At 45.8% G+C, this 72,089-nt stretch overlaps 2 protein-coding genes across 4 annotated transcripts; both read left to right on the top strand.

Annotated features, from left to right (window-relative positions):
* Window positions 1-14,273: 14,273 nt before the first annotated feature.
* CAPNS1 (calpain small subunit 1) lies at window positions 14,274-28,740 on the top strand. 2 transcript variants are annotated; one of them, XM_083159974.1, is made up of 11 exons: window positions 14,274-14,440; window positions 19,342-19,460; window positions 20,222-20,255; window positions 21,796-21,885; window positions 22,023-22,080; window positions 24,722-24,786; window positions 25,674-25,742; window positions 25,827-25,905; window positions 26,786-26,902; window positions 28,268-28,326; window positions 28,428-28,740. In XM_083159974.1, the coding sequence occupies exons 2-11, from the start codon at window positions 19,351-19,353 to the stop codon at window positions 28,452-28,454; spliced, it is 708 nt and encodes a 235-aa protein (XP_083016100.1). In that variant the 5' UTR covers window positions 14,274-14,440; window positions 19,342-19,350; the 3' UTR covers window positions 28,455-28,740. The 2 variants fall into 2 exon arrangements, with proteins under 2 accessions (XP_083016100.1, XP_083016099.1); XM_083159973.1 differs by having other exon boundaries at window positions 14,280-14,440; window positions 19,338-19,460.
* A 7,173-nt stretch (window positions 28,741-35,913) lies between these two features.
* On the top strand, window positions 35,914-59,280 carry LOC146036725 (synaptosomal-associated protein 25-like). Of its 2 annotated transcripts, none has more exons than XM_083160620.1 (8): window positions 35,914-36,049; window positions 38,236-38,330; window positions 39,055-39,096; window positions 41,746-41,794; window positions 47,526-47,637; window positions 49,829-49,954; window positions 50,163-50,307; window positions 58,329-59,280. In XM_083160620.1, exons 2-8 carry the CDS (start codon window positions 38,262-38,264, stop codon window positions 58,395-58,397), a joined length of 612 nt encoding a protein of 203 aa, XP_083016746.1. In that variant the 5' UTR covers window positions 35,914-36,049; window positions 38,236-38,261; the 3' UTR covers window positions 58,398-59,280. The 2 variants fall into 2 exon arrangements, with proteins under 2 accessions (XP_083016746.1, XP_083016747.1); XM_083160621.1 differs by having other exon boundaries at window positions 35,916-36,049; window positions 38,256-38,330.
* The last annotated feature ends 12,809 nt before the right edge of the window (window positions 59,281-72,089 follow it).

A 72,089-nucleotide genomic window follows, 5' to 3' on the forward strand; every position in this document is an offset into this window, starting at 1 on the left:
AGTGACAGATCTGGCTAAATATATGAGATGCTAAAACAAAAGGAAACTATGAATGGTCTTTTTAATGTAGTAATGTATTCCCATCTCTAGGACACCGTCCACGCTGTGCACCTCCTATCCCTGACCCTTCTCTATAGGCAGACTCTAATCTGCATCCACCCAGGTATCACTGGCAGCCCTCAGCGGCTGCATTTGGGGCTGCAGTGAGTTGGGGATGTCAGGTATATCACCAGGGATGACTCAGCAGAGAAGAACAGATAAAACACTTTATCATTGTTGTCACAGGACACTCACCGGAGTATGTATTGTTTCTTTTAAAAAGTATCTAGGAAGAGAAAGGTCACAGTGATGAGTGTAGTGACTGATGACGGAATCACTATAACATTTGCAGGTCACACCCAAAAATTCCACCCAGTGCCGCTTTATACATAGACATGTATACATGGCTCTTCCATACCTCCCAACTTTGTTGCTGCAGAAATAGGGACACTTCGCCGCGCGAGCGTCCCCGTTTTCGGCCGGGAACAGCGTCTATTCTGTTAAATTGGGGAGGCTCCCAACTGCCCCCCCCCCGCAGCAGGACACCTCCGGCCGCGGGTGGGACAGCGGGACAGGACCCGGTAATCAGGACTGTCCCGCTGAAATCGTGAGTGTTGGGAGGTATGCTCTTCTAGATAGGTGTCCTCACATTCTCTACCACGATATATATGTGTTCCAGAATAAGAATCACATGTACGGGATGGAGACCCTGATGGGCCCAAAATTAATGTGACTATAGACCAATAATGACTTACTCGGCCATGAGATAACTCCCTGCGTCTGTGGGCATTACACAGGTATGCCCGCTGTGCTGGTATAAGGAGCACTGCTATAGATGATCCTCCCGAACCAATCAAAGCCTGCTGGACAGGAATAACAGTGGAGGCTACTGGCACGTCAACTGGAGGGGTTGGGTACGGGCAGAATCCCGACACATCCCAGTAAGTATTTTCGGGTAATTGTGTATTATCACAGCGCCCATGAAATCGGCCGAAAATCGGCCGCAAATCGCATGCAAAAATCGGATGTGATTTTGCGGCCGATTTCCGGCCGATTTTCCACTTTTTCCGGCCGATTTGCATGCTGTTCCATCATTGCACACCTTGCACAACCCCGATTTCCATCGTAGTGCATCGCATGCAATATAGTGGCATGTGATGCATGCCATGCAATGCATGTGAAGCGATTCGATTTGTAATTGTACAATCACCCTGATGGGTGCTTACAATGTTAAATGCACCACCATTGTCAACACCACCCCCACTATCAACGCCAACCTGAAGCGTGGCAAGCGCAGCGCGCCCGCGAGGGGCGGCGGTACGTGTCCTTTCAACCTTTTCATACCCCCACTATCCACGTCGGTGTGGAGTTGATTTTAGATAGTGTGGCGAGCGCCACCGAGCCCGGAGCATGGCGAACGTAGCGAGCCCCGCGAGGGGACGTGGAATATATGTAAAGTAATCCGCGTCCACTCGCCACGCTTCGGGCTCGGTGGCTCGCTGCGCTCGCCACACTATCTAGAATCAACTTCACGCCGACGTGGATAGTGGGGGTATGAAAAGGTCGGAGGATGCGTACCGCTTCGGTTTGCCATTGATAGTGGGGGTGGCGTTAACAATGGGGGTGCATTTAACATTGCGAATCACATCGCATCGCATGCCACTTGCTGGCATGCAATGCTATGTGATATTTAATTGTACAATTAGGGGCATTTTCCCAAAAATCACATCGCATACCATCGCATACCATCGCATAGTACCTGGGGGTGTGCAAGGATGGAATAACATGCAAATCGGCAGGAAATGGCCGAAAAACTGAAAAAAATTGGCCGAAAATCGGACGCAAAATCGCATCGCAGATCAAATCGGCCAAAATATCGGCTGCAAATCGGCCGCAAATCATTTCATTTAGATGAAATCGGGTGCCGTGATAATACACAAGTACCGTATTTTCATCCTACCCCGAGTCCTATCCTAACCCTCACCTACCTCTCCCCAAGCCTAAGCCTAACATCACCATCAAACAGCCTAAACCTAAACTGTCCACCTCCTACAGGCTAACCTTCCCCCCTTCAGTCTAATCATATCTGCCCCCCCCCCCACTTTCGCCACAGGCTAAACTTGCCCCCTTTCCGTCTAAACCTAAACCCCCCCAAGATAATCATCCCCCCCTTTCCATCTAAACCTAAACCCCCAAGCTAACCGTCCCCCCTTTAGTTTAATCCTAACTGCACCGCCCCCCCTACAGGTTAATCTTACCCTCCTTCAGTCTAATCCTTACTGCACCCCCCCCATCCCCAAGCTAACCATAACCTCCCCATCATGCAACCTAACTCCAATCTTCTCCCCTTGAGGCCTAATTATAACCCACCCTCCCACAGCTGATCTGTAAACCTACCTCCACAGCCTTGTCTCCCCCTCCCGCAGCCTAACACTACCCCCTCCTCCTCACAGCCTCAAATGATCCCCTGTATTTACCTTTGGAATGTGCCGGGATCCCGACAGCAATAATCCCAACACAAACTCTTGTTGATATATCATTTGTCAACTTGTCAAGTCGACCTATTGCTTGTGTCGGCCTTTTGTCAATATTGACATAGTGCATGTTGATTTTTTTTTTTTTTTTTGTTAAACAATTTTATTATATTTTTCATTCTTTTAGTACATAAAAGGTAAAATGCACGTACAGTGTGAGACATAGCAACCATATGATAAGACATGGGTACATCCATGTATCAGTTCGTTCAGAATACAGGGTATAATGTCATATATATATTAACATTATCATAATAACTAGAGACTTGCTTATAGGTTTTCATTGCATTATGGTGATATTTCTGCAATATAACTCCATTATGTAACAGAAAATCAAATTGGTTGATAATAAAAAGAAAAAACGTATAACAGACATTCAAGACTCGTTGGTTTGATTTCCTTTTTTCCTCTCAGTCTTGTAGGTAAGGGTCAAGTCTATGGGTAATCTAATCAGAACTTTTAGTAGGTAATCAAAGGTATAGGGCCGTATTGGCTCCAAATCTTAGAGGGTCAACATAGACTCTAATTATAATAATTCTAATAAATCTAGTTTTCAGTCTCACAAAGAATAAAATCTTCTAATCTTATCTAAAAACATATCAAGGTAAATGGGGTGGGTGAGCATTGGGAGGGTAGGGGGGGGGAGGGGGGGGGGGAGACGTCAGACAAAAGCAGGATCAATTTAGTGAATTCTTGTCTAATTTGTCCGTTTAAGAAGCTTCTGAAGATACGGCTCATTTATCCTTTCATTGTCAGAGAAGCCATGGGTGACATCACAGAGACATCTTCTTTTAAGCAGATAGTTGTCTGAGCAGATACCACGTCGTAGTCTCAAACATTTTTTGAATTCGGCTTTGTGTTAGGTGGTCTAAACTACTGATATAGAGTTCCCACTTTTTATAAAAACGCATAGCGCCTTTCTCAAGGTCAGCTCTTAATGCCTGTCTCTCATAAAATAGCGTGTTTAGGATAGCTTGCTTTAGCTCCATTATGGTAGGGGATCTCCTATGTATCCAGTGTGTTAATATCAATTTTTTAGCAATCTATATAATAAGTTAAAGAGTCTGTGTGCGTGTGTGTGTGTGTGCGTGTCCGTTGCATTGCGGACACACCGTGGCACTTAGAGACACCAAATTTGGCAAAAAGATACCTCTGGACCTGGTGGTGTGCACCTCGAAGCCGTTTTTGGGAAATTTCACTTAGAATTTTAAAAAACACCAAGTTTTAATTTTCCTTCATTGATGATCTGGGGAAAAGATCGACGATCGGGGAAACCGTGGACGAAGGAACAACTCCACACCTGATTTCATTGCTGCCATTGAGTATGACAGACACATTCTAACATTATGGTGAAGGCTTTAAACAATTAGGAAATAATTGAGGTTATACATAGACCACACATAACACACACACACGTACACATTGTACACGCACACACACACACACACACACACACACACACACAGTATACCACATACGCACACATAGCACACAACACACACATTTATACGTAGAGCACCTCACACACTTAAGCTGTGTACACACGGGGGAGATAGGGGCTGAAATCGCTGGAAACACACCGCATGCAGTACAATACAAATCCATACACACTACAACACACACCCAAAAACAGTACAACAAACACACAACTCCTGGCTTCAATCAACTCTATGGAGACGGACCACGATAAAATGGCCGCCCCATAAAGCAGACCGTTCTCTGAAACTTTTTGCGGTATGGGGGTGGCCATTTTATCGTGGTTCGTCTGCATAGAATTATTAATTGAAGCCAGGAGGCGAGGCGGGACGCGCAGACAGGTAAGCCTGCGGCGATGGGGGGGGGGGGGGGGGGGGGTGGCACCGGCGGCCGGGGTGGGGGGAGGCGCCCCCCCATTAACGGCGGGGGTTGGGAGGCCGGCGGGGAGGGGGGGAGGCGCACCCCCCATTAACGGCGGCGGGGGCGCCCCAAACCAAGCTACGCCACTGAGAACACACACACTTAAACATTGCCAGGATATGCACAGCACACTACACACACATATATACGTAGCGCACCTCACAAACTTACACATTCGGCAGATATACACACAACACAACACACACACACATAACACACAACTCACAGTACAACACACACCAACATTCACTACAACACACACCCAAAAACAGTACAATACACAGAACACACACTTAAACATTGCACAGATACACACACATAACATACCTCTAACAGCACAACACACACCCACATTCACCACACACACCCAAAAAACAGTACAACACACACAAAACACACATTTAAACATTGCACAGATACACAAAGACACAACACACACATACTGTATATACATAGCACACCTCACACACTTACGCATTGGACAGATACATACAATATAACACACAAAACCACATACATTACAACACACACACAAAAAAACAGTACAACACACACAAACACACAGAACACATAAAAAATAATTTGCCGTTTATTTAACAGTCTGTACCGGCAAATAAAAACTGTACCTAATGTACCATTTCTACTTTGTTCCCCATATCCGTCTCTCCAGTCCTCCAGTTGCACTGAGAAATCTTTGTCCTGGCCAATGCACCCATTGATCAATACAAAGTGGGTACACTGCACTCACCCTGTTAGTCAGTTGGATATCAGGCACTGCTCTGCCTTAAGGGTTTCCCAGACTCTTTTGGTTCATAGATAATGTTTGGTCGATGGGTATGAGCGCTGCATGCATTTGTTTGAATGTTATGAGTGTAAGAAGTTGAAGAATAAGACTGAGATGAAGATTTGTCATGTTATAGTGTACAATTTACTCAATAAATCGTGAAAAAAATATGTGTACATAGAAGTACAATCAAGAAATGAAAGTAGGATTAAAAAATAAATTATGATTCAAACTGATAATTGTTTGGATGGCGGTGGGTTGCAAAACAAATCTATAGGTGGAGGGGGTATGGATATTGTGGGCATAATTGGTGTTTGGTACACCTACAGGGGGTACCCAGATGAGAAATTTTCACTACAGTGTCACCGTAGGGGGATTTCCAATTGGGGTTCAGGTGGTCTTTTAGGGACCCCTTTACAATCCCGTTGGTCTCTTCTCCTGGAGCCTATGGTCTCCCTCAGTGATTGACTATCATTAAGGGAGACCGTAAGCGCAAGGAGAAGAGACCTACAGGATTGTAAAGGATCCCTAAAAGACCACCTGGACCCCAATTGGGAATCCCCCTATGGTGACAATGTGACCGTGACACTGTAGTGAAAATCCCATCAATTGAGGGCCCCCTGTAGGTGTAACAAACACCAATTATGCCCACAATATCCATACCCCCACCTATAGATTTGTTTCACAACCCACCCCATCCAAACAATTATCAGTTTGAATCAGAACTTATTTTTTAATCCTACTTTCATTTCTTGATTGTACTTCTATGTACATTTAAATTTTTTTCACGATTTATTGAGTACATTGTACACTTTGTAACATGGCAAATCTTTTTCTCAGTCTTATTCTTCAACTTCTTACACTCAAACCTTATCAATGCACCCATTGATGATTGTGATGGCTGGATCAGTGGATTGGCTTGGCGGGTGTAGGGAAGAATTTGGCCCATTGCACCCATTCCCAGTGGGGCATTACAGTGGTGCGGGTAGCGTGCGTCGCTTCATGACATCATGTGGCCAGGCCCGTGGACCTGCTCCCACACTCAGGGGCTGCCCCGCTGTTTGGTAGAGATGCCTGGTGCATGTGCTTTACAGATCCCCAGACCTCAGAGACTGCTGCAGGTTCGGTAAGGGGAGTGGCAGTGAGCAGTGAATTTTTCATTAATTATGGCGCGGTAAGTAACGCCCACCCCAGTCCCCACGCACTCAGCGCCTGTAATTACACACCCTAGAAACTGTACCATTTGAAAGTATAGAAATGGAGGTGTGGCCACGTCCCTTTCTGATTTTGTACCGATTTCTGACCCTCAGATGTTGGAGGATATGTCATACAGTAGGTGCTAAATCTCAGGAGTGGATGTGGAATTTATCAACACATACAAGTTATCAACTCAGGAGCGTTGTGTTTCAAACAACAACACCACACCAGATTTCATTGCCGTCATTGAGTATCAATGCAAACACATTCTAACATTATGGTGGAATCTATAACAAATTACAATCTTAAGTCTTTGGCACAGCATATTGTAAGATGACATTTTTCAGCAATTTTGGAAATAAAGAAACCCCAAGGGTTTCCCGGGCAACGCCGGGCGGGTCAGCTAGTTGTTAATATAATAGTGAGGACCGGGACAATTAGCCTCTTGTTCGGGCCAAGATCCCAGTCACTGAAATACAGGAACAGACATGCAGTCGGGTGCTTCCGGAGCCTCAGAGAATATATAGTGTTAACAAAGTTTATCACCTTGTCCCAAAAGAATCTGATCTTTCCGCATTCCCAAAAATTGTGAAAATACGTGGCATTTGTTTTTTGGCATTTGTAACAGCATCCCGTGTCACTGGGGACGAAATGCGCCCTCTGTACCGGGGCTATATATGCTCTATTTAAAAATTTTGTATGGGTCTCCTGTAAAGCAACCGACTGCAAGTGCCTCATGGTGACTGGGAGTGTTTTGAATACACTTGCTAGTGGTGGTAAGTCTGGGATATCTTTGACCCATTTGGTTTGGAGTTGTTGGTGATGTGTCTCCTTCCCTGTCGCTATAAGAGCCGAGTATAAATATTTGATTCTATATCCCAGCACACAGTCTGGTCTCAATAAATCAGTAATGGGGTCCACATCTGATTCCCTGTCCATTGGCTTTAAGTGAGCTTGTGCAAAGTGTCTCGACTGGAGGTACATATAAAACTGACGATGTGGCAGCCCATATCTCTCCTGTAATGCAGAGAATGGAAGTATCCCACCTCCTGGATCGAATATTTTACGTATACTTGTAATGCCCCTGTCCCTCCAGCCGAGAAACTCCGCACCCTCCAGACCCGGGGAGAACAGGGGGTTACCCCAGAGGGTGGTAAATGGTGAAGAAGTGAACCGTCTGTGTAAAGTCTTGTTGATTTGCCTCCAGGACCTGTAAGTCGCCCTGAACAGAATGGAGTCTCTGATTGACTTAGGTATCAGTCGTATTGGGGCATGTAAAAGTGCTGCCGGGGAATACTGTTTGAATATTTGTTTCTCTAAAGTGGGGATAGTATACTCCGACCTAGAGGTGAACCAGTCCGTAATATATCTAAAATGAGCTGCTTGGGAGAACGCTTGTATATCAGGCATGCCAAATCCGCCATCAAATTTGCTAAGTTTAAGTCTACTAAATGGTATACGGGCCCTCTTCCCTGCCCATGCAAATTTGAGGTATAAGGTTTTAAGTTTCTGTAGATCTGTGCTGTGGATCTGGAGTGGCAACATCTGCAGGAGATAAGACAGCTTGGGAAAAGCTATAGTCTTGATTACTGTGATCCTCCCTGCGAGGGACAGAGGCAATTCCATCCATCCGGACAGCAATTTGTCAACCGATGTCAGGGAGGGGGGAATATTAACATTATAAAGATCTTTCAGTTTTTTAGGGATCAGGACCCCCAGGTACTTGAGTGTGTGTGGGCATATAGTAAATTGTGAGGTATGGTGAGATGTGTCTGATGTTGTGGAGGGAACTGAGAGTGGTAGGAGCCTAGACTTATCATAATTTACTCGGAAGCCAGAGAATTGGGAGAAATGTAGTATAATTTGCTGGATCGCTGGGATAGAAGTGTTAGGTTTAGATATAAACAATAATATATCGTCTGCAAAGAGACTTAGCTTGACCTCGGAGGAAGCCACCCGCACACCCGTAAAACACTCAGAAGCTCTCAATGCTATAGCTAGAGGTTCCACTGCCAGAGCAAACAGTAGGGGAGACAGGGGACAACCCTGCCTAGTTCCCCTAAATAATGGTATGGGGTTAGACATATAGTTGTTGGTTAATATTTGGGAGGATGATCCCGAGTATAGCAATTTAATTGTGCGGGTGAATTCCCCCGGAAGCCCAAATTTTTTCATAGTAAAAAATAAATGGTCCCACGTGACAAGGTCAAAAGCCTTTTCGGCGTCTAATGAGAGTAAAGCACAGGGCTCAGAGTTATCTGTGGATTCCACCCACTGCATGACTGTCAATGCCTTACGTACATTAAGGGCAGAGTGTTTGCCCCATACAAAGCCCGTTTGATCGGAATGGACCAGAGAGGGAAGTTTGAACTTGAGCCTGTCCGCTAAAATGCATGTTGATTTTTTTAACCACGTTGACCCTTTGCCTGTTGGCCGATAAATAGTCAGCCTATTGACTGTGAACCTCGATCTATCAACCGGAACCAAAGACTAAATATAGTATAAATGGCACAATAATGGAAACTACTGAGGAAGAGAGGGATCTGGGTGTCACTATTTCAGGGGACATAAAGGCAGGTAGGCAGTGTAACAAAGCAATGAAGAAGGCAAGTCAGATGCTTGGTTGCATAGGGAGAGGTATCAGCAGTAGAAAGAAAGAAGTAATAATGCCACTGTATAGGTCATTGGTACGACCTCACCTAGAGTATTGTGTTCAGTTCTGGAGGCCATATCTCCAGAAGGATATAAATACATTAGAGACTGTACAAAGAAGAGCAACTAAAATGGTGCATGGCCTACATCACAAAACGTACCAGGAAAGACTAAGGGGCGCATTTATCAAGATCGCATTTTACAATGCGATCTGGGCAGAATATTACCGACCAGGATCGCATTGTAAAATGCGATCATATCGGGGCAATGTTTCATTTTTAAGGGCGCAGGGACAGGGCTCCAATAGAAGCCCGTCCCTGCGAAGCCCTAACCCGGAAGCTGGGGGGTCTGCGCATGCGCGGTTATGCGCTGACCCCCGCCGACCTCTCTGACCGCACTGCCCTGTTCGGGCAGTGCGAAGTGTAGCCATAGGCTACAATGGGCTGTCGCCATATCAGAATGGCGATAGCCCAGGGCTGCGATGCCGGGCTGCCCGATGTTGATACATCGGGCAGCTTCGCATCCCCCATAGAAACCTATGGGGGATGCGGCCGGCGGCGCTGCAGGGAGGATCGCAGCAGGGATCGGAGATCCCTGCTGCGGTCGCCCTTTGATACATTTAGGAGATAGTTAATATTTGTGGCTAAACCCCAAAAACTTGCGTTTTTTTTGGGATTTAGCCGCAAATATAGTTTGATAAATGGGCCCCTAAAAGATCTTAATGTGTATACTTTGGAGCAGAGAAGGGAAAGGGGGGACATGATAGAAACTTTCAAATATATCAAGGGTTTTAACAAGGTACAGGTGGGAGACATTCTTCACAGGAAGAGGAGCAACAGAACACGAGGACATGCACTGAAACTAGAGGGAGGAAGTTTCAGAGGAATTCTGAGGAAGTATTACTTCACAGAAAGAGTAGTAGATAAGTGGAATAGCCTCCCATCAGAGGTGGTAGACACAAATACAGTAGTACAATGTAAACATGTTTGGGATAAGCATATTGATATCCTTAAAAAAAGGGGCAGACTAGATGGGCCAAGTGGATCTTATCTGCCGGCAAATTCTATGTTTCTATGTAACCAGGCTAATGATCCCAGAGACCAAGGATTATACATCCCTATATGTACTTAACCCGCCTGCTGTGATACAGAGATAAGTGTGCTTCCAGATCTGCCTCCAGGCACCTGTTCCCACAATACCTGTGAGGCCGGCTTGTGCTACACCTGTCTATACTGGAAGAGCTGGGAGGGGCCCCTTCTGAGCCTCGGGGAAGGATGTGAGACTCAGGAGGGAGTACGGAACGTTACTGGGGCCCTGAAACAATACTGGGAGTGAGAATCCAAAGTATATGTCCAGGCTACTAACTGTCCACATAACATACACTTACTAGATTGTAAACTCCTCTGAGCAGGGCCCTCTTCCCTCCTGTTGTCAAAGCCCACTTCTCTTCACATTTCACTCACAGCTCTCCTATACTCCAACACTCAGTGACCATCTTTGTCCGCATACTCATCTCCATCATTGGCATCTAGCCTCTAGTTGTATGTTGATTGAGTCCTCACTACTTATATTTAAGCTGTAATGTGTATTGAACTGTGGCACTCTTTATTTGTACTGTATTTTTGTTATTTCTTCAATGTTATGCCAAGCTTTGTCTCCCTGTATTGTTCCTTTGTACGGCGCTGCGAAACACTTGTGGTGTCTTATAAATAAAATAATAATAATAATAATAATACTACACGGGAAATCAAGAGCAAAACGTGAGCAAATACAAAGTTGCGGCAATATAACTTATATACAGGGCTATTTTTGTGCAGGCTCCAGCAGGAACTGTGACCCTTATTCTAGTTCACTCTTTCTGATAAAATATTTCTTAGATGGACAAAACCATGTGCACTGCAGGGGAGGCAGGTGTTACTTGTGCAGAGATAATTAGATTTGGGTGGGGTTTTACACCTGCCCCCCCTGCAGTGCACATGGTTTTGTCCATCTAAGAAATATTTTATCAGAAAGAGTGAACTAGAATAAGGGTCACAGTTCCTGCTGGAGCCTGCACAAAAATAGCCCTGCTTATATACATATTTATATACAATTTGTAAAATGAGCGTTGGGAAGATACAACTCCAGAGGGATCCAGCATGCAGGGCTGTACATTACCGGCTCCAGATCCTGATTCAGAGTCACACACACCGCCGATGTTGGCGCTATAGAGCGATGTTACTCTACTGTGCCTGCGGGTTTCAATGGTGCAACCAATGGTGGCATCTAAACAGCCGTTTGAGGGGTGGGTGTGTGATGCCAGCTCAAGACCAGTCCCAATCCGACAGCTTCTATCACAGCCACTGAGTAAGTCTTGGGCTACGCACTAGGGTGGCCAATCCCGCTCACCCGCTCACCTGCCCACCAGGCAACCAGCCCGGGCTGCATCAACCCAGGTCGTCCCTCCCACCCTGGCTCCATCTCCCCGTCTCGACCACCCGCTCCACGCATCTGTAAGTAAATATGCGGGGTGGCCGAGGCGTGTTTCTTTCTTTTTTATTAGGGAAGCCAATTCCGAATTCCAGGATTGAAAAAATGCCCCGGGATTGGCTTCCCTACTACGCACAGACTGCACACACTGCGGAAATCACTCAATGGTGATCTGCTTGCGAATGGATTTGCAGCAAATTACCAATTCAGCTAAGCAATTTGCAAGCTTGCACGGGGCGGGATTTCACTCTGGTGGGCAACGTATACCTGATTGCAGGGCTCTGAAAATTAGCAGCCCAGTGATCATGTCTGAATCAGGCCCCATGTTTGTAGGGAATTGCACAGCTGCAAAGAAGAGGCGGCCAACCCAGAGGGTGGCCATTGACCATTTGACAGGCAGCAAACACTGATGGTTTACCATTGGTGGTGATAGTCTGACAGGGACTGTGTAAAAACTGGACCCGGACTAAACCCCGGACCGGACATCAAAATCTGCAGTCTGGAGCTTGTAGTGTCCGGTCCGGTGGGGGTGTCCCGTCCGGGGGGTTTCTTGTCCGGGGGGGTCCCTGTGATAGCTATCACCAGGGACATGGGTAAGGGGAGATTGCAGCCTCCCCGGGTGGTCCGGACCGTCCGGTTTTTACTACATGCCCGGATCATACAGGGAGGCTGTATTCTCCCCCTCCTCCACTCCCTGGTGACAGCTGTCACAGGCAGCCCCCCCAAGGCAGGACACCCCCGGACAGGACCCCCCCCGGACCGGACGCTACAAGCTCCGGACTACAGAATTGTATGTCCGGTCCGGCGATCCGGGGGTCTTGTCCTGGTCCGGTTTTTACCCAAACCCTAGTCTGACATGTCTCTGCACTCAATGACGCAGATCTGATGGTGGTACAGAAAGTTTTATTTATTTTTGGAGTCACATGACACTTTGCATTGCTGTGACATGGCACTTTCCAAAACCTCACCCACCTTCTTCCCTCATTCCTTGCCATCACGTGTTGCCACTAGTATCGCCCATCACTTGCAACAAATTGTTTACCAGCCAATGGCCATTTCTATATTTGCGCCTTCACAGAAAGAAAGACTGGAGACGCATTGGTTTAATTCATCATGAAGCCCCAGCCCCATTGGCTGAGGGCAGGACCTGGATGGCTACTCTCCCAGGACACCATTAGAAAGCCCTGACATTCGGTTGTCTTCCTCTAGAACAACTGGGTAAAATGAAGCAGTACATGGGCACTTTGTCAGTCCTGTTCCATTGTTTGAGTGTCAGGTAAATAAATGATGTCAAACCTGCTTTACAAGAATATCTGCAGCAAACATCTCAAATGGCTGTTTACAGACTGACTTAAATATCCCAGTTCCCATGTACTGTCATGTGCACCGGGCTCTGCGGATGCTGCGTAGAGCCTGCAGCGTTCTGAGTATGAACAATTCTGTCTGTGGTCAGTTGCAGAGAGACTGTTCTTGGTTGATAAATATTTTGGTTTTGCTGTAGATATAAGGGGCTCACCCTATGGCCCACTGCTATGAAAAAAATCTCTATCTATCTTAGCCCTTCAACCCAAAGACATTCCAAATCCCATAATTCCATACATAAATGTCACTATTAGTACATGGGACATGTCATAAGACCTCACGTTTTATTTCCTTCAGCTGTAGGACTCAGGGTTTCCCAGTGAACCCATTCATCTTGGAGAGGGCATTAAAGCCAGTGGCTCATGATGCGCCATGGTCCATTCCAAGATGGCTTCTTCCAGACCACACACTCAGGGCCAGATGTATTTAGCTTGAAATGTGATAAAATGGAGAGTGATAAACAACGAGCCAATCAGCTCCTATCTTTCATTTTTCAAACCCAGCAGGTAACATGTTAGTTAGGAACTGATCGGCAGGCTGTTTATCACTCTCCATTTTATCACTTTTCAAGCTTAGTACATCTGGCTCCTAGTGAGCTGCATAGAGCAAAGCAGCGAGGGCACGGGTGATAACTCGATCCGGCGGTTTGCGCAGGAGTGAAGTACCAGCCAATCAGCTACTGTCATTTCTCAAACCCAGCGTGTAACGTGGCAGATAGGAGCTGGTTGGCTGGCAATTTATCTCTCACTGGCACTTTATCACTTGTTAAGACTTAATGTATTTGGCCCAAGGTACCGTCACAGTCCAGGTTTTAAGGAAATCCATAGATGAGTGCAGATATTCCAATTGAACATAATACTGATAAGTTACCTGTGCTGTAGTATGGATATCCTTAAGACATGGTAGTTTGGGATCCTCTGATATAGTGCATTATAAAAGAGAGCCTGGAATTGTAAGGATTACACACATAAGAGAAAGGTAAAGTTTGTTGAAGGTGGAGCTGCTGCTACCAATACTGCCAGCCACTATTAACAGTCACGCCCAGGTCCTGTGGGTGTATCACTGGAATATGTCCATCACCAGCATCACTTTTACAGATACAGGCTTTTTACATCTTTGTGTCTGCAGCTAAGTAGCCATTTTATTGAAGCCATTTGGGTAAGCGCTGTAGAGCGGCCGGCTAGAGATGAGAGGACAATATAGCAGTGCAGCTGGAGACTCACGGAGGAGCGCTTCTGCCTCTAATGGCAACACCCAGATACCCTCAGGGTGACGCCTTTATTTATTGTGGGAGTGTCCAGAAAGGTGAATATGCCTAGCAGCGACACGATTGGACAAGCGGGTCTTGGCCTATGCAGGAGGGGGCGTGATTCTTAGTGTAGAAGGGCGTGGTCGCAGCTGACAGGTTCTCCCTCTGAGTCACTCCTCGCCCCGCAGCCGCCGCCCTTACCGGAACCCAGGCGGAGAGAAGAAGAGGAAATTCCGAAGCCCCGGACACAGCCACAGGGTGAGTGTAACGTCCATCGGCCTGCTCGTGCGGGAGGACTGGTGCCCGGTGTGTCCCTGCAGTGTTATATCCACCGGTGTGTGTGTCCCTGCAGTGTTGTATCCCCCGGGGTGTGTGTGTCCCTGCAGTGTTATATCCCCCGGGGTGTGTGTGTCCCTGCAGTGTTCTATCCCCCGGGGTGTGTGTGTCCCTGCAGTGTTGGATCCCCCGGGGTGTGTGTGTCCCTGCAGTGTTATATCCCCCGGGGTGTGTGTGTCCCTGCAGTGTTCTATCCCCCGGGGTGTGTGTGTCCCTGCAGTGTTATATCCCCCGGGGTGTGTGTGTCCCTGCAGTGTTAGATCCACTGGGGTGTGTGTGTCCTCCCGCAGTGTTAGATCCACTGGGGGTGTGTGTGTGTGTCCCCGCAGTGTTGCAGTGTTATATACAACGGGGTATGTGTGTCCCTGCAGTGTTATATCCACCGGGGTATGTGTGTCCCTGCAGTGTTATATCCACCGGCGGGTGTGTGTCCCTGCAGTGTTATATCCACGGGGGGGGGGGACTAAGTAAAAACCGGACCCGGATAAGACACCGGAACGCCGGACCAGACATCAAACTCTGCATTCCGGAGCTTATAGTGTCTGGTCCGAGGGGTGTCTTGTCCGGGGGGATGCCTGTGATTGCTCACACCAGGGACATGGGGAAGGGGAGATTACAGCCTCCCCGTGTGGTCTGGAACGTTCCAGTTTTTATTACACCCCCGGACCATGCGGTGAGGCTGTATTCTCCCCCCTCTCCTCTCCCAGGTGACAGGTGCGAGAGCAGCCTCATCAGATGGAGCACCCCCGGACAGGACACCCCCGGACCGGATACTACAAGCTCCGGAATGCAGAGTTTGATGTCCAGTCCGGCATTCCGGTGTCTTATCCGATTCCGGATTTTACCCATACCCACCGGGGGGTGTGTGTCCCTGCAGTGTTATATCCACCGGGGGGGGGGTGTGTGTCCCTGCAGTGTTATATCCACCGGGGGGTGTGTGTCCCTGCAGTGTTATATCCACCGGGGGGTGTGTGTGTCCCTGCAGTGTTATATCCACCGGGGGTGTGTGTGTGTCCACCGGTGTGTGTGTGTCCCTGCAGTGTTATATCCACTGGGGTGTGTGTCCCCGCAGTGTTATATCAGTGACGTGCGGTGAGGTTCATGGTTGGTGAGGCAAACACTGTGTTCATTTAAAAACACACTTATTTTACACAAACACACAGTACACACCTCTCTGTCACTTTACACAAATACACAGTTATACACTTCTGTCCCTTAACACAAACACGCACAAGTCTGTCCCTTAACACAAACACACACATGTCTGTCCCTTAACACAAACACACACATGTCTGTCCCTTAACACAAACACACACATGTCTGTCCCTTAACACAAACACACACATGTCTGTCCCTTAACACAAACACACACATGTCTGTCCCTTAACACAAACACACACATGTCTGTCCCTTAACACAAACACACACATGTCTGTCCCTTAACACAAACACACACAAGTCTGTCCCTTAACACAAACACACACAAGTCTGTCCCTTAACACAAACACACACAAGTCTGTCCCTTAACACAAACACCTGTGCCACTTAAAAAAAACACAGCCCCCACCCTCCACAAGTGCTAAACACACATTACGTTACAAAAAGGCACTGCTTACCCAAGAAGAGCGACAGGCAGCAGTGACAGGAGCGTTCCTGGGACAGGCACCCTGAGACAGAGTGCCGGCGGGAGGCGGAAGAGGGACCCCGGATACTAAAGGGGAGCAGATAGCAGCGGGAGCTGGCAGCCCTGCCTGGCACCGCCGCTCCCCTCCCCGCCCGCAGTACAAGTCAGAGAAATGCAGGGGTGCCCGACAGCCTAGCATGGCGCCGCCGCTTCTCCCCCCCCCCCCGCCCGCATTACAAGTCAGCGGAGGAGGAATGCAGAGGAGCCCAGCATGGCGCAGCCGCTTCTCCACCCCCCCCCCCCCCGCCCGCATTACAAGTCAACGGAGGAGGAATACAGAGGAGCCCGGCAGCCTAGCATGGCGCCGCCGCTTCTCCCCCCGCCCGCATTACAAGTCAGCGGAGGAGGAATGCAGAGGAGCCTGGCAAGCCAGCCCGGCACCACCGGTTCCCCCCCACACACACACTCCCCGCCCGCATTACAAATCAGCAGACGAGCCAGGGCTCCGCTTTATAACAGTGTATAGGCGGCACCTATAGAAGTTCCTTGGTAGCAGTCAGGGACGTGTTTTCTGCCTATATGAAAGCACGCCCCTGTCACTGAGACAGCGCCACTGTGCCCAATCACATCTGTCTCAGTGACAGGGGTGTGCTGTCATATAGGCAGAATGCACGTCCCTGTCACTGAGGCACCGATATAGGTGCCGCCTATACACCTTTTTTCAATGAGCTTTTACAGCCCTGTTCTATGCCCTGCCCACTGCCCGCCCCTGACAGTCTAACTGACATTCCATAACTGTAATATGGACAGCGGGAGGCACCGCATAATATGTGTCATAAGTATTTTCTTTGTATTTTATTATTATTTTAATCATTAATGACAGGGACTGCACGTCCCTGTGTTATATCCACCTGGGTGGGTGGGTGGGTGTGTCCCTGCAGTGTTATATCCACTGGGATGTGTGTCCCTGCAGTGTTATATCCACTGGGATGTGTGTCCCTGCAGTGTTATATCCACTGGAATGTGTGTCCCTGCAGTGTTATATCCACCACCCCGGTGTGTCCCTGCAGTGTTATATCTACTGGGGTGTATGTGGGGTTCCCCGCAGTGTTATATCCACTGGGGTGTATGTGGGGTTCCCCGCTGCGGTGTATCCACTGGGGTGTATGTGGGGTTCCCTGCGGCGGTGTATGTGGGGTTCCCCGCAGTGTTATATCCATATTTTCTTATAAGAAAAGTGACTTTCGGAAAATGGCTGCCCCCATACGAAAGACAGTTTTTTTAAATGGGGTTTCCTATGGGGCAGCCATTTTCAGAAAGTTCCTTATTTTTTTCATACGCGAAGCCAGCCGTGGTACAGTACTGCGGCTGCCGATCAACTGCAACGTGAGGAGGTACCGACTTCACGGGGGGGGGGGGGGGTGGGTGGTGGTCTTAAACACAATGCGGGGAGGGGTTAACGGGGTTGGGGGTGCGGAGGGGTTAACGGGATTGTATGTGTTAACCCGCGCGGGGGGAGGGGGGAGGAGGGAGGAGGGAGGAGGGAGGAGGAAGGAGGGAGGAGGAAGGAGGAAGGAGGAAGGAGGGAGGAGGGAGGAGGTCGCTGAAGACTGGCTTTGACCCTGTATTTGGAAGGTTTCCAAAAACGGGTCTGCCAGTGCAAAAAAAACGCACTTAAACGGTAATATACCGTTTAAGAGATGCGGTGTAAAAGGGGTTTTACCTGGCAGACCCGTTTTTGGAAACGTTTCCAAATACAGGGTCAAAGCCAGTTTTGCGGTCTGAAAGCAGCATAAGACAGCTCGCAGCATGTGGGGTATAGGTCATTGGGCCGGGTGCCGGATGGGGTCCCAACAGTCATTAACCCGATGTCGGGATCCCGACTGTTAAAACACCGATGGCCGGGTTCCCGATGGCCGTCGGCTATTTTCCCTCGAGGGGGTTCATGACCCCTGTAGAGGGAGAATAGAATAGGTGGCGAGCGTAACCAATCAGCCGCTGACCTATCTTTTGATTTTTCAAATTCTGCCGTTGCTGTCCGCAGTGTCCACTCACTCAGTGCTTCCCGGACACTGTGGACTGCCCGCTCCACCGCTGAACCCCAGGGCACTTCACACTGCCCATGTACCACCTCTCATCCCCCTGTATCCATCCTATGGCTCCCGCAGGTTACAGCGCTGGGACCCTGAGCCTTTTATGGAGCCTGTTCTCCCTGCCCCCCCCCCCCTCATTTTTTATATACTGTAACTTGCATTATTAATTATATATTATGTATGTTTTGAAGGTTATCATAAGTCTCGTTTCTTAATAATCCTGATTAATTTGTATATAGAATAACCTTATCCTCTGTCCTGAGTATGGGACGGTAGCGATTGAGGCCTTTCTGTAATGTTTGCCTGTCGTCCACGTGTTATCTGTCTGTTTTACCTTAATAGCTGTCTGTGTGGATGTGGACTGGCCAGTTCCTCTATACGTTGCAGTGTGTAGGTGTATTCTGCCTCTGGGCAGGTGTGTGATGCAGGCAGGGGGGTTTCTGTCTCCTAGCAGGGTGTGGTCATTGTCTGCATTCCTCACGAGTACAGTTTATCTATACTGCACGTGTATTATAGATAGTAGATCTGTATCCTGATCCATTGCAGCCTGGTAATATATCTGTGTGTGATCTATAACTGTCCCAGCGCTGCATGCTATCGCCTTCCTCTCTGATTATACCGTATTCAGCAGTCTATCATTCACGAGCACCCCCTGACCCCAGCCTATTACTCATGGAACTGGTTCCTCCAGCAGCAGATTTCCCTATGCTATCATGTACTGAGGTGGGTGGGGCAGCCGAGGACAGCTCTGCCCTGTCAATGCAAAGTTTACCTACATCCTTCTTTTGCATCAAGAGAGCGGCAGCCGGCCAGGTGGCGTTTGTTTGCGGAGCTCCTAAGTGTCCTTTGTTTCTATACAATGGTCTCTTGTTGGCACTACAGATCCCAGCATGCTCTAGCACATATTTGCTGGTAGAGCATTCTGGGGAGTGTAGTTCCGCAGCAGCTGGAGGAAGCCTACTGCATCTATTGTACTGCTGAGACGCTATTGCCTTTCCCAACCTTGTGCTGTGTAGTTGACCTAGGACAAGAGACCCTTGGTGCAGCCTTTAGAACTTGGGGAAGATGTACAGTGTCCTGACTGTTCTCTCTCCATTTCTAGGTAGATCGCAGTCATGTTCCTAATAAACCAGTTCGGCGGTGGAGGCGGCAGTGGCAGAGGATTTAGTGGTTTTGGCGGCGGCGGTGCTGGAGGAATGTTTGGAGGAATCATGAATGCTCTCAGGTTAGTATATACACATGTGACATTTAGAAGAGCCCTTTTGTGGTCACCTGCCTTATTCTGACCAATCATAAGACACAAATAGTACATTGTATGTGATCCAGCAGACTGACATTACTGGGTAACATCCGATAGGGATACATCGGATATCGGTTGTGCTGGATGGTAAGTGCAGGTGAATGCAGGTTTTAACGGACTGTGGGGGTGATTCAGTACTGATTGCTAAGCATCGTTGTTCGGATGCCGGGCATTCCCCTGCCTGCCCCCAGCCCAGCATAATAGTGGGGTTATGAAAAGGTAAAAAAATCGCTTTGGATCGCATCGATATATCGGCCGATATTGCATCCGATATATCGGGTGCCCTGAAACTACACAAGTACCGGAAAGTTTATTCCTGGTATAACGATCGTTAAATTAATGATCAAATTGGACTGGTTGTTGGGAGGTGCTGTAACCTAGGCCAGCCAATCAGACAACTGTCCAGTAGAAACTGATTGGTTGCAGTATGTTTCTGCTATTGGTATTTGATATTTTCGGAGCAGAGAGGTAATTTGGCAGAATTAAAGTAAAGAGGTGATGTTACCCATATCAGTCAATCAGATTTTGTCTATCATTTTCTAGGATGCAATAGAGACATTTTAGACCACATCTGATTGGTTGCTATGGGCAACACACCCTGTTTATCATTTTTAGAATGCCCCCCTAGGAATAAGAACTGCAGGATTGTGATCAGTCTGTAACTCCTCTTGTGCTTTCCTTTCCAGTGATGCTGCTTCAAGTTACAGGCCAGATCCTCCGGTGAGTGATTAACATGTTATTCTTATTACTCAAGAATACTAGCTGTCTGCACATTACTAGAAGGGGTACTTGTGTATTATCACGGCGCCCACCATTTCCATCGTAGGGCATTGTACCACCGATTGGACCCGATTTTTAATTGTACAGGCACCCAGATGCCTGATTCCTATATTAAATGCCCCCCCAGACCCGATTTTTGATTGTACACCCACCCTGATGGGTAACGAGTATGTTAACGCCACCCCACTATCAACGCCAACCCGAAGCGTGGCGAGCGGTGGCGGTACGCGTCCTCCGACCTTTTCATGGTGGGGGTATGAAAAGGTCGGATGCGTACCGCCACCGCTCGCCACGCTTCGGGTTGGCGTTGATAGGGGGGGGGGGATTTAACATACTCATTACCCATCAGGGTGGTTGTACAATTAAAAATTGGGTCGGGGGGGGGCATTTAACATGGGAATGAGCCCAAATCGGGCATGATCGCATGCGATGTGACGCGATATTAAAATTCTATACTCAGCCCGGGGAAAGGCTCAAATCGGGTCCCATCGCATACCTTAATTAGTGGTATGCGATGCGATGGGTGCCATGATAATACACAAGTAACCTCGAATCTTAGAATGCACACCCTATATACATGAGGTGCTATCATGCTGGGACTTGTAGTTCTGCAAAGAAAAATACATGCTGCAGATGCACACTCCATATTATTAATCAATAATAGAGGTTCTTGGTATATTAATTGGCCAAGAAATATTTGCCGCCCAACCAGCTTCACGGTGACCATTTCTGGTGGGTCCCTAATACTAAGTTTGAATCTGGGGTGCGGAACCCCAAAAAAGGTTGGTATAGGACAGTCAGCCCAGGTCAGCACACAAGTGAAAAACTAAGCTAAAAGTGTATTAATAAGAAAGAAACAGAAGCTAGAGGTTAAAAAGTGAAGTGCTAAGCTGAGCTCTGGACTGGAGGCTTAGAAATGTTAGGGACCGTGGCAGTTGGGCCCATAGTCTTCGAACAAACATTATACTAAGTACCTCAATTTTACTCCATGTCAAATTGCAGAATTTATTACAATGTGCAGTCTAGGACCCCCACCCACCTTATCCCCTTATATAACTGTAGTATGGGTCACTGTGTCGACCCAATTTAGGTGGACCGCTGAAGGTTGACACTCAAAAGTTTGACATAAGTTTTGTCGACACAATCGACGTGGACACCAAAGTGTACTGCGTCCACTCGCCATGCTTTAGAATGGTGCCTCACTGCATTCCCCACACTATTATATTCTCCCACCACTTCCTAGTGGATGGTAGGGCATGAAATACCGCCTGTCCGCATATGTCGGCTCAAAAAAAAGTGAAAAACTCATGTCAACCTTTTGACTGTCAACCTTGCCAGTGTGAACCTTCCAACCCTGCCGACCAAGGTCTGTCTAACTTTTTGGCTTGTTTAATTTGCCCCTTCCCTGCCAGGTTGGCCTGGACTAGATTTAGCATTGTACTAACTCCCTGCCTAATTCTCTCTTTCTCTCTCCCTCCAGCCCCCAAGGACGCACATTTCAACCATTCAAGCAAATGAGAGCGAGGAGGAGCGACAGTTCCGTCGTCTCTTCAGCCAGCTGGCCGGAGATGTGAGTGATGACCATGTACTCTCTGCTTGGCACAGCTGTCTGGTGTTGTCACAGGGAGAGTCCCCAGCAGTTCCCAGCTTTGTTGTCAGTGTTTTACCTGGAATGTCTGCTGTCTTACTGACCTCTTGTCTTCATAGGACATGGAAGTCAGTCCGTCTGAGCTGAATGGAATTCTCAACAAAGTAGTAAGCAGACGTGAGTATCCGAGACAAGCGCAGTGTAATGGCCATTGCTGAGGTTTCAGTCATTCTTCTGGCAGTATGTTATGTCCATGGGCAGTATTCAATGAGAAAAATTTGCCCTGTTTTATGGCGAATTTGTGCTTTTTTCGCCTTCGACGGAGCATTTTGCTCTCCAAAAGCGAGCAATCCTATTCAATGTGAAATATTCGCCGTCTTTCTAAGTGATTTTCGCCGTCTCTCGCCGTGTAGCAATTCTCCATCTTTTCATGGAGAGCTGGAATGTGAACTTTTAAACTAAAAGTTTTTTTTTTTTTTTATTTTGGTGTAAAAAAAATCAGGGTTTTTTTCTGTGAAGGGGCATGTTATTTTTATTCATGTGCTTATAGCACATGAATATATATTTAATTTAAAAAAAATATATATATATTTTTTTTTTTACACAGAGCAGCCAGCAGGGGGGCGGAGCACTCGAGCCGCTCATTAGATATTCATATATTCACTGCATCCGATCATTACATATGCAGGATCGGGTGCAGTGAATACTGGGTCCCCCGCTGGCTATAGGGGGGGGGGGCAGCTTGTGCTGCCTGGTTCCTGGGGAGCCCCCCTCCCCTCCACATATGTTCTGGGGCATCCAGGGAGACTTTAATCTCCCTGGCTGCCACAGTCCCACGGCTCCCTGCCGCGGACGCTCGTCCGCTGCAGGGGTTAAGACTCGCCGCGAGTGGCGGCGAGTCTTAACCACATTAAATAGAGCGAGCAGGAGTGGCAGCGAGCCCTCCGGAACACGGCGAGTGCATGGCTAGAGAAAAAATCTCTCGCCATGCACGGCGAATTTTTCACATTGAATACTGCCCCATATATAAAACTTTTTTGCGTCGCCCTAGAGCAGGGGTGGGGAACCTCATTCCCGGGGGCCGTATGCGGCCCCCGTAGCCGGTCTGAGTGGCCTGCCCACCCGTTCGGTGGCTTTTCCGGGAGTCAAGTACAGGGGAATTCTCGCGAGAGGTCGGTAGTTCTTGCAAGATTCCTCTTAATCAACAGCAGCCGGAGACTGTCAGTCCTATTGCGCGGCATCCACCGGAGCGTGGGACGGCTGCAGCAGGACAATTTGTAAGAGACCTTTTTACATATGGCTCTTTTCCACATACAAACGGCCCATGGCACAAAAAAGGTTCCCCCCTCCTGCCCTAGAGCATCAAAAATGTTTTTTTCAAAGCACCCCATGGCCAAATATTTCTTATTGAGAAATGCAGAAAAATATTACGTTAAGTACATTGTGTTTATATATCAGTTATGTGGTGAGGGGCTGGATTTGCTTTTGTTTGTCCACATATCTTATGATGGGCATCCACTAGCACTGATTTTGCCTGTTACATTGCCCATAAATAATATGAATTAATCCTGGCCCACCAACCCAAGACACCCCTGCAAGTGTCCTGAGGCAGCAACACTGGGAACTACCGATATAGGCTATTGAACAGTGGCCACATTATCTTGAAATATTTTACTTTAAAGTATATTTGTAGCTTGCTTGCAGTGTAGGCAGCCATTTTGTCTCCGGAGATATGGGTTCAGACTATAATTTTGTGAGTAACACATTGTACGTCACACCTCAGTAGTGCCACCTCATTAGTATCTGAGAATACCACCATGAGGAACACAATGTGCCTCACACCTCAGTAGTATCTGAGAATACCACCATGAGGAACACAATGTGCCTCACACCTCAGTGGAATCGACCCATCCAATCATCAGAGAGATTGGGTTAGGCTGTTAAAGGGTAGGCAACATTTTTCTCTTTCTGTGCCAGCTGTTTGACATAACAAGTGTGTGTGTATATATATATATATATATATATATATATATATATATATATATATATATATATATATATATATATATATATATATATATATCAATGAGATTTACCAATATAATTATTAGAATACAGTGAGTGAATTTTTCACCTTGATCTTTACACCTTTTCACAGTTTCTGGAGGATACTCTGCAATATGCAGTGTTCAGCTGCGCACTTCACACATCATTTATGGTGCAGTAGTGTGGCAGGTAAACCTGTGCACCTTTTTGGGGTGTGAGAAAACATCTGCCAGGTTGGTGGTGGTGGCAAAATCCCAGTGTAACCGATACAATGCCAGCACTTTCCAGCCAACACTGATAATTGAATACCTCATCCTGCGTGCTTATCTCCTCCATATCTATGACCGTTCCACCATGGTGATTGTCACTTGAATGTGCCTGATGCATGGATTATAGATTTAAATCCAGTGTCCTCTGGAGGCATCCTCCACCGAGCCACCAATGTATTCCCGGCCAATACACTGGTACATTAGAAGTCATTTAATGCAGTGTTGATTAAAGAGCCCTAGCGAAGAGATATAGTGGAGGGAGATAACGCAACTGTCATATTTCAAACACAGCTGATTGGCTGGTGTGTCGTCTCCTTCCACTTTATCTCTAGTTTATCTCTTCACCAGGCTTAATACATCTGCCCCTGTATTACTGGTTGCACTGGAAAATGGCAGACGCCGCATTCTCTCCAAAAAAGTTCCCGTAAATTATCTTTCTGTGCTCTGAGATTTTTGTTTGTTAAATGGACATTAAGAAAATCTCCCCTCTCTCTCCCCTACAGACCAGGACCTGAAGACCGATGGCTTCAGCATAGATTCATGTCGCAGTATGGTGGCAGTGATGGATGTATCCTTTTATATTACGCAGTGTTTTTTGCAAGTCCCAGTTTCAGGAAGGCTCCACGGCAGCATCCTGCCCATTTCCTCTTCTGGGAGATGGGCAGGGATAGGGGGGACAGCGGGGCGGCGAGGGGCACCGGGGGAGGCGGCGGAGAAAGCTCCGTAGCCACGGGGCGCGCGTGAGCATCTCCTGGATAGAATCTCCAGCCCCTGCAAGAAAGAGGCAGGCTCCATCTGTACGAAAATCCAAGGTTTTTTCACCTGAACATGCATCAACCCGGGACTAAATTATGTCTGAAAGGGTCTTCCCAGGATTTTACTCCAGGATCCTACGCACCTGCAATCGTACCGGGTCACTAAAATCCCAGGATCGAACCTGGGAGGGAAATCACGGGTAGTATGTCTGAGAGGGGTATAAGCTTGTTTAACTTATGTAACAGGAGCACAAATGATTTTATAGAATTGCTATGCATATGGGACATTTGGAAATACTGAACCATAAAATGTTCCAGGTCTCTGTTCCCATTATGGCTCCGGTTAGTGATTGAGGTTTGTGGAGTCTCTGGAGCCAGTACCTTGTGATACCAGAAGGAAATACTTCCTTTCATTGTTGGATTGGCAAATGCAGCGTCTCTGAGAGCTTTGGGGATTGGATGGCCACGACGAGTGAACCAAGTGGCAAATTCAAAGCTATTCCTCAGTGTCCGGTGTTAGTTGATGTAACCCATAGCAACCTAAAATCGGAATATTATCCTCTGTCATTTTCAGTCAATATGGCCCATTGCATGTAACACATTTGACTAAAAATGTTGTTTTTGGTTCTCCAAGGCAAATCTAACCAGATACGCCCATTGTAGTTGAACGTGGTCTTTATGCCTTAACACTATCCCACAGAGTGACAGCACTGGCAAATTGGGTTTTGAGGAATTTAAGTATTTATGGAACAACATCAAGAAGTGGCAGGTAAGTGGCCCAGATGCTGCGTCTTGTATTGTACATCTAATGTTTATGGTTAGTACTTATTTTCGTTTTCTGGTTCCGTGTCAGGGTGTATACAAGAGGTATGATGCCGACCGCTCGGGCACAATCGGGAGCAGAGAGCTGCCAGGGGCCTTTCAAGCTGCCGGTTAGTATGGTTTAGTGGGAACTTCCTAAAGTTAGTGCATCCCTTTGTCGTTCCACAGCAAGGTACTATGAAAAGGGATTCTTTTTACCGTGAGATCATTCCATATTTTTAAGACCTAATTAACTCTTTGAGTGCCAGCATCTGTGACCAAAATATCCACAACAAAATAGCAGCGTTGCTCACATTTGTTATATAAATTCAAATGAAAAAAACGTTATGTAAAAACGATAAACATTACTGGTCATTATGATGAATAAAATTGTTTGGCAATTTTCACACCTGTTTTGACAAATTCACTTGGCACGCAAAGGGTTAATGACCAGTGGAACTCGACGAAGTGAGGGTGGATACAACAGAAAAGGGGTGAAGAGCTGCGCTAATAAAAATATCAAGTACCATGGAAGAATACACTTACACAAAGGGGGTGTTTTTTGTATTTTTACTGAATATATTAAATCGTATTTTAATTTTAAGAAAAAACAATTGTACATAAAAAATATATATAAAAATTCATATACTTTCCAGGTGGCCACCTAAAGACATATATCAATATACATTAGTACATAAAAATGCAATTGGATGAATTATAAACGTATACGTTTTATAGTAAAATAGGTGTTTGTACTACACCCTATAATTTGCAAAAAAAAAAAAAAAAGGAAAAAATCAATAAAAGAAACAAATCCTGTCTCCGTATGTTGGTACCACTTTAAATTTAGTGGTTGTAGTGCAGTCACTATTTGTGGTTATAATCTGGATTGAAAGTGTGTATGCAGACGCTGAGTGCGCGTCTCTCACCTGCGCCTCCGTGCGCTGCTGGCTGATCAGTGTAATCATAATCGTGACATGCTCCTCACTAGTTTTTCCATCTTTGTTTCAGGATTTAATCTAAGCCAAGAGCTGTACCAGATGATCATCCGGCGTTATTCCGATGAGAAAGGAGAGATGGACTTTGATAACTTCATCTGCTGTCTGGTTCGGATGGACGCCATGTTCCGTAAGTAAAACTTGGCCAACGCCACTTCTATCTGCCCGCTCATGTTCTGAGCATTGTTCATAAACCTATTTCCTTCTTCGTTGCCTAAATCCAGAACCGTAGCGTGAGCTTCGTCTTTTTTTTTTTTTTTTATATTGGCTGATAATCTGGTATCTATGCATATATGTTGGGTCTGTCCAGAAAGTAATGAGGGCCCCATCAACTAGTCAGATTTTGCCTGTTTCGTCCAGATTTAGATGGATTTGACAGACTGATCTGATGGGGGAAAAAAGGCCAAATCTGCGCTCCCGCAGATTAGCGGCTGAGTCTCAGATCCATCTGACAAAAAAATCTGGTACTTATGTACTAACTGGGCTGCCGATTTTGAAATCGGGTCCATCGCATCGCATCCGACCATATCGCATGCGATGCGATGACCCGATATCGCATGCGATGCGATGACCCGATTTTTCCATAGGAATCAATGTTAAAATGGACTGAGTCCATTTTAACATGGAATTCAATGGGAAAAAGTGGTCCTTTTCATACCCCTACTATCCAAGTGGGCATGGAGTTGGATATAAACCTGTAGCGAGCCACCGAGCCCGAAGCGTGGCGAGCGGACACAGAATACCGTCCCCTCGCGGGGCTCGCTTCGCTCGCCACAGGTTTATATCCAACTCCATGCCCACTTGTTATAGTAGGGGTATGAAAAGGACCCCTTTTTCTCATTGAATTCCATGTTAAAATGGACTCAGTCCATTTTAACATTGAATCCTATGGAAAAATCGGGTCATCGCATCGCATGCGATATGGTCGTATGCGATGCGATATCGCATCGCATCTGATTGTATGCCTTAAGTTAAGGCATACAATCAAAAAATCGGCAGCCCAGATAATACATAAGTACCAAAAATCTTGCATGATGCACCAAAGATCCATCTGATCTGAAGCTGCCAGGGGTTTGTCATAGATCTGATCAGATTAATTTGAAGTGAATAGGGTGAAACAGCCCAGGGTCAGATCAGATTCCTGGGAGAGTTCAAGGGAAATCTAAAGAGATTTGTAGCTTCAGATATTTCTGCGTAGTGGGTGGGGGGAAGGGGCTTTAGGTAGGGTGGGGTTGAGGCAGTGATGTCACGTTGTGATTGGTCAAAATCTCCCTTGGCTACACATACTTATGTAAAGATGCCTTTCTGTCTCTTACTGCCATGACTGCAGTCAAGAAAGTGGGACAATAAGGGGTACATTTACTAAAGCTACTAAGAAATCAAAATATGCTGTCCCCCCCCCATAGCAATCAATCAGATTGTCTGTCTCATTTTCTCTTTTCTGATTGGGTTGCTATAATAAATATACCCCTAAATGTCCGTTTCTGCTTTCCAGGTGCTTTTCAAGCTTTGGACAAAGATGGAGATGGGAATATAAAGGTGACAATCCAGGAGGTGAGAGAAGGTTTAGAATGTGATAATTGTGGCGGTTATTTCCTGCCCCTTATTCTGCCGGCCGGTGCGACGTTCTCACCCCCTGTCACTCTGTCTTGCAGTGGCTGCAGCTGACCATGTACTCCTGAGCTGGGAACGGATCTGCCTTGTGGAGCTGTGAAAATTCTTCCTCCTTTTCTTGCTGTATACAGGCTTGGTTTTATACACTGTACTGAGATCAGTGCCCCGGCCTTTGTAGCCTTTCGGAGAGGAGATGTTTTACACTTTAATATTGGAACATGTGAGCTGGGTTTATGATACTTTTTTTTTTCTTTTTTTAAGCCTGATTGGCCGCCACAATATTCTGTGTGACGCTTTTCTCTCTTCTGCTCTGTGATGTCAAATGAATGATATTAAAGCCAACACAAACACAGACTTTCCGTGCTTTATTTGGGTACTAGATAAAAGCCCATCCAAAATGATGGTTCTGTAGGTTTTCCTTTCACTTGGAGAGTTTGTGAGCTAAAAATTGTCACCGCTCAACCCCACCCCCAGTCCCTAACTGTTCATACCTCCAAACTGTCCTCACAGCTCTCTCCCTCCATATCCAGCAAGCTTCATCTAAATATGGATCAGTGTCCCTGCAAAAATTACTTTTTGAAAGGAGTATCTCGGTCCGAGTGGCCTCTGGTGGTAACTGGCTCATAGAAGTGAGAAGTAACATAGTAATTAAGGCTGAAAAAAGACGTTCGTCCATCGAGTTCAACCTATCTGACTTGTAACTACTGTTTTGAGTAAAGCTGTGTACACACGGGGCGATTTCAGCACATATCGCTGGCAGTATGGTTGCTGAGCGACCATATTGCCAGTGATTTAATGTGCTGTGGGAGATTGCCAGGAGCGCGCTCCCGCTGTCAGCCCTTCATGGTCGCTGGTCGCAGGAGCATGCTCCTCCCATTATGGCTAAAAGTCGCTGGTGCACCAGTGATTTCTAGTAAAAATGACTAGAAAATCGCTATTTTCAGCCAAAATCGCTGGTCGCTGATGAAAACAGTACACTGAGCAATATATTGCTGAGCGATTTTAAGCCAAAATCGGTCAGCGACCATATCGCACCGTGTGTACACAGCTTTAGTCATATTTATAGGATTACCTTTTTTGGCCAAAAATGCATCCAGTTTTACATTCATTAACAGTAGTTGCTGTAACCGCCCCACCGGCAATGAGTTCCAGAATTATACTGCCCTAATGGTGAAGAATCCTCCTCTTAATTCACTACAGAATGTCCTTTCCTTGCACCTCAGTACATGCCCGTGTGTCCCAATCCTGTATTTGAACCTAAAGTACTAATCATATCACCTCCGTTTCTCCAGTGGAAACATATTCAGCCTGGTTAACCTATCTTTGCTTTCTAGTGAGTAGTGAGATATATATATATATATATATATATATCACACCTTTTTTGGGGTCTGGTCCATGCCAATGTGCAAGCAAAATGAAGGCAAAATAATTCTGACTAGGTTACAATTCAATTGCAACAATACAAATGTTGCTGTTATTTAATAACTGTTGTCTAAAAAGGATACAGGTAATCCTGTCAGTTTGCATTCAATACCAGGAAAATATAATGCAGGACAGTGATTCCCAACCTGGGTGTATAAAAACCAGCACTGAGAGCTGCTCAATCAAACTAGTAATGCCCCCCATGTGCTGCAAGGGAGGGGGATTTAACCCCCAGCACACCAAAGGGCATTAGTAATCAGATTTGAATAACCAACATAATAGAGGGTCATTCAGAGATCTTAGTTACATATATTTTGCAAAAGATATAAGCTTCCGGGCCTCGTCAAGGCTTCTCTGATACCGGAAGTCCTACACTGCATGATAACGGCACCCATTCTGGGCCATATAATTGTCTACTGTAAGGCTAGATGATAACAGCACTTACCAATATATCTAAGTTGAGAGCCAGCCTATCAGGCTACACACTGCAGACCGTTTGGGGGTACTTGAAATTTATATTGGGAGCAGCGGAAGGAGTCTCCCATTGCCATAGCGATGAACCATGCAGAGTCATTTCTGGTTCTGTCTTCAGCATTTCCTTGTGCTTTTGCCTGACCAGCAATACACTGGGAGCTGCCTTCACTGCCCTCAGACATCAGGGATCATCTGGAGGGAGCAGCGGCATTAATCCTACAGGTGCTAGCGGGAATCCTGGAAACCGTACACAGCCAGCGGCCAGACATAGGGCGGTATTCAATGTGAATACCTGCGAGGTGCAGCGAATCCTTTTTAGGATTCGCTGCACATTCGCCACGTTCCGGAGCCTGCGGGCTCCGGTATTCAACGTGTCAGGGGCTCGCTGCCCCTGACAGGCGAATATGAGCTCCTGCGGCGAATGCCGCAGGGAGCCTGAGGAGGGTGCCAGGCAGAGAGACGGAAGTCTCTCTGCCTGTCCCTGAACGTTTGTGGGAGGTAGGTGGGCTCCCCGGGTGCCAGGCAGCACAGGCTGCCCCCCCGGGGGTGCCAGCAGGGGGCCGCGTATATTCACTATACCCGATCGTAACATCGGGTGCAGTGAATATATGAATATGTAATGAGCGGCTCGGCTCCGGCGCCCCCTGCTGGCTGCTGTGTAAATGTGCGAATCAGGCTCATTGAATACCGCCCACAGAGGCACCCAATTCCTGACACGGATACCGCTCACTTTCACTTCTCTCGCAATTATTGTGGATAATTCAAATTGAGTGTGTGTGTGTGTGTGAAACCCTCATCAAGGGGTAAGTGGTAGAAAAAAAGGTTGGGAACCATTGATGTAGGAGGATACACCCATTATAAGTTATTGCAGCAAATATTTGTACATCAATTAAGTACAAGCCCCATCGCGAATATTTCAATATGCCCAAAAACTCTCCACCTTTGTGACATTGGGCTTCAGTTTTGTAATTGTTCTAGACTGTTAATGGGTATCGGATGCAGTTTGTTTCCATTCAGGAATACCAACATATAAATAGGATCCATCCTGTGTTACTGGAGGCAGAAGGATTTTGTATGGGTTCCTGTATACAAAATGTCAATATTCATTAAAGATGGCCGTGCCGGGACTTTGAGTATACAAAGAAAGAATTGGCATGATTGGACATTTGTTTCTTAGAAGGGATTATTTAGCAGGAACTTTATTGTTTGGTATGTATGGGCGTTCTTCAGCTTTACACATATATTACACTGTGCATTGGTCATTTCACTACAGGACTCTGTTCCATAGCAAATAATGAGCCAAGAGTGCTGTTTGGTGCACATGACTGAGAATACAGGTGAGATGCTTCTCGTCTGACGTACATGGGCGACTGTAGTATGCAGTGTTTATTAAAGGGAAGATTTAGTAAAGTTTAGAGGGTTCGGGGGGGGGGGGGATGTACTAATGAAATGCTGGGCGGGCCCCTTTCAGCCATCACCGTGCAAGATAAAAGTAAGTATAGACTTTTAAATGCGAAGGGAGAAAAAAAATCTTTATTTTTTTCCCTCAATGCACGCAGATGTGTAAGCATACGCATTCGCTTGCATGGTAGCGTGCACGGGGGGGGGGGGGGGGGGGGTGTGTGTGTGTGTGTGCATTAGGCTGCACATATTCACAACATCCAGCCGTTTGGGCAGGTCTGAAGGGCTCCCTGATTTTATACATGGTTCTGGCAAATTCGCCAGCCTGAGCCAGGTCTGTTTTTTTTGGACTGGACATGCGCAGGATCTCGCTACTCAGGCGAGATCTCCAGTGCAGCTCAGAGCCATCAGCAGGAACAGTGCTGTAAATGTTGATAAATGCAGTCTACTACTACTACACAAAGCATTCATTTTCTCTGGAGGTCAAAATGAGTAGTTTACATAATTCTTTCACAAGTGGTGAATCAAGCAGGGTTGCTTATTTGTGCTGTGAGTTTCCCACCTCTTGAAGGTACTTTACTGGGCTGATATCAGATGTATGTGGGAGCCACTTGAGTATCCTGACCCCATTGTCATGTTGGTGTCCTTAGCTGGAGAATGGTGTGTACCATAACTTGGCATTGGTTATCCTTCTGGAGTTAGCTACTGGAAGATGGGGAGACTGGGACCATGAAGGAATGATCATGTCAGGGACAATACTGGCTCAATTAAGTGACCTAATGCAAGTCCAGAAAATATTTCCCACACTATGGCACCAGCACCAGCCTGAGCTGGTGACACAAGGCAGGGTGTATTCATGTTTATACCGTCTTGCAGCAGAAATGGAGACTTGTCAAACAGGGCAATGTTTTTCCAGTCTTCAATGTGCCAGTGTTGGTGGGCATGTGCCCAGGGCAGACGACAGGGGGGGTCAAGGCGGACAAGTGTCACGGGCCCCAGAGATCTGAAGGGCCCCAGAGCTTCCATGTCCCGGCACGGCCACTGCCTGTACTAGCTGGCCTGTCAGTGACCCTTGTGGCCCGGCCGTCTACTGTGCACCATCTGTTTTTGGCTGAGTCTGACTGACTCACTGTGTGCCACTGCCGTCTACTGTGTGTGCGCCCTGCCACTCGGCGCGCAGAGCCATCTACTCTGTGTGTGCGCACGGCCTGGATCCGCAGGCGCACAGCCTTACCCACCGCTGGTGCTGTGGCCTCAGTCTCTGGCTCCTGTACTTTTACTGCGCATGCGCAGGCCGTCGGTTCCGCACTCTGCAAAAGATCTGCCCTGCCTGCTCGTAGTGCTCAGCATTCTTTTTTGAAAGTGACAGGCCAGCAGGAAGCAGCAGCCGGGAGCCAGGCCAGCAGGACTGAGAACGAGAGACGTCCGCACCTGAAAGCAGGATCTGGAGCAGCGAAAGGTTAAATGAGGCTCATGCAGAAGAGCGTTGTGTGGATTTGGGATTAGGTGGGGGCCCCCAGAAATATTGTACAGGGCCCCGGAACCCGATGTGGTGTTCTGTTGTAGCCCAGACACTTCAAGATTAAGCGTTCAGGTATGCGAAATCTTCATTTAGCACCGGAGACGGTACGGTGCAGTTATCTGTACATACGTAGTAAGGACGAATACCGGGAATATCAAAGAACAAGTGTAATGGCAAGGTATGTGGCTATCCATATATATTATATATTACTAGATACTGGGAATTGCATCTAGAAGTGAAGTGATACTGTGCGGTTGTCCATAGTTGTAGATACTGGGAATTACATCCAGGAAAATTGACATCTGCAAAGTATCAAATCTGAGGGTACTTATGTAGTATCTGGGCGTCCGATTTAGAAATCGGATCGGATTGCATCGCATCGCATGCGACCAAATCGTATGCGATGCGATGGTCAAGATTTTTCCATAGGATTCAATGTTAAAATGGTCTGAGTCCATTTTAACATATAATTCATTGGGAAAAAGGGGTCCTTTTCCTTTCCCCACTATCCAAGTGGGCATGGAGTTGGATATAAACCTGTGGCGAGCGTAGCGAGCCACCGAGCCCAAAGCGTGGCGAGCGTAGCGAGCCCCGCGAGGGGACACAGAATACTTTTTAAGAAATATGCGCTCGCCACACTATATAAAATCAACTCTATGCCCACTTGGATAGTGGGGAAATGAACAGGACCTTCTTAACATTGAATCCTATGCAAAATCGCATCGAATCGCATTGCATCGCATCTGATTGTATGCCTTAAGGTAAGGCATACAATCACAAAATCGGCAGCCCAGATACTACATAAGTACCAATCTGAGTTGTGGGAAGCAATGAGGCAGTGGACATGTGGCACAGAGGAGAGGGTGATGCTTTCACCAGAAAGAGGTGGGTATCTTGGAGGAATCATGAAAGGGGGAAAAACAATAAGTCAGTTCTTGGCCATGTTCGGTTATAGGTAGCACTTGGACATCCAGGAAGATGGAGAGAGGAAGAGATCAGAGGAGGAGTGGTGGTTTTGATTTTCAGCATAGGACAGCGCAATGGAGGCTGATGGATTGGGGAATGTGGAGGAGAGGTTGGTTGATTATGGCAGACATCAAGGGGTATGGTATGAGCAGATAGAAGAGACCCTTGGATTTGGCCAGGAGAAGGACATTGTTGGCTAGGGAAGCCATAATGAAAAGAGTAGAGGAGTGTATACTTACCAACATTTGAGGATACGCTATTCTAATCTGGACCAGGGGCATGTCTGTCTTGGAGAAGGAATGGACACATCAAGGAGGGTCAAGTCTGTATTGAATAGGGGGTAAGCCTCCTGGGGGTTTGCCTGGTGCCCTGTCCCTAATTCCACTTTTCTCATCCTATTATCATTTCTATGGCCCAGGTTCACTGCTGCTCTTGTAACTCCCACCTCTCAGACAGAGCCCTCGAGTAGAGGTTGTTCTGCTGAAACTGGGATGGTTGTGAAGACTGGAGCTGGGAGGAAGGAATGAACTATGGCAGAGATAGAACATCCTTTCAAGGAACTTGTAGGAACATGAAGTCCAAGGAGGCCAAGACTGTCCTCTACAGTGGATAACTAAGCTTTTGTAGGCATTCATAGGCCAGAAAATCCACCACCAGGTGCATTTTCATGATGGAGAAGGGTACCATGATCCCGAGTTCCTGGATGGCACCTGGAAATGGTTTACAGCCCTTGCAACAGGCACTTTTTGGCATACCATTCCCCACTGGCAGCGCACTGCTGCCCGAGCGGTACAGTTCCCATGAAAACACTGGGCGTTTACATGGAAATTAGGCAGTGACGCAGCTGCCGCGGGCGGGCAGTTGACATCATTGGATGTCAGCAGCCCGCCCTGTTTCCTTACAGGGAACGCGCAAAGCTCAGGCACCTGAGAGTGTCTTAATTTTGCGGGTACGTTCCAGATCATTCGATTGTCGGAAAACATCAAATTATTTTGACCACGCACTCAAGGCTGCGGATGGATATTTATGCAAAACATCCAATCGCAGCTGTTCGGGGAACTCGGCGAGCAAGAAGGGGCGGGAGGAGTGTGCGATCCAGGCCCATTAAACAGGCTCAGGTAAAGAGTACCCCCATCCCCTCTTGGCGCCACTGAGTAGTAGTGGACAGGTGTGATATCTATTTGTTAAATGGGCGATCTTGGGAGCAGTCATCTGTAGTGGGAACAGAGGAAGGCATATATAAAATTAGGTTTTACATCCAGAACAAGAGCCAAGAAATAGGACATTACAGTTGATAACTACAGATCATGAAAATATAACCCACTATACACAGCAACATAAACGGCATGGTCTATTTTTGTTCAATAATAAAAATAAAAAAAACAACAACAACAGTTTACAGGATAAATTGTGGTTGAAAAGCACAGAACAGCTGGCTGTACTAATGACACCCATTGTGACCAATAATTACCAATCACATATTTTGTCAAGTGCGCTCCATGGAAGCTCCCTGGAAAGAGGGCGAAATGAGAACAATAGAAATATGCATATTTATGTAAAAATGACATCTAAAGGGATTCTTGTGTAAAATGTTAATGATGATGATTTCCCTCCTAAATATAATTCCCCTCCAGCCCACTTCTCTATGAGCAGATAAGTATCCCTGGTGCTCTACTGTCCCTGTCATTTCCCGCCCTCTGAGGAGGATGCCGTTTCTATGGCAATGTTTCCCAGACGTTGCTGTGGCAGCCAACGGTTCACTTATGCGAGGACCGTTATTGGATGATAGTTTTAGGGTGACAACTAATCACAAGTTGCTGGGAAACGCGACTTGCTGCTCTCTCAGTCTCCGCTGGATGCTCTGTGCTGGACACACAGGTGGGGTGTCTGTCATCGCTGTCTCTGTGTCGCTATAGGGTGTCTGTAATATCAGAACGTATGTCATGATAGGATACTTGTCTTTGCTATGTAGATATGTGAGATGTGGTTTCACTGTAGAGATATTGGGACTGATTCTGGTTAATTTGCAGTGCACATTTGGTTTGCTAATAAACAAACCCATGCTGCACTGCAGGTGGGGCAGATGTAACCTGCAGTGAGAGTTAGATTGCAGTGAGAGTTAGATTTGGATGGGATATTTTGTTTCTGGGCAGGGTAAACACTAGCTGCTTTATTTTTGCACTGCAATACAGATATAATATTGAAATACAATCCCCACCCAAATCTAACTTGCTGCACATGTTACATTTGCCCCACCTGCAGTGCACGTGGTTTTGTCCATTAGCAAACCATCTTTGCTTTGCAAATTAACCTGAATAAGGCCCATTATGAGGTTTGGTATGTTGCACAGTATATGTTTCTGTAATTAAACTCTTGTAACACTGTAAAATGAGTAATTCATTGTATTATTTAATCAGATTATCAAATTACTCACCCAAATCTAACTGCACGTTACATCTGCCCACACACGGTGTGATTATCACGTCTAGTTCAAATCGCACCATGTTTATTTTTCCTTGCGATACGATGTGCGCTCCTGTGTAGTCCATATCGCAAGGCAAAAAAAGGATGTGCAGGCATGTATTTTTAAACTAGATCACATGTACCCTGTTATTGACTAGTGTGGTAAAACATCGGATGTATTTCAAATTGCACCCAGTGTACAGTCCAAATTGTATGGCTCAAATCGCATCTAGCACACTTCTCACCATGTGTGGGCACCTTCTCTGAATAACCTCCCTATTTGTTTTATTTATGTTACCTGCAGTTCTGTTTCCACTTCTCTTTTCTCCTTTGTTGCCCCATCTATCTATCCCTTTGCTGCCTACCTCATCTCCATATTCCTTTGCCGCCTCCCTCGTCTCCCAAATGCCTGTACCGCCTCCCTCATCTTCCTGCCTAAGTGCCGCCACCCTCATCTCCCCACCTGTGTGCCTCAACCCTCATCTCCACACTCGTGTGCCTCAACCCTCATCTCCCCACCCATGTGCCTCAACCCTCATCTCCTCATCCCTGTGCCGCTTCCCTCAACTCCGCACCTCTGTGCTGCCCCGCTCATCTCTCCACCCCTGAGCAGCCACCCTCATCTCCCCACTCCTGAGCAGCCACCCTCATCTCCCCACCCCTGAGCAGCCACCCTCATCTCCCCACCCCTGAGCAGCCACCCTCATCTCCCCACCCCTGAGCATCCACCATCATCTTTCCACCCCTGTGCTTCCACCCTCATCTTTCCACCCCTGAGCAGCCACCCTCATCTCCCCACCCCTGAGCAGTTACCCTCATCTCCCCACCCCTGAGCAGCCACCCTCATCTCCCCACCCCTGAGCAGCCACCCTCATCTTTCCACCCCTGAGCAGCCACCCTCATCTTTCCACCCCTGAGCAGCCACCCTCATCTCCCCACCCCTGAGCAGTTACCCTCATCTCCCCACCCCTGAGCAGCCACCCTCATCTTTCCACCCCTGAGCAGCCACCCTCATCTTTCCACCCCTGTGCTGAAACCCTCATCTTTCCACCCCTGTGCTGCCACCCTCATCTCTCCGCCCCTTTGCTGCCACCCTAATCTCCCCTCCCCTGAGCCACCTCCCTCTTCGCCCTGCCACTGTGCTGCTGCCATCATCATGGCAAAAGTATTCAACATCGGCCCTAAACCATCAATGATTTAGAGTATTTGATGGTTGATGGCCTTCCCTACTCCCTCTTCTCCGTGCCTCTGGGCCGCCTACTCTCCATGCCCCTGCACCATCTCCCTGCCCCCGTGCCTTCTCCCTGCTCCCCTGCCACCTCCATCCTCTCCCTGCCACCTCCATCCTCTCCCTGCCCCCGTGCCGCATCCCGCATCCATCCTCTACCTGTCCTTGCACTGCCTCTATGCTCTCCCTGTTCCTGGGCTGTCCCTAATCTCACTGTCCCTGTGCTGCTTCCATATTGCATATACTGTTTTGCTACCTTTTCCCTGGCACTGTTCTTATTGTTCTTTCCAACTCCCTATTCATCTGCTGAACCAATTAACTTTTTACTTTATTGCCCCATTAACTGTTCCTATACTGTTCTCACAAAAACCAGCCCCCCCATTTTCCCTATAGTATAAGATGGAGTATAAGAGGAAACTCGATAATGAATTACAGATGAAGCGGTGCCTGGACCAGGTCACTAATGAGGTGAGTGAGGACTGGATGCGGGGAAGGTGTGGTATCAGTTGTGGCAAAGGCAAGGATTGGGGTGGTTGTAGTCACGGGAGAGAACTGTGGTGGTGGGGAGGATTGGTGGTAGGAGGTGTGAAGTTGGGATGGTGGCAAGAATGGGGGGGGAGGGGGGTGTCTGATGGACTCACTCTTGGGAAGGTCCAGGGGGAGTTCAAGGGAAATTCCATCTGACTTCAAGGTCAGACATTTTGTTGTAGTGTATGGGGCCCTTAAGACTGGGGGCACTGCAGTGTGGAATGTGACTTACCGGGGGCACTGCAGTGTGATTGGGCAGAGTGGCGGTTGGTGCCCTCACTCCACATAAGACTGAACGGTATGTCTATGACACTGCCACACACCCAGCATGACTCCTACACCACTTCATCTCCCCGACCCCCTATATTTACACTTTACTCTGGGCTGCATCACTGTGGGGGAGATGTTTGGCAGGGTGTGGGTTGGACGGGGGTTGTAATGGTGGTGGGGGAGGATTGGGGCAGCAGTGAGTAGTGGAGTAGGACCATGAAAGAGCAGAATCTGTGGACAAGCCATTGATGGGAAATAATGATACAGTTCTCCGTCTATCCTGTATAGGTAATGGGGTCAGGGCTGATGCTGGGCGTTATGTGTATGGGTGCTGTGTAGCTGGATGTACCGGAGCCCTCCGCACACAGTAAGCTGTATTCCTGTTCTCTTGCAGTCTCTGGACATCACCCGCCGGATGGTGCAGTTAGTGGAAGAGGTGAGACATGGCTGACAGAATCCTTAGTAGCACAATGCCCGTAGGGTAATCTCACCCGATCATCTCTATCCTTGGAGACTGGGCCTGGTTCTGGTTCGTTTGCAAAAGCAAACTCCTTCTTTGCACTGCAGGTGGGCAGATGTAACATGTGCAGAGAGAGTTAGATTTGGGTGGGGTTTGTACTTCAAACTGATATCTATATTGCGTTGTAAAAGTAAAGCAGACAGTATTTACCCTGCACAGAAACAAAATAACTTCCCCAAATCTAACTCTCTGCACATGTTACATCTACCCCACCTGCAGTGCAGCATGGTTTTGTCCATTAAAGAAGGAGTTTGCTTTTGCAAACCAGCCAGAATCAGGAACTATGTGTATTATGCCACATGTACAGGAGCTGTTTCTTTAACTGTGTACGCATTTATATACCATCAGTATGGACTTGTGTGGAGTTTGTATATTCTCCCCATGCTTGTGTGGGTTTTCACCAGATGCACCGGTTTCCTCCAAAATGCACAGGTAGGTTTATTGGCTCCCAACTAAAAATTAACCTGTGCGTGTATATGTGATGGGGAAATATAGGGGGTGATTCAGGTTGGTCACTAGGCAATGGTCGTTCGCTACCTAGCGAGCACCTTAACGCTGCACGCCGCCCGGCTGAACGCCCACCCCTCTCTGCCGCCGAATCCTCTTGGTACCATGCGAGGGATGTAGGGGTAGACATCCCTTCACATGTGGCCGAAAGGGAAGACCCATAAGCTCCACCGCAGCAGGGACTGATGTAAATGGCGAAAAAATGATTTGTAAAGCGCTGTGGAATATGGGGCTAATTCAGCATGGATGGCTAATCGGGGAATTGCCAGTACACTGCCGTGCGACGTTAACCTGCTCGTTAGGCTCTGATAAAACGCAGCCTAGCAAGCAGTTCTGAATCGGGCCCTAGAACCTTTATATGTGTTCCAGATTATTCAGTTGGAACACATAGATGCCTACTAGTCTGCCTTCTGCAGAGTAGTGGGGGGTTGGGATCATTTGGTCTATTGCATTATGGTCGAAAGTCATTAGGTCGAATCCATTAGGTCGACATGCTAAAAGGTCGACATGACTCTAGGTCGACATGGGAAAAGGTCGACATGATTCTAGGTCGAAAGGTCATTAGTTCGACAGGTCATTAGTTCGACAAGGTCATTAGTTCGACATTGTCTATGTCGACATTCACAAGGTCGACATGGGGTTTTTCACTGTTTTTTTTACCTGAATGTCAACACAGTCAACATGGACACAGTTTAAAGTGCACTGCATCCCCTCGCATCGCTCGCTGCGCTCGCAATGCGTCGGGCACGGTGCCTCGCTATGCTCGGCACACTATTTTATTCTCCCACCACGCCCTAGTGGATGGTAGGGCATGAAATACCGCCTGTCGGCACATGTTGGCTCAAAAAACAGTGAAAAACTCCATGTCGACCTTGTGAATGTCGACATAGACAATGTCGAACTAATGACCTTGTCGAACTAATGACCTGTCGAACTAATGGCCTTTCGAACTAGAATCATGTCGACCTTTTCCCATGTCGACCTAGAGTCATGTCGACCTTTTAGCATGTCGACCTAATGGATTCGACCTAATGACTGTTGACCATAATGCAGTAGACCAAATTACCGCATCCCATTTCATGGATATAAGTCCCAGAATGCCGCCAACTATGGCTATGACCGTCCCGAGCTCTGTCCTTGGGATTTGAGTCCTTATCATTGTACTATTGGCCTTTGCATACTGTAGCTACATGTGGCTTTAGTCATCATTAACAAACCGCTCTTTGTATAGACGTATGTCAGTCAAAAAACATCAGTCCCTGCCCCAGAGGACCTTACAGTCTATAATCCCCACCAACTGACCCATGAATGTGTTTGTGAAGTTTGGGAGCAGAACGGAACACACAAAGGAAAGTAAACTTGGTGGGAAAATACAAACTCCACACAGATAGGGCTTTGGGAGAAATTGATCCCAAGATATGTGAGGCAGTAATGCTGACCACCACTCCTTCCGTGCTTTATAGGTGTTAGGAAGCTACAAATCCCAGCATAGCCTGCCAGCTATCTTTCACAGGTTTCTGAGGGGAAGATTTATTAAGCTAGATGAAGTGATAAAGTGTCTGGTTTTTATCACCGGCCAATCAGCTCCTAACTGTGAAGTTACAGGCTTGGTTTGAAAAATGACAGGTAGGAGCTGATTTATCACTTCACAGAGCATAATAAATCTACCCCTGAGGTCAATCCTGGTTTAAACTATTTGATGAATTGATGATCTAATCCTAGCTGGCCACGCCCCCTGCACTGACAAACCATGTGCTGACATCACCAAGCATGACTGCCGATTGGTCTAACCATCCCACTCTTCCTTTTATGCCAGAAATTGCATAACAATAACCAACACAATTTGGGAGACGACGGAGATCCAGTAAGGAATCTGGCTCAGGTGTTACCCGGGACATGGTTCTGTGGTAATGATATTTTGTTACAGAAAGGGTAACATGCTCATCGTTGTGGATTATCTGACAATCAAATAGAACTTGACATGGTGTTTAAAATACTGCCTACGGTATAAAGAACACATGTTCATCACTAATCATGTTTTACTATTTTACCTGGCAGAGTAAAGATGCTGGAATACGGACTTTGGTCATGCTGGATGAGCAGGGAGGTGAGACTGGACACAGATACAGAAGAGGCTATAGATTGTGGTAGCAGAATGATTACTACAGAATATGGCTGTAATCCAGCCGGTGGTGTAGCTAGGTGCCACGGCGCCCGGAGCAAGGGCATTAGTGAACTTTGTAATTCCAATTACACATAAGCCCACACATGATGCCCATTACATACTATATAACACTCCGCAATGCCCACGACATACTGTATAACACTCCGCAATGCCCATGACATACTATATAACACTCCGCAATGCCCACGACATACTGTATAACACTCCGCAATGCCCATGACATACTATATAACACTCCGCAATGCCCACGACATACTATATAACACTCCGCAATGCCCACAACATACTGTATAACACTCCGCAATGCCCACGACATACTATATAACACTCCGCAATGCCCACGACATACTATATAACACTCTGCAATGCCCAAGACATACTATATAACACTCCGCAATGCCCACGACATACTATATAACACTCCGCAATGCCCACGACATACTCTATAACACTCCGCAATGCCCATGACATACTATATAACACTCCGCAATGCCCATGACATACTATATAACACTCCGCAATGCCCATGACATACTATATAACACTCCGCAATGCCCATGACATACTATATAACACTCCGCAATGCCCATTGCATACTATATAACACACTGCAATGCCCATTATACATTTGACACATAAGTGCCACTTACCTACATGCTCAATGCCAGGGGCTTCATGCTCGATGCCAATGGGCTTCATGCTCGATGCCAAGGGGCTTCATGCTCGATGCCAAAGGGGACTAAATTTGCTCGTTGCCAAGGGGGGCAGAACTGTGCAGCGGCCTGCTATTTTCAATTCAGTGCACCAGTGGCGGTGTGCAGCAGGGTGGGAGGGTGGGAGCGGTAGTATGCAGCAGTGTAGGTGGGTGCAGCAGGGTGGGTGTGGGAGGGTAAGTGCAGTAGGGTGGGTGCAGTAGTGTGCAGCAGGGTGGATGCGAGGGTGGGGTGCAGCAGGGTGGGAGTACACCTGACCTTACTCACCCCCCTGCCTGTGCTGCTGTGCTGCATCCTGATCCACCTCCCCCTGCCTGTGCTGCGTGCATTCTGAGTCCCCCCCTCCCTGCCTCTGCTGCCTGTGCTGCTGTGCCCCCCCTCCCCCAGGAGAGAGACGTGCGGCTGCTATGTAAAATTCATTCATATCTCCCGCTGGACCGCTAGCCAATGGACGCTCGCGGTCCAGCAGCCAATCAACTGGTGGCTGCTGGACCGAGTGCGCCTATTAGCTAGCGGTCCAGCCAGCAGGAGCTATGAATGAATTTTATATAGCAGCACGGCCACGGAAGTCTCTCCCGCACACAGCGGGCAGGGGAGCGGGCGAGCGAGGGAGCTGGCGGTGACAGCACAGCTCCGGCGCCATGCTATGTTCCTGCGCCCGGAGCGTGTGCTCCGCCGGCTCCGGGCTCGCTACGCCTCTGAATCCAGCACACCACTTACCTGTGCGCCACAGAGTGACATATCAGCTCCTCCCGATTTACCCTAAAGACTCATGGAAGGGGAGGGAATCAGGGGTGCCTTGTTGGAAATAGTTTCCTCCAGCATCAACCCCTTGGATATACAACTAGACCGCGCAGGATGAGGCCCACAAATTTTTACCTTCCCCCCAACAGGCTGATCACCAGGTGAAGGGGGTGGGGCATACTTGCCTACTTTTAAAAACTAGTTTCAGGGAGATTATAGTTGGTAGTAGAATTTTGCACTGCGCCCCATTGAGGGGGGGGGGGGGGGGTGGTGTCATGCTCTACCCTAGTTCCATATATGGAGAGATTGTGAAAAGAGATTGTGAACGTGGCACCAAGAATCTTTGGAATTACTTATATCCAAATGTAGATGTGCCCCAAAACAGTGGGGCAGATGTATTAAGCTTTAACAAGAGATAAATGCAAGTGTGATAAGGAGAGATAAACGTCCAGCCAATCACCTGCTAACTGCCATGTTACAGGCTGTGTTTGAAAACAGTCAGTAAGGAGCTGATTGGCTGGACGGTTATCTCTCTTTATCACCCTTGCATTTATCTCTTGTTAAGGCTGAATACATCTGCCCCAATGAGAGCTACTATACTTGTCAAAGGAAAGTCACTGTTACGTGTCAGGGATTGTTCATCTATTGTGTTTTACACGTTGCTCCATATAAATGGGCACAAGCAATGCATGTAGCCAGAGGGATCATTGTGTTTTATCACCAATGCTGGGAAATGGCGCTGATGGTTCAATGTAAATGTATCTGTCTCTCATTCCTTTTTTTTCTCAAAAATGTAACAGCTACATAATGTGGGCTAGGTGACATGAGGGAGATTGCTAGACTCATCAGGGTGAGAGGGAGATTGCTGCTATGTCAGGGAGTCTCCTGCAGAATGCAGGAGGGGAGGTAACTATGATGTAACAGTGTAATGGGGGCTAGGTGACATGAGGGAGATTGCTAGACTAATGAGGGAGAGAGGGAGATTGCTGCTATGTCAGGGAGTCTCCTGCAGAATGCAGGAGGGGAGGTAACTATGATGTAGCAGTGTAATGTGGGCTAGGTGACATGAGGGAGATTGCTAGACTAATGAGGGAGAGAGGGAGATTGCTCCTATTTCATGGAGTCTGCAGGAGGGTAGGCAACTATGGAGAGGGGGAATGGTGAAGGGGGAGAGGAAATTTAAACCCCAGATCTATCCCATCTTGTTTCAGATTTTTTTAACGGTCCACCCTTTAATTCTTCCTGGTGTTTATAAGATGAAAACAAAAAAAAAAATCATGTTTGTTTTTGACTCCTTTCCTTAAATGTTTTAAAAACCACACCACTTTTTGGGCTTTTTAGGGTGCACACAAATTTCTGAAAAATTATAAGGATGTTGTGGTGTTATGTCAAGCGAAAAACATAAAAAAAATTAGCCTCAGGACAGGGGTGAAAAGCTTCAGCAGGGAAAGCGTTAAACATAGTGGATAATAAATCAATTTCAGTGTGTGGGTTAAAGTCACTGCTGACTGCAGGATATGCGGCACTGTAAACAATATTAGTGGCGGCGCGTAAACAAACGATGTCATTCAGCGCCTGGACACCCCCCCTTCCCCGCACATGCAGTCACTGACGACATAGTCAGATTGGAGTGCATGTACAGACGATTGGGCATATTGTTAGTGATCCATGGGAATGCACAGCGTTAACGATATACTGGGTACACACTGACCGATATATACAATGACATCGTTATCGTGCATATCGTTGATTAAAATCGTGGTGTACCCTGCTATAAAGTCCCCTGTATTTAAGGGTATGGGTCATAGGATCGACTGCATAAAGATCGACAAGGCTTAGGTCAACACCAGAAATAGGTCAACATAGCTAAGGTCGACACAAGCATTAGGTCGACGATGTAAAGGTTGTCAGTCAAAAGTCTACATGAGTTTGGCATGTTTTTTTATTCCGAATGCCGACACAGTTGACATGGAGGCGGTGTGCCACTATCTTGTTCTGCCACCACGCCGTAGTGGATGGTAGGGTATGAAATACCGCCTGTCGGCATGTCAGCTAAAAAAAAAGTGGGAAACTCATGTGGACCTTTTGACTGTTTACCTTCCGATTGTCGACCTAATGCTTGTCGACCTTAGCCAAGTCGAAGAATTTCAGGTGTCGGCCTAAGGCTTGTCGACCTTCAGTAGTCGACCTAATGACCATATCCGTTTCTAATATTAATGTCAATTGTGGTTTTGGCGTTTTTTTTTTTTTTTGCTTTTGTAAATCCGGCATTTGTTAATTTCCGGCGACCTCTAGTGGTTGAAAAAGAGATGACAGACATAACATCTCTCATCTATCAATTAACATCGATCATCTTTCCATTTCATCTTCCCATATTATTCTGTAAGGACAACTAGAGTGGAGCGACAATGGTTTCATCCACATTATTTAGGATAAAATCTACTATTAATGTCAATTATGGTTTCATTAGCTCTTTTATGTTGTTCAAACGAGGCATCATTTATATTGTATTCTAGTGGTAAAAATATGAATGATGTGCTGATCAGATTAATGATATACTTATTATTCTGTTTATTTGTTTTCATTTAGTAAATTTAGCATTGTTGTACAATAACTTTGTATATCGGATAATAAAATATTTTATTATTCTTCATTACTATGGCACTACATGAGACCATAGCGCCTTACAAAGTCCAGAAAGAGCACAAAACAAGAAAAAAGTGACAGTACAAAGCATTTCTCCCAGAGAGGAGAAAATAAATGTCGTCACGTATGTGTTGCTATGGGCAACCAATCAGATGCTATCTATTATATTCTAGAAGGGGGATGCGGACATTTGGTCTACAGCATGATGGTAGACAGTCATTAAGTCAACACGGGAAAAGGTCAACATGGGTCTAGGTCAACATAGGAAAATGTCGACATGGTTCTAAGTAGAAAGGTCATTCGTTTGACCGGTCATTAGTTCGACAGTGTCTAGGTCGACATTCAAAAGGTCAATATGTTTTTTTTCACTGTTTTTTGAGCAGACATGTGCCGACAGGCGGTATTTCATGCCCTACCATCCACTAAGGCGTGGTGGGAGAATAAAATAGTGTGCCCGACGCATCGTGAGCGCAGCCGACTGCGTTAACATTCAGGTAAAAAACAGTGAAAAAACCTATGTCGACCTTTTGACTGTTGACCTAGACATTGTCGAACTAACGACCTGTCGAACTAATGACCTTTTGACCTAGAACCATGTCAACCATGTTATCCTGGTGGGTGGGAAGAGTTTCAGCTCAGTCTTTAGGTGCCCATATATTCAGTGAATTTGGGCTTTTTTCATCCGATTCCGACCTATCAGCCCGAGAAATCGGATGGAAACTTTCAAATCCCAGGGGTTTTACCATTAAAGCTCTGTACACATGCTTTGATTTTTCCCTGTTTTCGATTCGATTTTGCTTTTAGAAGCAAAATCGAATCCACATCAAATGGTTTTTAGGACACTGCATTCGATTCGATGCGTGCCCCCATTTTCTCAAGATCGAAAAGAAAAATAGACTGTGCAGCCAAGGAAATATCGAATTCGATCCAGTAAATTGAACGTGTACAATGTACCATGAATGTAAATCGAATTCGATATTGAAATCGATATCTAATGCAACAGTACAGATCTGATGCCAAATTGAATGGGAAAATCTAATGCCAGATCTAATAGAAAATCGAATCTAACATCGAATCTAAAGCAAAACGAAGTGTGTGTGCATGGCTTAATTCTGACCCATTGCGTGGTCCTGATACACATTGGATCGGTGCCGTGGAACCAAAGGGCTGCACTATAGATGTATTGGATCTGGCAGCCTTCGGTAGCCTTGGCTGGGATCACGTGATTTATTGCACATCAAGTGCCAAATCGTAAGTGAGTCTCCTGGGGATCTGCTGGGGGAGCTTAAGGTCCGACTTGGTCCGACTTGTCCTTAGGAAAGGTCTGACTAGTGTATGGGGGCCCCTTGACTCAGCCACACTTGTATATTATCTTCTAGTGCCTTCTAGTGGTCATAAATAAATAACTCATCAGGTCCCTGTAACATTCTTCTGCTGTAGTTATTTGCACAAAGCAATGTTGTTCAATATCTATCTATCTATCTATCTATCTATCTATCTATCTATCTATCTATCTATCTAATCTCATCTTCCCAATGTTACATTTCTAGAACAGTTGGAGCGTATTGACAAGGGTTTGAACCATATAAATCAGGATATGCGAGAAGCAGAGAAGAACCTCACGGATATGGGGAAATGCTGTGGACTGTGTTCCTGTGACAGGTAAGTGCTCAGTGTGATACTTACAGTGCACATTATGGGTAAGAATCCCACTACCTATTGTCAGTCACCCAATCATATTACTCTGAGCACAGAACATCTCCCGATGTAAATGTTCTAAATCAAGTCCTCAGGAACCTTCCCTGGCCTTTATGACTACACACAATGGGCCAAATGTAATAGGGTGAGAGTTTCAGAAAGTGAGAGATTTGGGAAGAGTTTTCCCAGTTTTTTTTAAAGCAGGAATCACATGGCAAAATCAATCTGGTTTTGCAGCAGGGTTGCCTACACTCCCGGATTGGCCGGGAGGGTCCCCGAAATTGGGTCCCCCTCCCGGATTCTGCCGGACCTCCTGCATCTCCCTGGCTGCCTTATTAAATTACCGTACTCGAGATGCAGCTTTTTGTGGGGAAGGGCGGGGCTAAATATGCAAATAGCACCATTTAACCCCACCCCAGGGCTTGGTGATGCCTACACCAGGCCCTGCCCCCCCCCCCCTCCCCCCGAAGTGCAGCTGACAGTCTCCTCTCTGGGCTTCTCCCGGAGAGCAGGGCCGACAACAGAAATCTTTGGGCCCTGTACAATGATATTTCTGGGGCCCTCCTGCATGAGCCTTTCACTGCTCCAGATCCTGCTTTCAGGTGCGGACTTCTCTCATTCTCAGCCTGCTGGCCTGGCTCCTGGCTGCTGCTTCCTACTGGCTCCGGCTGCTGGTGGCCTGTCACTTTCACAATAGAATGCTGAGCACTACGAGCAGGCAGGGCAGGTCTTTTGCAGAGTGCGGAACAGATGACCTGCGCAGTAAAAGTACAGGAGCCAGAGACTGAGGCCACAGCACCAGCGGTGGGTAAGGCTGTGCGCCTGTGGCACCAGGCCGTGCGCACTCACAGAGTAGATGGATCTGCTCGCTGAGTGGCAGGGCGCACACACAGTAGATGGCAGTGGCACACAGTGAATCAGTCAGACTCAGCCAAAAACAGATGGTGCACAGTAGACGACCGGCCCGCAAGGGTCACTGAGAGGCCAGCTAGTACAGGCAGTGGCCGTGCCCGGGCATGGAAGCTCTGGGGCCCTTTATATCTCTGGGGCCTGTCACACTTGTCCCCCTTGACCCCCCCTGTCGCCTGCCCTGCCGGAGAGGAGACATTGAAAGTAGGCCAGTATGTTTTGCAGTGTAAATGATTGCCGCTTCACCCTATTACATTTGACCTGTGCTTGGTCAGGACAGCAGGTTACAGGTTATCTTCCCGGAGTGAGATGCAATCAGTGTATGCTACCCCAATACCTGCATGGTGATGTCACCAGAACACCCTAGTTTCTAGGCTTTCCTTAGAGTGTCACAGTGCGTTAGGGGTGCCTGGTCCACCTCTTACTATGCAGGCAATGAGTAGGGAGCTAGGCGAGGTGCTCAGACTCTATAGAGTTTGGGCCCAATTCATACTGTACCTGATCACAGGGCTGGGACTGTGCAGCGGCAAGCGTCCAGGTAGACGCCGTCTCACTACGAAGGACTTCGTACCTATGCGAATGAGCCCAAAATCCATCACAAGCCTCAAACCATCAACTGATTTTTACCTAGGGTACAAGTCATCGCAGGCGCCGAATAGCCAAAGACTTACTCGGCACCTGTGAGGAGAACAGGCATATCCGGGCTGGAGCTGACGTCACACACCCTCCCCTAAGCCGGATTGGCACGCCTGCGTGTTCCCCAACACTCCCCGCCGTTTTCTTGTCACTTCCAGCATTTTTTCGCATGTGCGCATTTTTCTTAGCGCTGCCACGAAACGGCCAGCGATCAGAAAAAGTTGCAGGAGTTCATAGCTGCCGGGTGTCATGCATGCGCATTGTTGTCTATACACATGCGGAATTCATTGATAATCGGCTGCCGTGCACATTCGCAGTCGTGAGATCAGGTCTGAATCGGGCCCTTTGTTCTGAGCAAGGATTATAAAAACGGAAACTTTTTTTTTGGTGGAAACCTGGTAAAGTTACAAGTCCGATACCTTTCCCGTTATTTTATCGTCTTTTAAGCATTGTATGCAAATAAGTCACGTTTCCCTACCTATGAAAAGTATCTATATATTCCTGTTTGTTATGACTCACTGATTATAGTCATACACGCCTGTGTATTGCACATTCTCTGTCCCTCCTATCGTTCATCCTTCCACTCTCTGGTGCACACACCATTTCCCAGACTGGTCAACAGCACCACCTACAGAGCATCCTGGGGCAAAGTTAATGACGACGTTGTGTCGGCTCAGCCTTCTCATGTTGCTGATGAGAGAGAACGGATGAGGATGAGCGGAAGTTACATCAGGAGGTAAACTGTCCTGCAAACCAAGACTCGTTATGTCCATCCCAACCACCTCTTTACTCTCATAGAGCCAAACCCATCTCATGCGACCACCACCTCTGTCATCCAGCTTATTCATTCACTACCTGCCACTGCGTTCATCCTTCCAGGTCCTCATCCTTCATGCCAGGGCCAAATCCCGCTTCCCAGACCCACTGCTGATCTTTTCCTGCAGGGTGACCAGGGATGCTCGTGAGGATGAAATGGAGGAAAACTTAAACCAAGTCGGTAGCATCCTGGGCAATCTCCGCAGCATGGCTTTGGACGTCGGGAGTGAAATTGATACCCAAAACAAACAAGTGGAGAAAATCATGGAGAAGGTCAGTCAAGGACACCGGGGACTAAAAGAGTGCTATTTACCCTTCTAACAGATTTAGGGCCTTATTTTGGTTCATTCTTTCTGACAAAATCCTTCTTAGATGGACAAAACCATGTGCACTGCAGGGGGGGGGGCAGATGTAACATGTGCAGAGAGAATTTGATTTGGGTGAGTAATTTTGTTTCTGTGCAGGGAAAATACTGGCTGCTTTATTTTTACACTGCAATATAGATCTCACTTTGAAGTAAAACCCCACCCAAATCTAATTCTCTCTGCACATGTTACATCTGCCCCACCTGCAGTGCACATGGTTTTGCCCATCTAAGAAGGATTTTGTCAGAAAGAATGAACCAAAATAAGGCCCTTAATAATGTTTACAAATGACAATATATGTATTTTAACATGCATACAGCCTATATCAGTGGCGTAAGTTTGTTCCAGTTGCCCGGAGGCAAGATATATATTGGTACCCCCCCACACACACATATACACACACACACATAACCCTATATAACCTTATATAAAATATATCTTTCTGTTAATAAATATAGATAGATAACACATATATATTTCAGAACTCAGCCACAGAAGCAATATCATTGGCTTTTAAATAACTGATTTAAACTTGCAGGGGGCGGAGAGGTGCCCCCTTGGGAGCAGGAGACCGGCGGCAGATGACTCTATTGCCTCCCAGAGTTCTGCCTCCGGCCTATATAAAGAAGCAGTTTAGATTGCAGTGGGTGTGGATCATTAGGTCACCAGCAAGTTGTTAGACAGACATTAGGTCTACACCATTAGGTTGACATGCAGGAAGGTCGACATGAGTCTAGGTCCACATGGATTAGGTCGACAGGGTCAAAGGGTTGACATGGGGTTTTTTTTTGTCCCTAAAGGACACTGAAACATAGCACCGCGTCCCCTCGCGGTGCTATGTTTCTCCCACCATGCCCTAGTGCATGGTAGGGCACATGTTGGCTCAAAAAAAAAAAAAAATGTCGACCTTTTGAATGTCGACCTAACCCATGTCGACCTAGACTCATGTTGACCTTACTGTATGTCAACCTAGACTCATGTCGACCTAAATGCATGTCGACCTAATGGCGTCGACTTAATGACTGTCATTTGCGTTGCTGCCAAAGGTGGTGGTATTATGAGACAGCTGCCTAAGGGTGCCAGGACCTTAGGGCGCAGTCCTCTGAGCAGAGGTGGATTTAGACCTCATGGGGCCCTAGGCAGGATACCGGTTTGGGCAGGGGTGAATTTAGGTGTCAGGCCACCCCTAGGCACATCATTTTTGCCCCTCCACTCCCCACCCTTTTTTTATTTTTAAGTGAAAATAGTGCATGTATAGAATCTCATGTGAGTGGGTATTGAATGCTAGGATTTAGCCAATTCCCTAATATTAAGTGCCTATAATCGGGGGTGGTCTATGTTTATCAAATATTATAATTCCTATTATTTCCTTGGTTTTTAATGTGAGTTATGCTAGTCTTCAGTGTTTATTATGTGCTTTTGGTGCTTGTGAATCTGTGTGTATATTATTTATATTTGTTTAGCTGTGTGTCCGATTTCTATATGTGTACAATTGTATATCTACAGTTCTTATTGTGTTAGTGTACTGGTGGGGGCTGTTAATGCTATAATTTAAGTTTGCTCTATATATATATATATATATATATATATATATATATATATATATATATATATATATATATATATATATATATATATATATAGTTTGTGGAAGGTGCTGCACTCACGATCTTTCACACAATAAGCTGCAAGCTGCCACTGTGGTATCATCAACGTTTCAAAACTTTATTGTTTTGTCATCAGGATAAGAATGAAATCATACACTGACCTTAATATAGGAGAACACACACCACGTGCAGGCGCCGGTTCAGTGGGCGGGACTTTGTACCCGCCCCCTTGTCAAGCATGAATGACGTCACCCTCCGGGGACGCGCATTCGAATGACAACACCATCACCATAACAACAATAATAAACACACAAGAAGAATACGATCCAGCTCTGTAAAGAACAAATAACATGAAATCAGTAACATGAAATCAATGGTCTGAATAGGCAGGACATAACATAAACAGATCATTAGTGAAATACCCCTAATGGTAACATTTCATTTAGACCCCGGGGGGAGATGGTGTCCAACTGATGGATCCACCAGGACTCTTTGCGCAGAAGTGACCTTGCCCGGTCCCCTCCTCTTTTGGATACAGGTACGCAATCAATGGCTCTGTATCTAAGACTGGATAAGGGGTGCTTTTTAAGGGTGAAATGCCTCGCTACTGGCTGGTCGCTTTTACCACTGGCGAGTGCATTACGGATGGAATGCCTGTGCATCGCCATGCGTTCTTTTAATTTGCGCTCCGTCTTCCCTACATAGCACATGCTACAGGGACAGGTGATTAGATATACGATGTATGTGGAATTGCAGGTGAAGTGGTATTTTATGGCGTACGTTTTTCCTGAGTATGGATGATTGAAACTATCACCTGTCTGCAGGAACTGGCAGGTGACACATGAGCATCTGAAGTTACCAGTACGAATGTTGTCCAACCAATTAGTGCTGATGGCATCTGGTTGGTAACGTATGTCAGTTTTGACAAGCAATTGTTTGAGATTTTTACCCTTGGTGTAACAGGGCCTTACTCTCAACTTATCAAATGGTAGGGCTTTATCACTGGCTAAGATAGGCCAATTCTTTTTGATTGTGGACACAATCATGGGCGCAGCGGTGTTATAGCGGGTGACCATGGGTAAGATTCCCTCAATACTTTTATTGATGGTTCTTTTTTCCAGGAGTGGTTTCCTATTTAATTTGAGGACCCGTTCTTTACATGACCTAAGGTTGTGTCTATCGTAGCCCCGTTGCTCAAGTTTCTCGCAAAACTCTCCCATTTGTTGCTCACAGATATCATTGTCACTGTGGATGCGTTTATATCGCAACATCTGCGAATAAGGTAGACTCTCTATCAATGTTCTCGGATGGCAACTCTGCGGTTGCAACATTGTGTTGCGGTCGGTACTTTTAATGAAAACTTTTGTCACCAGTGTGTCGGCATTATATGTAATGTCGACATCTAAGAAGTGTACTTGTGTACAACTAATCTCAAAGGTAAATTTGATGGGACTCAATGTGGTATTATACTGTTCGATGAGATTTAATAAGGATAGGGGTGTCCCCCTCCATAAAACAAACAAGTCATCAATAAAACGCTTAAACGAAAGACAATTGGTTTGAAAAATGGAGTTAGAAAAAAATACATCTGCTTCTATGGAGAACATAAAAATATTCGCAAAAGAAGGGGCTACTGAGGATCCCATAGAAACATCACACAACTGCAAATAAAATACATCGTTGTATAAGAAAAAATTATTCTGTAATAAAAATTCCATGGCAGCCACAATGAACTCGATCTTGGTAATTTCAAAGTCACTCTGTGCAACCAGAAACCTTTGCAGGGCCATTAATCCCATCGCATGGGGTATGGCTGTATACAATCCCGTCACATCAATAGTAGCCAGGCACCCAATAACACTCGATTTGTGAAAGGGTTCGAGGGACAATAAAAAGTCTGTCGTATCAAGCAAAAAGGATGGTTTCTTTTTGATAAGCGGTTGCAGCCAATCATCGATCAAAGTTGCTAAGGGCTGCAATAGTGACCCTTGGGCGGCCACAATGGGGCGACCAGGTGGAGGGTCCAGGCCCTTATGCACCTTGGGCAAGGTGTAGAATATCGGGACAGTCGGGTGAGCTGGTAACAAAATATCTTTGATGTTATCTGTAAGAATACCCTGGTTGCACAGAGTGACTTTGAAATTACCAAGATCGAGTTCATTGTGGCTGCCATGGAAATTTTATTACAGAACAATGTATTTTATTTGCAGTTGTGTGGTGTTTCTATGGGATCCTCAGTAGCCCCTTCTTTTGCGAATATTTTTATGTTCTCCATAGAAGCAGATGTATTTTTTTCTAACTCCATTTTTCAAACCAATTGTCTTTCGTTTAAGCGTTTTATTGATGACTTGTTTGTTTTATGGAGGGGGACACCCCTATCCTTATTAAATCTCATCGAACAGCATAATACCACATTGAGTCCCATCAAATTTATCTCTGAGATTAGTTCTACACAAGTACACTTATTAGATGTCGACATTACATATAATGCCGACACACTGGTGACAAAAGTTTTCATTAAAAGTACCGACCGCAACACAATGTTGCAACCGCAGAGTTGCCATCCGAGAACATTGATAGAGAGTCTAGCTTATTCGCAGATGTTGCGATATAAACGCATCAACAGTGACAATGATATCTGTGAGCAACAAATGGGAGAGTTTTGCGAGAAACTTGAGCAACGGGGCTACGATAGACACAACCTTAGGTCATGTAAAGAACGGGTCCTCAAATTAAATAGGAAACCACTCCTGAAAAAAAGAACCATCAATAAAAGTATTGAGGGAATCTTACCCATGGTCACCCGCTATAACACGGCTGCGCCCATGATTGTGTCCACAATCAAAAAGAATTGGCCTATCTTAGCCAGTGATAAAGCCCTACCATCTGATAAGTTGAGAGTAAGGCCCTGTTACACCAAGGGTAAAAATCTCAAACAATTGCTTGTCAAAACTGACATACGTTACCAACCAGATGCCACCAGCACTAATTGGTTGGACAACATTCGTACTGGTAACTTCAGATGCTCATGTGTCACCTGCCAGTTCCTGCAGACAGCTGATAGGTTCAATCATCCATACTCAGGAAAAACGTATGCCATAAAATACCACTTCACCTGCAATTCCACATACATCGTATATCTAATCACCGGTCCCTGTAGCATGTGCTATGTAGGGAAGACGGAGCGCAAATTAAAAGAACGCATGGCGATGCATAGGCATTCCATCCGTAATGCACTCGCCAGTGGTAAAAGCGACCAGCCAGTAGCGAGGCATTTCGCCCTTAAAAAGCACCCCTTATCCAGTCTTAGATACAGAGCCATTGATTGTGTACCTGTATCCAAAAGAGGAGGGGACCGGGCAAGGTCACTACTGCGCAAAGAGTCCTGGTGGATCCATCAGTTGGACACCATCTCCCCCCGGGGTCAAAATGAAATGTTACCATTAGGGGTATTTCGCTAATGATCTGTTTATGTTATGTCCTGCCTATTCAGACCATTGATTTCATGTTACTGATTTCATGTTATTTGTTCTTTACAGCGCTGGATCGTATTCTTCTTGTGTGTTTATTATTGTTGTTATGGTGATGGTGTTGTCATTCGAATGCGCGTCCCCGGAGGGTGACGTCATTCATGCTGGACGAGGGGGCGGGTACACAGTCCCGCCCACTGAACCGGCGCCTGCACGTGGTGTGTGTTCTCCTATATTAAGGTCAGTGTATGATTTCATTCTTATCCTGATGACAAAACAATAAAGTTTTGAAACGTTGATGATACCACAGTGGCAGCTTGCAGCTTATTGTGTGAAAGATCGTGAGTGCCGCACCTTCCAACTAGTTCAATAACAAACAACTCATAGCCAGACAATGGTTAAGTTGACGTTTCAGCCCTCAGGCTTTTATCAAAACAGCTTACATAAAAAGCCTGAGGGCTGAAAACGTCAACTTAACCATTGTCTGGCTATGAGTTGTTTGTTATTGAACCAGTCCCGAGTGACTCAGTCTTCTCCTATTATCTACATGGGACAGCATTGCCTGTACTTATACTGAAAGCACCGGGCAAAAGGTTTCCTTATGGAGTTGAGTGCCAGCGTTTTTGCACAATTATATATATATATATATATATATATATATATATATATATATATATATATATATATATATATATATACATACTTTATTTAGAGTATCCTCAATTTACAATGTTACAAGTCTGATTAAAAACACAGCTTTGCTTCATCTGCATAATTGGGCTGGAGAGTGCTTCCTAATACTCTCTCTCTCTCTCTCTTTCTTTCTCTTTCTACATATAATGTGTGTGTGTATATATATATATATATATATATAAATATATATATGCGGACAGAAGAAGTGGCACTCGGAGACTTGGTAAATGGTGAAAACACAGTGGATGCTTTTAATCCAAAAACGATCTACGTTTTGGGGTTCGGCGACCCCCTCATCAGGATCAGAATCAGGGTTGGCGAACCCCGAAACGTAGATTGTTTCCAGAAGGAGTGAACCAGAATAAGGCCCACAGGCACACAACGGGACAGGAGAGCTCCATTCTGCCTCTCCTCAGTCTGGACAGGTCAACTGGCTGCCAGAGAACCCGATCCGTGGCCCGCCCACTTCTTTCCTGCAGTCTGTGTGCACTCAATCACGGAGCTGCAGTCTACAGCTTAACATAGTATAGGACGGCTGTACCATCACTCAGCAGCCACAGCCCTTCACTCCTCAGTGATTCCGGTGGCTGTCAGCTTTTCAGAGGGGGTGAGCAAGGAGCGCTGCCTGTACCATAGTTCTGCACGCAGTGCCTTCCTACAATTGCACTGTCACTGCCTGCCTGTGCAAGAGCCAGTCATGAAAGAGCAACCTGCTGGGGGGAGATGCCATGCCGCCTCCCAGCAGATGTCGCCCATAGGCACGTGCCTAGTGGGAAATCTGGCACTGGGTTTGGGGCCCTCCTCCCTCAAATAAACCATATTACTATACTATTTTTGCTGCTGACTGCTGCCAGCATCTATAGAATACCTTTGTATTTCACAGGCTACCGATAAATTCTCTGAGGCCTTGAAAAAGCTTATAGTGAAACGTGCGTTGGCGTTTCACGTTAGCGGGGGGGCTTGATTACAATGATTTATGTTTCACTGCTTTAACTTAGATTTATTTAAAAGTGTGTGTACGAGTGTCGCTGGCAGCAGTGGTCCGCCGCATACCTTCAAGCGGCGTTACACGCTGCATCAGACAGCCATCCGGACACTGACTGTGGTGCTGCATATAAAACTCAGCAACACTCGGATCTCTCTCTTGGCACCTAGAATATGAGTATTAACCCTCCCCAGGGCCAATTTAGAAGCTGAATCTAGAAGCCGAGTTTTTTGTGACAAACCAATTAGCGGGGTGAAAAGGAGCGGCTCCCTGCATCCGATTTCCTACAAATACAGAAATTATTTGATATAATTGGTTATATAGGGACATGGTTCCCATGCTGTAAGGACACGGCTTCTTTGCTGTCACATTGCCTTGAGAGAACGTTGCGAACTAATACTGTGTCAGCTCACAGTATCACTGTTTGCTACAATTGCAATTGCATCAATTATCTTACAGTTTATACACCGTACACACCAAAAGATTATTTGCTAACCCCCGCAACATCAGAAATGTCATTTCCTTTTTATATTGTCTAATTAGTCCTTACATGTTGTATGTTTAGTTTTTGTAAATTTTTGCTGAAACTTTTAAAAATGATGTACTAATAAAGGTTATATTTTATCTGTTCATCTCTTGTGCACCGCACAACAGACATTCTTTTGTTTCCCCTATAATTGTGCCTTGTAGGAAATCCTCCTCTGCTGCTGAGGATGCCTGAAGGCCGTCTTTGAAGGGCTTATTATGGTTAATACTGGTGTCAGCCATATCTGCAGCATCACCAGATATTGTTTACCTGTTCTAGCCTTCTCTTCTTGCCATCAATGTAATGTTGTTTGGGGGTTTCTCCCAGGGAGATGGGGAGGAAGATATTACAGCCTCCCCTGAACCGTTTCGGTTTTTAATACATCACAGGACCATACAGGAAGGCTGTAATATCTCCTTCCCAGTCTCTCTGGTGACAGGTGTCACAGGCACCCCCTCTGAACTGGACACCCCCTGACAGGCACCCCCTGGACCGGACACTACATCCTCTGGAATGACACAGTTTGATGACTAGAGCCTGTCTGGTTTGGCCTTCCAGGGTCTGGTCCGGTTCCGGTTTTTACCCATTCCTGGTTTTACAACCCCAATACTGTGTCAATAAACCCCAATGTCTTCTTCTCTGTTCCAGGTTGTTGTGAATGAAGATCGGATACAAGATGCTAATACTAAAGCCAAGAAGATTCTTAAGAGTGTCTAAGACCATTCCCTAATAGAAAGGAAGAACTCTCTTTTCTCCTCTGATATCCTGTATCCGTACAGTTCTTCCTATATGAATATCTTGGAGGAACAATGGATGAAATGCTGCCAGCACTGTCACCATCTCCAGCTGAGCACAAACCAATGAAATCTTGCTCACTGTTTGCATCAAGCATCTGCCTGTGCTTTGTGCATGTGTCTGAACTCTGTTGCCCAAGGTATATATTTTGCCCTGAGTGTGCTAGATGCCAGCATAACTTATACTCCATATAATGTCATCTTCACCTTAATGGCAGTTTTGGTTGTGCTTATATCTGACATTATAAAGAAGTCTTTTTGTATTGATCACAATTATTTTTGTGAAGTGTAGTACTATCTTTCAGCCTCCAGATGTCACTGTTTCCACCTGCACTGATTCTCCACTTGACAATGAGGTCCTGTCATGTCCTGTCCTGTCATGTCATGTCTACATTAAACAATGAACTTATTGCTTGTGCCTTGTGTGGGGGTAGGGGCCGTTTGATGATGTGTGCATACTGTTTTTATATTGTCTAATTTGATACAGGTAGTGATGCTGAATTGCGAGTTGGAAGCAAAGCAAATAATGCAAGCAACTGCGCACCATGTCAAAACCATGCTGCACTGCAGTTGGGCAGATGTAACATGTGCAGAGATTTAGTTTTGTGTGTGGTGTGTCCAAACTCCAATCTAAATTGCAGTGTAAGGGTATATACATGGGGTGATTTTGGGCAGTTTTCTACCCGATCTGTCTAGAACGCTTAGAAATTATGCCCACATCACCCCGTGTGTATGCCCCATATCCATAGCTATGGCGATGCACGATCCTGTGCATCGCCGTCGCCTGTTCAGATCTTAAGCGGTGGTGGGGGTGGGGGGAGGCAGGGTCCGGCCAGCTGGTGGTGGTGGCGGGGGGTGGGCTGCTCTTAGTGGCGGGCACCTTCTGAGCGGCAGCGGCTGGGAGGCTGGAGTTTGTAGCAGCATTTTGCTGGACGGCGGGATGCGGCTGCTGAATATTTTGAAATGACTGGCTGGCCGTTGTTTGGTTGAGAGTCTCAGCCAAACAATGGCCGGCCAGTCATTTCAAAATATTCAGCAGCCGCATCCCGCTGCCCAGCAAAATGCTGCTACAAGCTCCAGCCTACCAGCTGCCGCCGCCACTTGGACGGACCCCACTGCAAGCCAATACTATGAGCTGCCCGCCCTCCTCCACCCCCATCAGCTGGCCAGACCCCTCTGCCCACCTCCGCTGCATGGGAAGGAGGTCCCAGGTCAGGTGGTCGGACGGTCAGCAGGTTCAACCACCTGAGGGGACATCGATCTGAGCCGATTTTGGTTGATTTGACGGCCAGCAATCGCCTGATCTAGATAGATTGCTTGCATGTGCTAAAGAAAGCACTGGTTAGCACAGATCGCAAGAGTAGAATAAAGGCAGAAAGGTGTTTATGGCGCACTAGTAACAAGGGATATTAAAAATGAACTTTTAATAATTTCATATGTTTAAAATGAGAAAGTTGTGTAAAAAAATAAAGACTGATTCAAATGAGGCTGTGTTGATGTGAGTATTCTCAATTTGCAACTTCAGATGTCAGTTTAACCTGTTCCCAGATATTGTTAAATCGTTTCCTTATAATTAAATTGTTGCCACACAATATATAATGGTTACAATTAGACAATTGTTGCAAAGGCTGTGAATGTTTGGCTCAATATCTGAAGACAGAGAGCTCGTTAGTGTCTAAGGTGTATTTTTATATTTTTAGATATATTGTTCTCTTATTAGTTTTAAGAGTACAATGTTTATGTATTAAATTCTGCTTTAGCAGAATATATTTAGATTATACAGCTTTATGATTTCACTACCTAATATTGCTTGGCTGTATTATGTTGAGCTAAAAACAATATTTTTTAAATACATGCCCACCACAAGGGGGCCCTAGATGGAGGGGGGGCCCAGGGGTGCTGACCCCCCTGAGCCGCCCTCTTAATCTGGCCCTGGATCAGGACATCTGTGCCCTTCCTATCTCACTGAGCCTCATGCCTTGGTTGGTCACATATTAATTATTGCATAGTGATATTACAATTCATACACATACAGACACATGAGGTGCGGACACACAGCATTTTGGTAAACGCAGGATTTTTTTGGTAAACACAGGATTTTTAGAGGGAAGTTTAACCCCTTAAGCATTCGGTTTTGCTGGGGCAGGACAAACCTACCAGGACAGGTTTGTCCTACCCCAGCAAAACTCACCACAGAGCATAGGACCACCCCCCATTGCTCCCCCCTCCTGTCGCTCCCCCTCATCTCCGCTCTGGTGGTCGTACACCAGAGCTCCCAGGTCCTGCCCCAGCCTCCGTTCACAACAGGTGGCAGGCTCGGGAATGTTCGGGGCGGCTTGGGAGGACTCGGGCGCCCGAACTCCCAAGTCCCCACGAGCAGCACCAAACATCCCCGAGCCTGCTGCCTGCTCGCTACAACTAATGGTTAGCGGGAGGCAGGGGGGGGGGGTGTAGCAGCAGGGGAGATCCAGCGTATGATCGCCGGAGCAGAGAGGTGAGGGGAAGTGACAGGAGGGGAGGGGAGAGGAGAACGTCCACCGGGTGGGTGCCTTGACTGGGATGCGGCAGTGGTGCATAGCTGCAGGCACCACTGGAGCACATCTTAATATTGGTGGTATGCCCGAAAATTTTCCGGGACAGTCTACTGCGGCAATGCAGCTGAGCCCGCTAACTTTCCGAACATACCACGCAAGTGGTTAACTAATACAAAATCTGCCACTCTGCTGTGCATTGGAGTAAGTACAGGAGTCTGGGGGAGTGGTAACAGCCCTGAAAATTGGTCTTTTAAATTAATTCTCAAACATTAATGTGAGGCAACTACTGTATACACAGGGGCGTAGCTATCGTAAGGCAGCCCCCGCTGCTTGGGGGAGCGGGGGCTGCGTGGGCGCCGGGTGCTGGCACCAGCCACTGCCCTCCGACCATCTACTTACTGTGCCCCTGCCTCCCCCGCCGTGTCTGTATCGCCGGGAGTTGGGACCGCATATCTACTAATATGCGTCCCGGGGCCTGGCTCCTTAGAGTCAAATGTACATAACAAAATGGCCGCCTCCTTAGAGCAGACTGTTTTTTAAGATGCTAGAGGAGGCAGCGGCGGCCTACTCTAGCATCCTTACAAACGGTCTGCTGTAAGGAGGCGGCCATTTTGTAATGGACATTTTACTCAAGGAGCCAGGCGCCGGGAGATGCAGTCCCAACTCCCGGCTGAATATAGACGCGGCAGGGGAGGCAGGGTAAGAACAGCGCTATATTTATGGAGGGAGGGGAGCGCCGATATTATCCGGTGGGGGGGGGGCGCAAAAATTGGCGCTACGCCCCTGTGTATATAGTTACATAGTTACATAGTAGGTAAGGCTGAAAAAAGACTTGCGTCCATCTAGTTCAACCTGGTATAGATATCCATTGCTGATTTGGTAGGTTCTGGTATATTTTATATTTCTTATTTGTACCCATGGATTTTTTTCTCCAGTAAATGTTTGTCCAACTTTGCCTTGAACGCATTTAATGAGCCAGCTGTTACCACCTCTCTGGGAAGAGAGTTCCAGAGTTTGACTGTTCTGACCGTAAAGAAATTCTTTCTACTAGCTGAATGAAATCTTTTTTCTTCTAATCTATACTCATGCCCTCGTGTCCTAGATTCCTTTCTAGTAGAAAAGAGGGTGTGTGACAGTTCCTTATATTGGCCCTTGATATACTTGTACATGTTGAGCATGTCCTCCCTTAAACGTCTCTTTTCTAATGTAAATAGTCCCAAATTGCTTAATCTCTCCCCGTAGCTTAAATTCTCCATTCCCCTAATAAGCTTTGTTGCTCGCCTTTGGACTTTTTCTAATTCTATGATGTCATTTTTATAGTGTGGGGACCAGAACTGTACTCCGTACTCGAGGTGAGGTCTCACCAATGCTTTATATAGTGGCATAATTACCCTTGAGTCCCTATTTTCCATTCCCCTCTTAATACATGCCAGAATTTTGTTGGTCTTTTTTGTAGCTACATTACAATGGGCACTACATCCCAGTTTGCTGTCTATTTGGACTCCTAGATCCTTTTCAAGTATGGAATTACCCAGTTCCTCTCCGCTAAGGTTGTAACTTGCACACTGGTTGTTTCTCCCAAGGTGCATAACCTTACATTTATCTACATTGAACCTCATCTTCCATTTTTTTGCCCACTCATCTAGAATTGCAAGATCATTTTGAAGCATGGTGACATCTTCTGATGATTTGATGACTTTGCTAAGTTTTGTATCGTCCGCAAAGATGGATACATTGCTGAGTAACCCTATCCCAATATCGTTAATAAAAATGTTAAACAAAATGGGCCCCAAAACCGAACCCTGGGGCACTCCACTTAGTACCGGTATCATATCTGATACGGCACCATTCGCAACCACTCTTTGTTCTCTATTACATAGCCAATTCCCTACCCATCTGCAGATATTTTCACCAAATCCTAGGTTCTCCATTTTATTAATCAATCTCTTGTGTGGGACAGTATCAAATGCTTTAGCGAAATCTAGGAAAATCACATCTACAGCATTTCCATTATCTAGGTTTTTGCTAACCTCTTCATAGAACCCTAGTAGATTAGTTTGGCATTAACAATTTTTCACGAACCCATGTTGGTTAGTACTGAGTAGACGGTGATGATCTAAATATTCCTGGATACCATCCCTTAAAAATCCTTCAAATAGTTTACCCACAATTGATGTTAAACTAACGGGTCTGTAATTAGCGGGATCTTTCTTTTTTCCTTTTTTGAATATTGGCACTACCTCTGCTATTCTCCAATCTTTTGGTACTATACCTGACGATAGTGACTTGCTAAAGATATAATGTAGGGGGGTAGGTAGTTCATCCCTTAATTCCATTAATACCCTCGGATGAATCCCATCTGTCCCGTTTGTGGTAAATGTTCGTTCCACAGTCTGCTCTCCCTTAGTAAATACTGATGAGAAGAACTCATTTAACAGTTTTGCTTTTTCCTTGTCCTCAGTAACACTTTTTCCACTAGTATCAGTTAGTGGGCCTATGTTTTCCTTAATTAAACGTTTACTATTTATGTATTTAAAAAACTTCTTTGGGTTGGTTTTGCTTTCAGTGGCTATGCACTCTTCATATAATATTTTAGCTGCTTTGATTACCCCCTTTACAAGTTTTGTTTGATTCTTTGTATTTTGCGAACGCCTCCTCATTCAAGTTATTTTTATAGAATTTAAAGGCTCTGGTTTTATTGTTGATAGCTGACCTTACTTCTTTGTCCAACCATGGTGGCTTTTTTTTGTTGAATTTACCTTTAGTTACTTTTGGAATGTATTCAATAGTTAGTGAATCAAGCACCTTTTTTAGAGTACATTTCCTCTGCATTTTTTCCCTCCATAACCGTTTCCCACCCAATTCCTGTTAGGGCTTCCCTTAATAATTCAAAGTTCGCTTTTCTGAAGTTTAGTATTTTTGCAGATCCTTTTTGATGTAATTTACTGAAGTTGATTTCCAGTGAAACCATATTGTGGTTTATACAAATAAGAGTGTGGTCAGCATCAATACCACATGACGTATATGCAACATCGGCTATCTCCATAGATAGTATCAGTCCCGATACTTCAGTAGGATATCTATCTGATTTTGCACAGCATATGGGTATATATTGCTGATGCAATACCAGCCAGCATCTCATCTATTTATGTCTAGTGTCCATTTGTTTGTCTCTGAAACACTGCCATCTGTTGGCAGCAAGTGAAACTACATCGCTTTCTCTCTCACACATGCACAAACACAGAGGCCATCACAAGGTAGCAGACTAGCTTTTGCTTCGATCAAGCTTACTAGTCTCCCATATATATAACCACATGTGCTTATTAAGTAATTAATATATATTTATATAAATCATATTATAATATCATATAAACACCAGGGAGGAAGAAACCCGGAAGATAATTATCAGATGTCTCAATATAAAGAGACAACAATCACGTGATAGGATACGGAGTATAATAATGAAGGAGACTGATGTACCAAATACGTCTATACTGGCCGGCTATCACTGAGATCAATATAATAAAGTCAAGCAATATTAGGTAGTGAGATCAAAAAGCTGCTTAATCCAAATACATTCAGAGAAAGCAACATTTTATACATAAACATTGTACTCTTGATAACTAATAAGAGAACAATATATCTAAAAATATAAAAATACGGTTTAAGCTGGCCATACATCCACAGATGGATTATCAGATTGGGCTGGTTGGAACAAAAACCTGGTAATATCTGAGTGACAGTTTGGCAGTTTTCCAGCATTTCAAAGCAAATGGTCAACTGTCATTTTCTCTGGAAAGGTATACTCGAGATTACTGTAGGTACTCAGAGTAGAAACGGACGCCTGGTGGGGTGCTGTGTCAAGCTGCTCCAACTTAAAGGGTGTCACCCCCTAAGATAGGTATGAAAAACAAAAAAATAATGTGGAGCGCTAAGCGGATCAATTGAATATTACAATATTAATTTATTAAATGGAAAAATAAAAAAAAAACACATCAATGACAATATTGGGGTTAAAATGGTAGCATGTGTATCAATTTAAGATGTAGACAATGAAGGCTTGTACTTATAGATTTCTGGAAAACTGCTTGTTTAATCTTGCTCCTTAAGATATGCTCCTTGATCCACTGGATTTTTAACCAAATGGTACTATAGGACAATAACGTACCGTGCCGGATTGGAAAAATTGCGCTGGAGGATGATCTTGTTCCCAAATGTTTATGGGGTCCTCACGATTGGTGCGAAATTTGTAATCCACAGTGGGTTTATTCACGCTGGAGGATGATCTTATTCCCAGATGTTGGAAAGGTCCTCACAATTGGTGCGGAATTAGTGATCTACAGTGGGTTGGGGATAAAGGGCCTTATTCTGGTCGGTGCGGACGGAGCCGAATATGCGGGCAGGACCGTGCGTCCTAAACCCCGCCTTTCGTACGGATCGCTCACTCCGTCCGAATGCGGTAAGAAGCTGTCCGAACGGACCGCAAGTGTATTTCTCATGAATACACCTCCTCCATCTCAGGGAACCTCCCCCATCATTCGATGGTCAGGCAGCTCCCGCAACCTCAGACCACACGGGCATTTCTCCGTGCAAAAGCAGGGATCTGGGCGGGCAGCTGACATCTGGCAATGTCATATGTCCGCCCCCTACACGTGTGTCACGACCGCATTCCATACGTACGCCCAGCGTTTTCATGGGAACGCCCATGAAACGCGGGGTGTAAACATATGGTAATGAGCCCAAACAGCCCTTCACGCCCCTCTCCACCCCCTGTTCGTAGTGTACACATTTCATGCGGAATTTGGACGTGCATTCCGTTCGCACATGCGCAGAGACGCCTCTGCACATGCGCAGACACAAAACATCGGCGGACCGACCGCACGCGGACATTACCGCACCAACCAGAATAAGGGCCAAAGTCCCATAGAATGATGGTCCAAGGGTGGACAGGGAGTGATGAGTGCCAGTGTCCAGAAAAGCCTTCAGAGTCCAAACTGTTAAAAATAGCAAGTGCTGCCTTTTATTGTCATTGATGTGTTTTTTATTTTGCCTTGTAATAAATTAATATTGTAATATTCAATTGATCCGCTTAGCGCTCCACATTATTTTTCTGTCATTTTCTCTCATCCATTACCAGGATTTTGTTCCAACCAGCCCAATTTAAACGATCTGTAGATGTATGGCCACCTTTAGACACTAACGAGCTGGCTGTCTTCAGATATTGAGCCAAACAATCACAGCCTTTGCAACTATTGTCTAACTGTAACCATTATATATTGTGTGGCAACAATTTAATTATAAGGAAACGATTTAACAATATCTGGGAACAGGTTAAACTGACATCTGAAGTTGCACATGAAAAACGCAGCAGCTATGGGATAGTATACAGCAGTGATTGGATAGCATACAGCAGCTATGGGATAGTATATAGCAGCTATTGGATTGTATACAGCAGTTATGGTATAGTATATAGCAGCTATGGGATTGTATACAGCAGCTATGGGATAGTATACAGCAGCTATGGGATAGTATACAGCAGCTATGGGATAGTATATAGCAGCTATGGGATAGTATACAGCAGCTATGGGATTGTATACAGCAGCTATGGGATAGTATACAGCAGCTATTAGATAGTATATAGCAGCTATGGGATTGTATACAGCAGCTATGGGATAGTATATAGCAGCTATTAGATAGTATATAGCAGCTATGGGATTGTATACAGCAGCTATGGGATAGTATACAGCAGCTATGGGATAGTATATAGCAGCTATTAGATAGTATATAGCAGCTATGGGACTGTATACAGCAGCTATGGGATAGTATACAGCAGCTATGGGATTGTATACAGCAGCTATGGGATTGTATACAGCAGCTATGGGATTGTATACAGCAGCTATTAGATAGTATATAGCAGCTATGGGATTGTATACAGCAGCTATGGGATAGTATACAGCAGCTATGAGATTGTATACAGCAGCTATTAGATAGTATATATAGCAGCTATGGGATTGTACACAGCAGCTATGGGATAGTATACAGCAGTGATTGGATAGCATACAACAGCTATGGGATAGTATGCAACAGCTATGGGATTGTATACAGCAGCTATTAGATAGTATATATAGCAGCTATGAGATTGTACACAGCAGCTATGGGATAGTATACAGCAGTGATTGGATAGCATACAGCAGCTATTAGATAGTATGCAGCAGCTATTTGATAGTATGTAGCAGCTATGGGATAGTATACAGCAGTGATTGGATAGCATACAGCAGCTATGGGATAGTATACAGCAGCTATGGGATAGTATGTAGCAGCTATGGGATAGTATACCGCAGTGATTGGATAGCATACAGCAGCTATGGGATAGTATACAGCAGCTATGAAATAGTATGTATCAGGTATGGGATAGCATACAGCAGCTATTGGATAGTATACAGCAGCTATGGGATAGTATGTAGCAGGTATGCTATAGTATACAGCAGCTATGGGATAGTATACAGCAGTGATTGGATAGCATACAGCAGCTATGGGATAGTATGTATCAGGTATGGGATAGCATACAGCAGCTATTGGATAGTATACAGCAGCTATGGGATAGTATACAGCAGCTATGGGATAGTATACAGCAGCTATGGGATTGTATACAGCAGCTATTAGATAGTATATAGCAGCTATGGGATTGTATACAGCAGCTATGGGATAGTATGTATCAGCTATTAGATAGTATATAGCAGCTATGGGATTGTATACAGCAGCTATGGGATAGTATACAGCAGCTATGGGATAGTATATAGCAGCTATGGTATAGTATATAGCAGCTATGGGATAGTATAGAGCAGCTATGGGATAGTATAGAGCAGCTATGGGATAGTATAGAGCAGCTATGGGATAGTATAGAGCAGCTATGGGATAGTATATACATACCCTCCAACATTTTAGCGATGGAAATCGGTACAGGGGGCGTGGTCACATATATAGGGGCATGTCCACTTGTAGAGGGGGTGTGGCAACACCTCATATATCCGTGGCCATGCCCCCACCTGAGGATAACCATTAATTTTAAAATTGTACTGCACCCCCATCCAAGTCCAGCGGCCGTGACGCCAGTCAGATCACCGGTTGCGGGTGCGCAGGAAGCATGCTGGATGGGTGCGCAGGCAGCGTGCGGGACAGTCAGGTACCCAGGAAGCGTGCTGAGTGCTGACGTCAGACGGCGCTTGAGCCCTGGCTGCTGGGACGCCGCACAAGCCACACTGGGACACAATTATCCCCACTGGGTCTGCGTATATGTGTCCAGCCGTCCTTTGATCCATCACAGCCTGCAGCCATCGCCTGCGGCCTCAGAGGAGCGGCTACCGACAAAGAAAATCGGTACATCGGTACATTTGATTTTTAGCCGGTACAGTCCGTTAAAAAGCGGTACTGTACCGGCTAAAACGGTACAGTTGGAGGGTATGTATATAGCAGCTATTAGATAGTATACAGCAAAAAGGGGCTGCTCTACTAGAGGGCAGTGAAGGGCGCCTGTTATATGAGGTGTTTTTCGGCTGCTGGGGTACAGGGGTAGTCACTCCCTGTGGTTTTTTACAAGAGACTTGCAATACAAAGAATCAAAGAAGCAGCGCTGAGGTTACAATGAACAAATTGACCAGTTTAAAGTGGAAAAATTGCTTTATAATTACAGATAAAATAAACATTTACATACATTTACACACAATAACATGACACAATAAGAATGTAAAAATATAAAAAAGAAAGGTCTCACTCTTTGGGCCTTTGATTGGATGAGAATCTGTAAGGGCCACTGCCCAATTCGATATCAGTCCAATTGGAAAGTGCACTTAACCATTGGTATCTCTGCTGAATGGGAAAGCAATCCAAAGGATTGTGTGGGGGACAGTTCACCGGTCCTCTCTATTGTCACGGATAGTTGTTAATGTCGCTGGAGGAGTCGATGGGGAAATGTCCATTTGGTATCCCTCTGGGATCCCTCTGTTGGTATTGGGGAAGATTTTGTGGCACAATACCCAATTTGGGCACCTCCTGTGTGTGGTGAAAAGTCACTGCTGATGTTGTATACACTGCAGGAGGATGGGCATAGGTTCTTCAATCTGGACTTTGTTTGAGGGGGCAAAAACCTCTAACAGGTGGCTAGGATGGTGTTTGCACCACCTGGAGGTAGATGCTGCAGATTACCCCGGTCACTGATGTAGTGATGATTGCCGGTTACCCACTTGAGGCCTTAGTAGGGGGACACTGTTTCAAACAGGTGGCTAAGGGTGGCGTGGTTTACCTGGAGTTCAGTGTCCTGTAGAGGGTTTAGGAGGGAGATTCAAGATGGAGGTTCCCAATAATAGGCAGAGAATGGACTGAATGTTGATGAAGGTCCAATCTGGTAAGAGTGAGAGGCTACACCTGACGCGTTTCGCCACTAGCTTGTGGCTTTTTCAAAGGTGCCTTCTGGTATGGTGACTAGGGGTATATATACCCATAGTAATGAGTAGCCAATTAGCATTCAATCTAGACAATAAACCATAACAATCACAATTTCAATACACATTTATAGAATAGGAGACAAACATATTAGTATAACATGGGTGGTATCCATAAATATTTATTATTCCTGCTGAATTCTCAATAAAACATAAAAAATATAGTGTGGTAATCAATAGTACTTCCGGGTTGTGGGTCACATGACCACTCATGGTAAACACAAAAATAAATGAGAAGAGGACCATTATCTCTCTAGTTAAATGCATCAGAGGGAGACAGAGTCCCCAGCTCGCCGCATCCATGATTATCTAGAAACGATGTATAGGGACTGAGCTATTACTTAGAATACGCAGGTGGAACGCATATGTGTTCCATCTGCCGAGAGTGACTTCCCGCTTCCGCCGGAAGTGTTTCTGTTGTATTGGCCGGGATTCGGCCGCATGTCACGTGGGTAATCACGTGATTCCGGCCAAGTGTCACCTGAATAATAAGGGTGCGGTGACGCTGCATACCTGCGCCACCGCAACTTTTAGATGATCTATCTTATACGTCACTTCCGGGGGAGCAGAGTCCGTCTCTATGGATATAGGAATGTTTACTATAACGGGGCGTGGTTTTTTCATTCATAAATAAGATGTGTGAACCAGCCCTTTGTTTATGTATAACCAACTTTATTGTTTTCATACAATTAACATTATTTTCGTATAGCTAGCATTTAGATATCGTTTTTGGCACCATCCTCTACCTAAGGTAGGGAAGAGTTACTTTTGACTGGAAAGAGCAATATTGATGGATGATTATATATATATATATATATATATATATATATATATATATATATATAGAACAAGACATAATAAAGAAATATATATATATAACTCCACAATACATTTTTTGTGAAATATGTATATAGGTCGAGTATATTAAATAGATGGAGATGACAAATTAGAACAACAATAAGAATTTAGTAAAAATTAATTAGAGTTAAGAGGTGTGTAAAAATACATCCATGAAATCCATTCATTATTGTTCTATGTTTTTACACAATGCAAAAAAACTTTTTTCTGTTTGTTTTGTATTTATATCACTTATATGGTAGGTTTATCCAAATTGATATCATTATGTTTCAAAAGGATCTTGTAGGTCTTTTGTGAGGGTTATTTATACTCAGAAAAACCCGGTAGTGTCCCCCACGGAAAAAATGGTAGCTTCGATACATTAATATAGTTTTATTATTATTGTTTTTATATATATATAATTTATTTATTATTATTATCTGTACAAAACCAGACATAGGTAACAATTGGTATTCTATAGTACTATATTTAATTCCATTGCCTCATTGAGGCCTCTGGGATGCAGACAATCAATTTGAATGTCCAATATATTTCTTGTTTGCAGAGAGCACGGTACCTATCCCCTCCACGTTTTGTCTGGGGTATACTCTCGAGGCCTGTTATTTTTAAACAGTTCGGATTGTTGTTGTGTCGTTCTCCGAAGTGCCTCGAGACACTGTGCATCTAATAACCCCTTAAAATGTTCCTACGATGTTCTAGGAATCGAATTTTGAGGGGTCTAGTGGTCCTACCCACGTATTTCAAATTGCAACTGCAAGACAGCATATATATAACATAGGTCGTCTCACAGTTGATGAAGCCCCTGATGTTAAGTGACTCGTGAGTTAGTTCAATAGTAGTTTACTTGTTTGTTATGTGTCCGCAAGTAATGCATCTTGTTTTGCCACATTTAAAGCACCCTACATGTCGTTGTTTTAACCAGCTGGAGGTATGGTTAGACATACTCTCATCATTTTCAATGGTCTTAAGGAAACTTGGAGCAAGTACATTTTTCAAAGATTTTTTTTTACAGAAGATAAAAAAAGGGTCCGAGGCGAGGGCAATATATCTTTCAATACTTTGTCCTGTTTCAAAATGCCATAGTTCTTATGGATAGTTTTTTGTATGTCTTGGTATGGGCTGTCAAACGTAGATATGAAAGCAATATTCCTGTTCTCTGTACTAGTAATTTTGGTCTTACTTTGTAAAAGGGATACTCTATTCCTTTCTCTTGTGGATTTGTATGCCCCTTCTATTAATTGTCTGGGGTATCCACAGGTTTGGAATGCTTCCATCATGTCTGTGGCCTGGGTATCAAATGTCGGTACTTATGTAATATCTGGACTCCCGTTTTCTTATGAGACCGCGTCCCCTCGCGGGGCTCGCTGCGCTCACCACGCTTCGGGCACGGTGGCTCGCTGCGCTCACCACACTATATAAAATCAACTCCATGCGTAGTTGGATAGTAGGGGTATGAAAAAATGGGGTGCATTTAACATGGGAGTCCAGATAATACATAAGTAACCAAATGTCTCAAAACGGGAACAATTCCGTCTGAGACGGAGCATTTGCCCCTTTGGGATGTTTCTTATCCACAAGGGATGATGGGAGCTCTTAAAGTTTAGATATGAGTTTGTATTCACTGATTTTTGATAATTGGAAGTGTGGATCTTGCCATCAGCAACTTCTACTGTGATATCCAGAAAATCAATAGTGGATGGGTGATGGGTGAAAGTGAAGGATAAA

The sequence above is a fragment of the Crinia signifera genome, chromosome 9 (genome assembly GCF_055691185.1).
Source record: "Crinia signifera chromosome 9, ASM5569118v1, whole genome shotgun sequence".
In the NCBI taxonomy this organism is placed as follows: Eukaryota; Metazoa; Chordata; class Amphibia; order Anura; family Myobatrachidae; genus Crinia; species Crinia signifera.

Bases quoted from the DNA above. Each gene is read 5' to 3' on its own strand.
- CAPNS1 (XM_083159974.1), top strand. From the start codon at position 19,351: ATGTTCCTAATAAACCAGTTCGGCGGTGGAGGCGGCAGTGGCAGAGGA. The intron at 25,743-25,826 runs GTAAGTGGCCCA...GTTCCGTGTCAG, and splicing joins ACAACATCAAGAAGTGGCAG to GGTGTATACAAGAGGTATGA. The intron at 25,906-26,785 runs GTTAGTATGGTT...TCTTTGTTTCAG, and splicing joins AGGGGCCTTTCAAGCTGCCG to GATTTAATCTAAGCCAAGAG.
- LOC146036725 (XM_083160620.1), top strand. From the start codon at position 38,262: ATGGAGTATAAGAGGAAACTCGATAATGAATTACAGATGAAGCGGTGC. The intron at 38,331-39,054 runs GTGAGTGAGGAC...GTTCTCTTGCAG, and splicing joins TGGACCAGGTCACTAATGAG to TCTCTGGACATCACCCGCCG. The intron at 41,795-47,525 runs GTGAGACTGGAC...TTACATTTCTAG, and splicing joins CATGCTGGATGAGCAGGGAG to AACAGTTGGAGCGTATTGAC.